Genomic DNA, 72089 nt, shown 5'->3' on the forward strand with positions numbered 1-72089 from the left:
ATGGCTGGCGCATGCATCCCAGGTGTCCTCACTGCTGCTGCTGCTTGACTGTGCCCGCTGCCACGTCTCACTTTATCTACACGATGTCCGGCGCATGCTCCGCAGGTGTCCTCACTGCTGCTGCTTTACTGTGCCCTCTGCGCCCTCTGCTACGTCTCACTTCGACTACACGATGTCCGACGCAAGCTATCTAGGTGTCCTCACCGCTGCCGCTTGACTGTTAACAATAAAATTCAAACAGCGATAAACGAATGGGACCAGAATGAGGAGGAGACAAACACGGTGCTGAACTTACAACTGATTTATTTGAAGTAAGAAGTCAACATTTATACATACAAAACTGGGCACGCATGCGCCCGGTCATACATCGATGATCAGATACAAGCTCCAGACAGCCAACATTCGCACGCGCTGTACCTGCCTTGCAATCTACCCTTTATGCAGCAATGCCATTTCTTTCGCTGACAAGATTAAAGATGTTTTGCTAACGCAACTATTAGATTTTCTGATGATATGAAATGCTTCAGGGACTTCTCTGGTAGTCTTGTCACTATGAAAAAATAACAATTTTGTATCGTCAAAGAAAGGTACGCATTTACAAATACTGCAATGCTTTGCCAGGTTAGTGTCTTTTTTTACTAATGAATTGGTATGCTCCATTAGTCTAATATTGATGCAACGGCCTGTCTGGCCTATGTAAGTTTGGCCACAAGATAAATAAATTTGGTAGGCAGCGCCCTTCTTGCAACAGATGCACTTATTGACATGATTTACCTTGCATGCAGCAATCCGTTTAACGCCTTCCTGCTTCCTTGGAACTGCTGCCCCTAATTTACCCAGCTTCATCGCACCAGAATAAACCACCCTCACACCATACTTGGCCCCTACTCTCTTAAAACAATGTGACAACGCGTGCTCATAAGGCATGACAACAACTTTTTTCCCCGCGACATTTTCTTTGGGCTGTTCCGAACATTTCAGCGTTTTTATAATCTTGTTAGCACCATCCACGATTACAGAATCTGGAAAACCGGCCTCTCTGCATCTCTGGGCTTGGACCAACAGGCTACTGGACATTTGATGAGTACACGGTTTTTTGACAGCCATACCAATACATCCTGTTACAATTCCGAATTAACAAGCTGATAGTGACAAGACGCGTAGTTTACAAGTGGTTTTTCCCTCCTGGGAGCCTATCGCCTGCATACATGGTTAGGCAAAAAGGTCAAACTCAGATCCAAGAACTGCAGGTCGTTGCTCTGTGGAATCTCATGTGTGAAGCTCAGTCCAGACCCATGCTTAGAAAAAACATCGAGTAAGTCAGGCACACATTCAGCACCCTTATACTTAACTATAATTAGGAAATCGTTCACGTATCGAAAAATTCGAATAAACCTTCCATTTAAGTCATTCTCTACTTTCCTGTCAACATAACTTAGAAAAATGTTACTGAGTATTGGGACAATTTTGGCACCAATACACACCCCCGACTTTCGCTTGAATACTTTATCTTCCCACATTACATAGGTATTCTCTAGATAAAAGGATAAAAGTTCCATGAAAGACCTACTCGAAATGCCAAAATTATTTTGGAATGCGCACTCATCGTTTTGGCCTGAGATGCAACTCAGAACACATTGCAGAAGTTGATTATGGGGAATGGAATGGAATAAATCGACCACGTCTATGCTTAAACCAAAGCACGAAGCAGGGTTCTCCTGCAAGAGAAACTTTACAACTGCCTCCGAGTTAGGCACAACAAACGGGTCAGTCACGGAAAGGGCTGACAAATGCTTATTGATGTAAGATGATACCACCAATTGCCAAGTTTGGCGTTCAGAGACTATTGCTCGAAAAGGAATGTTGGGCTTATGCGTTTTTGCCGAGAAGAAAATTTCAAGCAAAGAGCGCTCTGATTCCTTAACTTTATTTGCCAAACTTAGAAGCCCCATGCCTTTCAATATTGAAACGGCTTCCTTCTTATTCTTTACCGGTTCCTTACTAGTCACTTTAAAATGTTTGCCTATTGCCTCCAGCACCTTGTTTGAAAACTGTTCCTGAGAAAGTACAACAAAGTAACCTTCTTTGTCAGATTGTACGACGCGCAAACCGCTATCAACCAAGTAATCCACCAGCAAAGGAAATCTATTGCTGCGCACTTTAGGGCTGCTACAACTAGCCACAGCGTCAGCACACTCTGATACACACCTAGTTCTGTCCTCGGGCTGAGCCTTAGATGACACGTTATGGGCGAAGGCCAACTTTTCAACGGTTCTCAAACCCGGGTCGAGGCAAAACTTAGGTCCAAGGCGCAAGGTCGTTTCATGCTTTCAATCCACAACGACGTCTCCAAGGACCAGCAGCTTTCCTTGTGAGGAATACTTCTTGTGCCCTTCGGAAGGGATGTTTGGACCGTGTTCCAAAGGAATTCCGTGAGATGGTCAGTGGTCACACACCACTCGCGAAACACACACTGACCTCGGCATCTTGTCCGAAGCAAGTCCTTGAACAGCCTCCCCTGGCGCCACCACTCACTCTTGAGAATTTTACACATTCTTCTGTTGTGTCCCATAGACGGACGTAGCCAGCCACAAAGCGCTTGTAAATCCGAAGGGCAGGTATCATACCGGACGTGCCACGACGCGGTGCGAGCTCGGCAGATACACATGGCGATACACCAGAGAAGTCGCTGAAGCATTTCATATCATCGGAAAATCTAATAGTTGCGTTAGCAAAACATCTTTAATCTTCTCAGCGAAAGAAATGGCATTGCTGCATAAAGGTAGATTGCAAGGCAGGTACAGCGCGTGCGAGTATTGGCTGCCCGGAGCTTGTATCTGATCATCGATGTATGACCGGACGCATGCGTGCCCAGTTTTTTATGTATAAATGTTGACTTCTTACTTCAAATAAATCAGTTGTAAGTTCAGCGCCGTGTTTTGGCTCCTCCTCATTCTGGCCCCGTTCGTTTGGCGCTGTTTGAATTTTATTGTTACCATGCAACACCAACTCGCCCAATCCGCTGCCCTTCTGCGCTCGACTGTGCCCGCTGCCGCGACTCACCTCGACTGCACGATGTCTGAAGCAAGCGGCCCAGGCGTCCTCACTGCTGCTACTTGACTGTGCCTACTGCACCTTTCACTTCGACTACACGATGTCTGCACACGCTTCCCGGGTGTCCCCACTGTTTCTGCTTGGCTGTGCCCGCTGCCACGTCTCACTTTGAGTACACGATGGCTGACGCACGCTATCTACGTGTCCTCGCTGCTGCCGCTTGACTGTGCCCGCTGCCGCGTCTCACCTCGACTACACTATGTATGACGCACGCTGCCCAGGTGTCGTCACTGCTGCTCCTTGAGTGTGCCCGCTGCCACGTCTCACCTCGGCTACACGATGGCTGACGCAACATCCCTAGGTGTTCTCACTGCTGCTGCTTGCGTGTGCCAGCTTCCAGGTCTCACTTCGACAACATAACGTCTGACGCAAGCTACCACGGTGTCCTGACTGCTGCTACTTGACTGTGCCTACTGCCACCTTTCACTTTGACTACACGATGTCTTACGCACGCATAACAGGTGTCCACCCTGCTGCTACTTGACTGGGCCCGCTGCCACGTCTGAATTTCCCTAGACGATGTCTGCCCACGCTCCACGGGTGTCCTCACTGTTTCTGCTTGGCTGTGCCCGCTGCCACGTCTCACTCCGCCTACACGATGGCTGACGCATGCATCCCAGGTTTCCGCACTGCTGCGGCTTGACTGAGTCCGCTGCCATGCCTGACTTCAACTACACGATGTCTGACGCATGCTCCCCTGGTGTCCTCTCTGCTGCGGCTTGACTGTGCCGGCTGCCACGTCTCACCTCGACTACACGATGGCTGGCGCATGCATCCCAGGTGTCCTCACTGCTGCTGCTGCTTGACTGTGCCCGCTGCCACGTCTCACTTTATCTACACGATGTCCGGCGCATGCTCCGCAGGTGTCCTCACTGCTGCTGCTTTACTGTGCCCTCTGCGCCCTCTGCTACGTCTCACTTCGACTACACGATGTCCGACGCAAGCTATCTAGGTGTCCTCACCGCTGCCGCTTGACTGTTAACAATAAAATTCAAACAGCGATAAACGAATGGGACCAGAATGAGGAGGAGACAAACACGGTGCTGAACTTACAGCTGATTTATTTGAAGTAAGAAGTCAACATTTATACATACAAAACTGGGCACGCATGCGCCCGGTCATACATCGATGATCAGATACAAGCTCCAGACAGCCAACATTCGCACGCGCTGTACCTGCCTTGCAATCTACCCTTTATGCAGCAATGCCATTTCTTTCGCTGACAAGATTAAAGATGTTTTGCTAACGCAACTATTAGATTTTCTGATGATATGAAATGCTTCAGGGACTTCTCTGGTAGTCTTGTCACTATGAAAAAATAACAATTTTGTATCGTCAAAGAAAGGTACGCATTTACAAATACTGCAATGCTTTGCCAGGTTAGTGTCTTTTTTTACTAATGAATTGGTATGCTCCATTAGTCTAATATTGATGCAACGGCCTGTCTGGCCTATGTAAGTTTGGCCACAAGATAAATAAATTTGGTAGGCAGCGCCCTTCTTGCAACAGATGCACTTATTGACATGATTTACCTTGCATGCAGCAATCCGTTTAACGCCTTCCTGCTTCCTTGGAACTGCTGCCCCTAATTTACCCAGCTTCATCACACCAGAATAAACCACCCTCACACCATACTTGGCCCCTACTCTCTTAAAACAATGTGACAACGCGTGCTCATAAGGCATGACAACAACGTTTTTCCCCGCGACATTTTCTTTGGGCTGTTCCGAACATTTCAGCGTTTTTATAATCTTGTTAGCACCATCCACGATTACAGAATCTGGAAAACCGGCCTCTCTGCATCTCTGGGCTTGGACCAACAGGCTACTGGACATTTGATGAGTACACGGTTTTTTGACAGCCATACCAATACATCCTGTTACAATTCCGAATTAACAAGCTGATAGTGACAAGACGCGTAGTTTACAAGTGGTTTTTCCCTCCTGGGAGCCTATCGCCTGCATACATGGTTAGGCAAAAAGGTCAAACTCAGATCCAAGAACTGCAGGTCGTTGCTCTGTGGAATCTCATGTGTGAAGCTCAGTCCAGACCCATGCTTAGAAAAAACATCGAGTAAGTCAGGCACACATTCAGCACCCTTATACTTAACTATAATTAGGAAATCGTTCACGTATCGAAAAATTCGAATAAACCTTCCATTTAAGTCATTCTCTACTTTCCTGTCAACATAACTTAGAAAAATGTTACTGAGTATTGGGACAATTTTGGCACCAATACACACCCCCGACTTTCGCTTGAATACTTTATCTTCCCACATTACATAGGTATTCTCTAGATAAAAGGATAAAAGTTCCATGAAAGACCTACTCGAAATGCCAAAATTATTTTGGAATGCGCACTCATCGTTTTGGCCTGAGATGCAACTCAGAACACATTGCAGAAGTTGATTATGGGGAATGGAATGGAATAAATCGACCACGTCTATGCTTAAACCAAAGCACGAAGCAGGGTTCTCCTGCAAGAGAAACTTTACAACTGCCTCCGAGTTAGGCACAACAAACGGGTCAGTCACGGAAAGGGCTGACAAATGCTTATTGATGTAAGATGATACCACCAATTGCCAAGTTTGGCGTTCAGAGACTATTGCTCGAAAAGGAATGTTGGGCTTATGCGTTTTTGCCGAGAAGAAAATTTCAAGCAAAGAGCGCTCTGATTCCTTAACTTTATTTGCCAAACTTAGAAGCCCCATGCCTTTCAATATTGAAACGGCTTCCTTCTTATTCTTTACCGGTTCCTTACTAGTCACTTTAAAATGTTTGCCTATTGCCTCCAGCACCTTGTTTGAAAACTGTTCCTGAGAAAGTACAACAAAGTAACCTTCTTTGTCAGATTGTACGACGCGCAAACCGCTATCAACCAAGTAATCCACCAGCAAAGGAAATCTATTGCTGCGCACTTTAGGGCTGCTACAACTAGCCACAGCGTCAGCACACTCTGATACACACCTAGTTCTGTCCTCGGGCTGAGCCTTAGATGACACGTTATGGGCGAAGGCCAACTTTTCAACGGTTCTCAAACCCGGGTCGAGGCAAAACTTAGGTCCAAGGCGCAAGGTCGTTTCATGCTTTCAATCCACAACGACGTCTCCAAGGACCAGCAGCTTTCCTTGTGAGGAATACTTCTTGTGCCCTTCGGAAGGGATGTTTGGACCGTGTTCCAAAGGAATTCCGTGAGATGGTCAGTGGTCACACACCACTCGCGAAACACACACTGACCTCGGCATCTTGTCCGAAGCAAGTCCTTGAACAGCCTCCCCTGGCGCCACCACTCACTCTTGAGAATTTTACACATTCTTCTGTTGTGTCCCATAGACGGACGTAGCCAGCCACAAAGCGCTTGTAAATCCGAAGGGCAGGTATCATACCGGACGTGCCACGACGCGGTGCGAGCTCGGCAGATACACATGGCGATACACCAGAGAAGTCGCTGAAGCATTTCATATCATCGGAAAATCTAATAGTTGCGTTAGCAAAACATCTTTAATCTTCTCAGCGAAAGAAATGGCATTGCTGCATAAAGGTAGATTGCAAGGCAGGTACAGCGCGTGCGAGTATTGGCTGCCCGGAGCTTGTATCTGATCATCGATGTATGACCGGACGCATGCGTGCCCAGTTTTTTATGTATAAATGTTGACTTCTTACTTCAAATAAATCAGTTGTAAGTTCAGCGCCGTGTTTTGGCTCCTCCTCATTCTGGCCCCGTTCGTTTGGCGCTGTTTGAATTTTATTGTTACCATGCAACACCAACTCGCCCAATCCGCTGCCCTTCTGCGCTCGACTGTGCCCGCTGCCGCGACTCACCTCGACTGCACGATGTCTGAAGCAAGCGGCCCAGGCGTCCTCACTGCTGCTACTTGACTGTGCCTACTGCACCTTTCACTTCGACTACACGATGTCTGCACACGCTTCCCGGGTGTCCCCACTGTTTCTGCTTGGCTGTGCCCGCTGCCACGTCTCACTTTGAGTACACGATGGCTGACGCACGCTATCTACGTGTCCTCGCTGCTGCCGCTTGACTGTGCCCGCTGCCGCGTCTCACCTCGACTACACTATGTATGACGCACGCTGCCCAGGTGTCGTCACTGCTGCTCCTTGAGTGTGCCCGCTGCCACGTCTCACCTCGGCTACACGATGGCTGACGCAACATCCCTAGGTGTTCTCACTGCTGCTGCTTGCGTGTGCCAGCTGCCAGGTCTCACTTCGACAACATAACGTCTGACGCAAGCTACCACGGTGTCCTGACTGCTGCTACTTGACTGTGCCTACTGCCACCTTTCACTTTGACTACACGATGTCTTACGCACGCATAACAGGTGTCCACCCTGCTGCTACTTGACTGGGCCCGCTGCCACGTCTGAATTCCACTACACGATGTCTGCCCACGCTCCACGGATGTCCTCACTGTTTCTGCTTGGCTGTGCCCGCTGCCACGTCTCACTCCGCCTACACGATGGCTGACGCATGCATCCCAGGTTTCCGCACTGCTGCGGCTTGACTGAGTCCGCTGACATGCCTCACTTGAACTACACGATGTCTGACGCATGCTGCCCTGGTGTCCTCTCTGCTGCGGCTTGACTGTGCCGGCTGCCACGTCTCACCTCGACTACACGATGGCTGGCGCATGCATCGCAGGTGTCCTCACTGCTGCTGCTTCAATGTTCCCGCTAGGACGTCTCACCTCCACTACACGATGGCTGACGCAACATCCCTAGGTGTCCTCACTGCTGCTGCTTGACTGTGCCCGCTGCCACGTCTCACTTCGACAACACGACGTCTGACGCAAGCTACCCCAGTGTGCTGACTGCTGATACTTGACTGTGCCTCCTGCCACCTTTCCCTTCGACTACACGATGTCTTACGCACGCTTCACAGGTGTCCACACTGCTGCTACTTGACTGTGCCCGCTGCCACGTTTGAATTCCACTACACGATGTCTGCGCACGCTCCCCGGGTGTCCTCAGTGTTTCTGGTTGGCTTTGCCCGCTGCCACGTCTCACATCGACTACACGATGGCTGACGCATGCATCCCAGGTGTCCGCAGTGCTCCGGCTTGACTGTGTCCGCTGCCCTGTCTCCCTTCGACTACACGATGTCTGACGCAAGCTCCCCAGGTGTCCTCACAGCTCCTGCTTGACTGTACCCGCTGCCACGTCTCACCTCGGTTATTCTATGTCTTGCACACGCTGCCCAAGTGTCTCACTGCAGCTGCTTGTTTGCGGCTGCTGCCACGTTTGACTTCAATTACTTGATGACTGACGCATGCATCCCAGGTGTCCGCACTGCTGCTGCTTGACTCTGCCCGATGCCACGTCTCACTTCGACTACACGATGTCTGACGCAAGCTCCCCTGGTGTCCTCACTGCTGCTGCTTGACTGCGCGCATTGCCAAATCTCACATCGACTACACGATATCTGATTTGGCCTGCCCAGGTGTCCTCGCTGTTCCTGCTTGAATGTGCCCGCTGCCACGTTTCACCTCGGCTATTCGATGTCTTGCGCAAGCTGCCCAGGTGTCCTCACTGCAGCTGCTTGAATGTGCCCGCTGCCACTCTCACCTCGACTACACAATGGCTGACGCACGCTGCCGATATGTCCACACTGCTGCTGCTTGACTGTGGCACTGCCACGTCTCACTTCGACTTCACGATGTGTGACGCACACTCCCCGGCTGTCATCACCTCTGCTGCTTGACTGTGCCCGCTGCCACGTCTCAACTCGGTTATAACATCTGTGTCGAATGTTCCCAAGGTTCCTCATAGCTGCTGCTTGACTGTGCCCGCTGCCACGTCTCACCACGACTACACGATGGCTGACGCATGCATGTCCGCACTGCTGCTGCTTGTCTGTGCCCGATGTCACGTCTCACTTCGACTACAGGATGTCTAACGCACGCTACCCCGGTGTCCAGACTGCTGCTACTTTACTGTGCGCGCTGCCACGTCATACTTCAACTACACGACATCTGACGCACGCTGCCCAGGTGTCCTCCCAGCTGCCGCTTCACTGTGCCCGCTGCCACGTCTGATTTCAACTACACGATGTCTGACGCACGCTCCCCAGGTGTCCTCACTGCTGGTGCTTGACTGTGCCCGCTGCCACGTCTCATTTCGACTACACGATGTCTGACGCACGCGGTCCAGGTGTCCTCAATGCTGCAGCTTGAATGTGCCCATTTCCAAGTCTCACTTCGATTACACGATGTCTGACGCACGCTGTCCAGGTGTCCTCACTGCTGCAGCTTGAATGTGCCCGCTGCCACGTCTCACTTCGATTACACGATGTCTGACGCACGCTCCCCGGGTGTCCTCACTGTTTCTACTTGACTGTGCCCGCTGCCACGTCTCACTTCGTCTACACGATGTTTGCGCACGGTCCCCAGGTGTCCTCACTCCTGCTGATAGACTGTGCCCGCTGCCACGTCTCACCTCGACTACACAATTACTGACGCACGTTACCCAGGTGTCCTCACTGCTGCTGCTTGACTGTGCCCGCTACCACGTCTCACCTCAACTACACAATGGCTGACGCACGCTACTCAGCTGTCCACACTGTGGTGCTTGACTGTGCCTGCTGCCACCTCTCACTTCGTCTACACGATGTCTGACGCACGCTCCGCAGGTGTCGCCAGTGCTGCTGCTTGACTGTGCCCACTGCCACGTCTCATTTCGGCTACACGATATCTGATGCACGCTGGCCAGGTGTCCTCACTGCTGTTGCTTGAATGTGCCCGCGGCCACGTCTCACCTCGGCTATACGATGTCTTACGTACGCTCCCCAGGTGTCCTCACTGCTGCTAATTGACTGTGCCCGCTGCCACGTCTCACCTCCGCTATACCATGTCTGACATACGCTCCCCAAGTGTCCTCACTGCTGCTGCTTCACTGTGCCAGCTGCCGTATTTCACCTCGACTGCACGATGGCTGACACACGCTGCCCAGGTGCCCTCACTGCTGCTTCTTAACTGTGCCCGCTGCCACGTCTCACCTCGTTTTTACGATATCTGACGCCTGCACCCCAGCACCCCCCGCCTGCACCTCATTGCTGCAGCTTGATGTGCCCGCTCCCACGTCTCACCTCTGCCATACGATGTCTTACGCACTCGCCACAGGTGTCCTCACTGCTACTGCTTGACTGTACCTGCTGCCACGTCTCGCTTCGACTACGCGATGTCTGACGCACGCTCCACAGGTTTCAGTTTCACTTTCAGTTTCAGTTTATTGATGCGTTTGAGATGTTTTACAGAAGTAACTCTAGGAGGTCCCATAGTCAAAGACTGGGGGAGGGACCTCCAACAATAAATGCATAGAAAATGTATACTTAATGCGGTTAACAGCAGTAGCAATCCTAGGAACAGAAAGTATTAACAAACAAAGTCAAGTCATAGTAATAACAATGAAGTATAAACACGAAAAGCAGACCCAAGGAGTATTATTCGACATACAGAAGCGTAAAAAATATGCAACGCAATCACTTTTCCAAGAAGTGGTGATGAATTTTCCTCTGAAATAAATGAATGGAAGGAGATGATTTAATGGTGGAGTGGTAGTGAATTCTATATTGATGTTGCCAAAAAGTTCGCAGTAAGCTTGCCGTAGTTAGTCCTTGGTTTCGGTAGGAGGTAGTTATTATGGTGTGAAAATCGAGTGCCAGTGAAATGGTTAGTTTGGTCTTTTGATGTCAACGAAATTGGTAATTCTCCTCGACAAAATTTATACGTCAGGACACTAAGACAACATTTTTTTTTAAATCCACTACGGACAAAATGTTATATGTGCGGAGTAATGGCAGAGCACTACATGAAAAATGGCTGTAACTGATTATTCTCAAAGTTTGGTTTTGTGTGTGTTGCAGGGGTGCCAAGTGAGTTGCGTAAGTATTACCCCAAGGAGAAATGCGGTAAGAGATGTGGCTGTGAATAAATGCGCAGTAGAGTGAAATTAATATACGTATAGGAAAATGGGGGCGGACTTTGATTAGTATTCTGATACCATATGCTGCTTTACGCGTTAATAGGGATATGTTATTTGTAAATTTCAAATGATTGTCGAGTTCAACTCCAAGAAATGATGCATGGTCAACAGCCTGAAGCGAAGTAGGACCAATGTTAATGCATGGCTTCTCCTGTGCACTTTTTCGCGGGGATGAAAAAATTACAAATTTCGATTTAGTAGCATTAATACTGAGCATATTATCTAGGCACCAATTAACGATTTTAACCACGTCGGCATTAAGGTAAGATATTAGCGATTCCAAGGAAGTGTTAGAAGAATAAATTGTTGTGTGGTCAGCGTATAAAATACAACTGGAATGTGTAATATATTCTGGAAGGTCATTGATGTACACGAGGAATAACATTGGTCCTAGTATTGAGCCTTGTGGAACCCCTATGTTAGTTAGTTTGGCACGCGAATGTGTATCAGAAATAGAGACGATATGTTTTCGATCATGTAAATAACTGCGAATTAGGGAAAGTGCTGGACCACACACGCCAACAACGTTTAGTTTAGCAAAAAGTATGTCATGATTTAATGAATCGAATGATTTAGGAAAACCAATAAACAAGGTACCAGCCAATTTACCTGTGTCAATGGCTGTTTTAAGATGATCGGTTAAAGTAATGAGCGCTAATTCCGTTGAATAACCAGATCGAAAGCCAAATTGATTAGAGGTCAAAATACTGTACTTTGTGAAATAGCTAGTTAAACGTACTACGAATAACTTTTCAATTATCTTGCTGAAAAATAATAAAATAGATATAGGGCGGTAGTTTAATAACGAGTTCTTGCTACCCTTTTTGAAAGCAGGAATAACTTTGGCGATTTTTAAGCAGCTAGGAACGACGCCAGTTTTGAAGATTGGATTTATTATGTGTGAGAGTGTGTCACTGATAAGATGAGCTATAAGCTTTGCATGAGATGAGTTGAAGTTATCTAAACCAGCTCCAGTGTTCTTTAAGCTCAGAATGGTCATGCGCACTTCTTCTGGGGAAACTGGACCGAGAAAGAAACTGTGTGGCAAACGACGATAAGCCTTGTCGATGTGAACTCAGAGACGTGGCTGGTCGGGGCAAAAAGAATCGACAAATGCGTTTGCAATGGCTGAAGGAATATTAAGGGTTTGTTCCCCAACTTGAATAGCAGTTATGGCGGGATTTGGCGATGCTCTATTTAAAAATTCATTGATAATTTTCCACTGTTTTTTAGAATCGTTGCCAGCACGGTCAATTACCTTTTCATAATACTCTTTTTTAGCGTTTTTAAGAAGCCTGCTCAAAATATTTGAGTAGCACTTGTAACGAGTGAGCAGGGACAAATTAAATGGCTTCTTTTTGTTTTTTTATAAAGATTATCTTTTCTGCGCACGCATTTGAGAAGATTATCAGTCATCCACGGACAACGAGGAAAAGTGAACCTTTTCTTACTCTGGGTTATTGTGGTTGATTCGGAAGTAGCGTTAGAAATTATATTGCAAAACAATTCGAAGGCGATTTCTGGATTATTTTGAGACGTAACGGGGTACCAATTAACTTCGGCGATTTTCCTAACAAATGAAGTTTTGTCGAGATTTTTTCTTTTAACATGCATATCTGGAATATTCATATTAGAATTTATACGCACGAATATTGGATAATGATCAGTTAGTGAAACTTCAATGACACCAGATCCAGGATTAAACATGAGATTCGACAATGGATGGTCAATTAGCGTATCCGGACCATTTATATTCCGCCGAGTAGGTACAGTTACAAGTGATTCGAGGCCATGTCCATTCAAAGTATCTGTATAAACAGTATATGATGAACTGTGAACATCTAAAAGATTAATATTGATGTCACCCATAATAATGATGTTTTTGCATTCTAGCGATAGCGTGTGCAAAACATGGTTTAGTTCTAAACAAAAATCATTAAAGGATGACGACGGCGATCGATAAATAGAACCAACCACTAAATTTTTGGCGTCAATATCGAGAAATCATGCGTTCAGCTCAATCTACACTGATTCGCAATTTACTTGATTAATTGTTAAGTCCTGATGCCTGGAATATGTCTAACTCTGATGAAATGAAGACAGCTGCGCCGCCATGACAGCCGTCACTCCGGTGACAGTATTCTGGCGTATAAGATGAAAAAGAGTACAAGTTGTTATCGGCTTCGCTGAGCCAGGTTTCACTAACACATATGATCGAGAAGTGGTGCTGACAGGATGACAGGAAATGATAAATGTCATCAAAATGTTTCCGTAAGCTGCGTGCATTAAAATGTACGAGGGATCGGCAAGGAGGCTTAAGGTAAGAATCTAGTTCAGACGGTGGGAAGTATGAAGCCATAAGAGGTCTGTAGGGGACGGATTGACATTATGCACGTGATTCAGGTTAAGAGGTAACAGAAAGGTCCGTTTCACAGTTAATGCGGTGAACTCGGCTGTCTTCGGACTTGCGTGCGTTAATACGGCAATTCTTAGTCCATAGGAAGCGCCATCCTTTTTCTTTCTTGAGTGCTAAGGCCTGAGCAAACAGCCTCTTGTTGTCAGGAGTAAGGTGTTCGTTAATGAAGATGGGCCCTGTGTTCTCTCCAGAGGAACCAAGACTGCCGGTATCCATCCTGGCCTTGCGAGCCTTTGCCAGGAAATCATTTCTTTAGCGCGGGAGCAAAACCTGGCAATAATATTTTGATGACCTGATTTAGTGGGCACACGATGCGCTATCTCGATCTCGACGGGAGCAAGAGAGCATGCCGCCTTATCGGCAATGGCAGTTACTATAGAAATGTAGTCTTCATCCTTTGTAAATGGTATTCCTTTGATCTCAACATTGTTGATTCTAGAATACTGTTCCATCTCGGCTAGCTTTTTTTTAAGGGCTTCATTTTCTGATTTCAGAGCCTTGTTTGATGCCGATAGCTCAGCTTGCTGGGTACGCGTGTTCTCGACAATTTCATTTAGCATGGTCAGACTGCCATCCATGCCAGAAACTTGGGTACGCAGGGTGCTGTTATCCAGTCCACCTTCCTGCAGCTTCCCTTTCACATCGGAAACAAGTTTCTCGACCAGTTTTTGCAATCTACCTTGAAATTGCGCCTCGAGATCATCGAGTCGCTTGGCCAACTCCGCATTGGTAGGCATAACGGAAAAGCAACTTGAAAAACGATAGAGTGCGAAACGCGAATGCAGCAGCAGCAGCAGTTGCGGTCACAAATACTCCTATGCTATCACCAGGGGGAAATAAGTACCAACCTGTGAAACGTAGAAGAATACTTTAGCAAGCGCACACTTGGACCGCAACCGCTGCCGCTTTGATGCCGGTGTCCATCCGACGGAAGCTTTTAAGGCCTCAAATGGTCTGACGCAGGCGCTCTGGATGCGATCCCGCCGCCACGTAGCGGAGCTTGGGCACGCCTGGAGGAGTAGCGATTACACCCACGTGCGGTATGGAGCAGCAAACAGCTCCGCCAGCAGATGATAGCCCCGGGCTGTAGAATTCTGTGAAACATAGAAGAATGCTTTAGCAAGCGCACACTTGGACCGCAACCGCTGCCGCTTTGATGTGATTTGAAGTGCGTGGAAATAAAGGATTTATTTTTTTTTTCTTAATCTGCTTTTTCGGACACCTGTTTATTCGGACATTTCCGCAGTCCCCATGAGGTCCAAATAAATGGTCGGCGACTGTAAACACGAATCTGGCGGCGCAGCTCACGTCGAAAATCACATGGTAACCAGGCAAAACGCTTATAAAACGATTGTAAAAGATGACGTTCGCAACAATGACACGTGGTGTATAGGGCCAAAGGACCATAAATGATAATGGTTACGCGATACACAAAACATGGATCTTAGTTTCATGCTAGTTCAGTTTGAAGATAGGTTGTGCAAAAAAGAGGTGAGACGTACACACAGGACACAAGAGTAAAGAAGTGGACAACACGAACGCGAACAATCAACTGAAGGGAGCACTGAGGCGAAAAAAGAAAGAAGACACAAAACTCACTTGCGCAAGCTCTGAAATGGTATCATCACGTGTCAGTCGGGTACATGTGCCGGTCTACGTGAGAGATATTTGTTAAGGCACTTAATCTCTTCCTTATGTAAAGTAATCGAAGCCTGACTCACGCATGCATTTCTACCATTATAGATATGCCATGCCTCTACCATAAGATGCTAATCTTCATTCTTATGCCTGTACAATATCGCGCATTCATCAAACTCTGGCGTGCAGTTACAATCTTGGCAATGTAGGGAAAGATTATAAGCCGATCCACCGGTTAACGACCTTTTATGTTCCATTAGCCTGTGATTGATACACCGCCCCGTTTGCCCCACGTAGAACTGGCCACAGCTATAGGGAACTAAAGGGAACTAAAGGGAATGGGAAGCCGCTGTTAAACTTTCAATCCAAGCATTCCAAAGTAGTAAAAAACGTAATTGCCATGTTGTGCCTTAAGTCTTCTCTCACCAGATCCTACATGCACAAAATGAGCGCCAGCTTTAATGTGCAGGTCCGGCGCCTATTAGAAGCAGGTTATCCTAGTGTAGCAGTGGCCACTGTGGCTGAGCGCCTAAAGAATCCGGTTTCGGGGGGACAGACTTCATTACAGAAAGCAGTAATACCAAAAAAAAGAGTAGTGGCTATTCCGTACATTCATTCAGTATCGCACAGGCTTCAAAAAGTTGCAAGTAGAAATGATGTTAATGTTGTTTCCACTGCTGCAGCTTGAATGTGCCCGTCGCCACGTCTCAACTCGGCTATGCGATGTTTTACGCACGCTCCCCGGGTGTCCTCACTGCTGCTACTTGACCGTACCCGCTGCCACGTCTCACCTCCGCTATGCGATGTCTGACATACGCTCCCCAAGTGTCCTCACTGCTGCTGCTTGACTGGGCCGGCTGCCACGTCTCACCTCGGCTACACGATGGCTGACGCACGCTGCCCATGTGTCCTCACTGCTGCTGCTTGAATATGCGTGCTGCCACGTCTCACTTCGACTACACGATGTGTGACGCACGCTCCCCGGCTGTCATCACCTCTGCTGCTTAACTGTGCCAGCTGCCATATATCACCTCGACTGCACGATGGCTGACACACGCAGCCCAGGTGCCCTCACTGCTGCTGCTTAACTTTGCCCGTTGCCATGTCTCACCTCGTTTTTACGATATCTGACGTCGGCACACTAGGTGTCCTCATTGCTGCTGCTTGATGTGCCCGCTCCCACGTCTCACGTCTGCCATACGATGTCTTACGCACGCTCCCCAGGTGTCCTCACTGCTCATAGTAAAATATTTTTGCGCGCACAATTGACAAGGACACACTGAAGGGAGAACACACGAGCGCTTACTCACAACTATTTTAATTTCGGAAAGATATAGAACATATATATCCCAGCTATCAGCGCTGAGCATGTGCTGAGCATGTCAGCAAAACAGAAACAGATTAAAAACCAGATTAAGAAGGTTCAACCAGTAATTAAAAAAGCGAATTCATTTTCAGCGATCATAACCGATGGTTGGCTTATACATCTTTCAGCGCACTTTTTTACATGAAAGGCTTCTGTGATTTCACGTGTTAGTTTATTTTTATCTGAAAACAAAATGTCAGTGTTAAAAAATAGCAGATCACAGTGGCATAGATTGCAGTGGTTTGACAAGTGCGAATGATTTTCTTTACCAAGAGAACGTTCATTATCTTTTAGACGGGTGTTTATGCACCGACCGGTTTGCCCTATGTACATGTTGCCACAGGTCAATGGAAGCCGGTACACAGCACCTATTCTGCATTTTGTGAATTTTTGATCGTCTTTTAGACCGCAGCTACATTTTTTTTACCCTATTGTCTAATTTGTTGGAAATAGCTTGGGACAGTTTTTGCACCTTGTTAGGAGTGCTGAAAACTACTTCAACGCCATACCGGCTGGCAACATTCTTTAGCCCATGGGAAAAATAACGTACGTAAGGTACAACTGCAAGGCGTTTTTTGTTGGTGCTAAGCTTGTTCCTTGAATGTGAGGGTTGTACATCCATTACTATTTTTATTACCTTTTCGGCCGCTCTGACTGTAATGTGTTCCGGGAATCCCACCGAAGCTAGTCTTGTTACCTGATCAGCAAAGCTTTCTTTTAGTCGGTGGCAACAAGATTTTACTAACGCAGCCCGAAAGCAAGACACCGCAATTCCGCTTTTTTCAATCTTCGAATGTCCTGATACGTACTGTAATATGGGCTTTTTTGATCTAGGGCTGTACATCCAGCATGTGTGATTGGGTAACAATCGCAGAGAAAGATCTAGAAACTGTAGTTCATGTTCTTTAGCAATCTCATGGGTAAATTTAAGGCCTAGGCCACATTCATGGAACACTTCCAGTACATTAACCACCTAATAGCCATATTCATTCACATCAAAATAACCAAAAAATCATCCACAAATCGGAAAAATTTTCCCAAGCTTCCTAAAGCACTATGAATACTTTTGTCTACATAAATATTTTACCAAAAATATTTTACTATGAATTTGTACCAACTCGCCCAACTATCAGTTCTGCTGCAGTCCTCACTGCTGCTGCTGGACTATGCCTGCTGCCACGCCTCGCTTCGGCTATGCTATGTCTCACGCACGCTCCACAGGTGTCCTCACTGCTGCTGCTTGACTGTGCCCGCTGCCATGTCTCACTTCGACTACACGATGTCTCACACACGCGGTCCAGGTGTCCTCACTGCTGCAGCTAGAATGTGCCAGCTGCCACGTCTCACTTCGACTACGCGATGTCTGACGTCTGCACCCCAGGTGTCCTCATTGCTGCTGCTTGATGTGCCCGCTCCCACATCTAACCTCTGTCATACGATGTCTTACGCACGCTGCCCAGGTGTCCCCACTGCTGCTGCTTGACTATGCATGCTGCCATGTCTCGCTTCGACTACGCGATGTCTCACGCACGCTCCACAGGTGTCCTCACTGCTGCTGCTTGACTGCGCCCGCTTCCACGTCTCAAATCGACTACACGACGGCTGACGCACGCTGCCCAGGTGTCCTCACTGCTGCTGCTTGACTGTGCCCGTTGCCACGTCTAACTTCGATTACACGATGTCTGACGCGCGCTCACCGGGTGACCTCACTGATTCTACTGGACTGTGCCCGCTGCCACGTCTCACCTCGACTACACGAAGTCTGACGCACGGTCCCCAGGTGTCCTCACTCCTGCTGATAGACTGTGCCCGCTGCCACGTCTAACATCTACTATATGATATCTGACGCACGCTCTCCAGGTGCCCTCACTCTTTGTATTTGACTGTGGCCCCTGCCACGTCTGCATTCCACTACACGATTTCTGACGCACGCTCCCCTGGTGTCCTCACTCATGCTCCATGTCTGGGCCCGCTGCCACGTCTGACTTCTAATAAGCGAAGTCTGACGCATGCAGCCCAGGTGCCCTCCCTGCTGCCGCTTCACTGTGCCCGCTGCTACGTCTGATTTCAACTACACGATGTCTGACGCAGCTCCCCAGGTGTCCTCAGTACGGCTGCTTGACTGTGCTCACTGCTACGTCTGACTTCGACTACACGATGTCTGAGCCACGCTCCCCAGCATTCCTCACTCCTGCTGCTTCACTGTGCCCGCTGCCACGTCTCACATCGACAACACGACGTCTGACGCACGCTACCCCGGTATCCGGACTACCGCTACTTGACTGTGACTACTGCCACCTCTCATTCGACTACACGATGTCTTACGCACGCTTCGCAGGTGTCATCACTGCGGCTGCATGACAGTGCCCGCTGCCACGTCTCACCTCGACTACACGATGGCTGACGCAACATCCCTAGGTGTCGTCACTGCTGATGCTTGACTGTTCCCGATGCCACGTCTCACTTCGACAACACGACGTATGACGCACGCTGCCCAGGTGTCCTCACTGCTGCTCCTTCACTCTGCCCGCTGCCACGTCTGACCTCGACTACACGATGGCTGACACAACATCCCTAGGTGTCCTCACGGCTGCTGATTGACTGTGCCCGCTGCCACGTGGCACTTCGACTACACGATGTCTGACGCACGCTCCCCAGGTGTCTTCACTGGTGCTGCTTGACTGTTCCCGCTGCGACGTCTCACTTTGACTACACGATGGCTGACGCACGCTGTCCAGGTGTCCTCACTGCTGCTGCTTCACTATGCCCGCTGCAACGTCTCACTTTGGCTACACGATGTCTGACGCACGCTCCCCTGGTCTCCTCAGTGCTGCTGCTTGACTGTGCCGGCTGCCACGGCTTACCTCGACTACACGATGCCTGACGCACGCTCCCCAGGTGTCCTCACTGCTGCTGCTTGACTGTTCCCACTGCGACGTCTCACCTCGACTACACGATGGCTGACGCACGCTGCCCAGGCGTCCTCACGGTTTCTGCTTGATTGTGTCCGCTGCAAGTATCACTTTGACTACACGATGTCTGACGCACGCTCCCAAGGTGTCCTCACTGCTGCTGCTTGACTGCGCCCGCTGCAACGTCTCATTTCGCCAACACGACGTCTGACGCACGCTACCCCGGTGTCCTGACTGCTGCTACTTGACTCTGGCTACTGCCACCTCACATTCGACTACACGACGCCTTACGCACGCTTCGCAGAATGTCCTCACGGCTGCTGCTTGACAAGGCCCGCTGCCACGTCTCACCTCGACTACATGATGGCTGTGCAACATCCCTAGGTGTCCTCACTGCTGCTGCTTGTCTGTGCCAGCTGCCACATCTCACCTCGGCTACACGATGTGTGACGAACGTTCCCTGGTGTACTCACTCCTGCTGCTTGAGTGTTCCCGCTGCCACGTCTCATCTCGACTGCACGATGGCTGACGCACGCATCCCAGCTGTCCTCATTGCTGCGGCTTGACTGTGCCCGCTGCAACGTCTGACTTCGTCTAGACGATGTCTAACGCACGCTGTCCAGGTGTCCTCACTGCTGCTACTTGACTGTGCCTACTGCCACCTTTCACTTCGACTACACGATGTCTAACGCACGCTTCGCAGGTGTCTTCAATGCTGCTACTTGACTTTGCCCGATGCCACGTCTGAATTCCACTACACGATGTCTGCGCACGCTTCCCGGATGTCCTCAATGTTTCTACTTGACTGTGCCCGCTGCCACGTGTCACTTCGGCTACACGATATCTGACCCACGCTCCCCTGGTGTCCTCACTGGTGCTGCTTGACTGTTCCCGCTGTGACGTCTCACTTTGACTACACGATGGTTGGCGCACGCTGCCCAGGTGTCCTCAATGCTGCTGCTTCATTGTGCCCGCTGCCACCTCTCACTTCGACAACACGACGTCTGACGCGCGCTACCCCGGTGTCCTGACTGCTGCTACTTGACTGTGCCTACTGCCACCTCTCACTTCGACTACACGATGTCTCACGCATGCTCCGCAGTTGTCCTCAGTGCTGCTGCTTGACTGTGCCCGCTGCCACGTCTCACTTCGGCTATACGATGTCTTACTCACGCTCGCCAGGTGTCCTCACTGCTGCTGCTTGATTTTGCCAGCTGCCACGTCTGAATTCCACTACACGATGTCTCACGCAGCTCCCCAGGTGTTCTCAGTACAGCTCCTTGACTGTGCTCGCTGCCACATCTGACTTCGACTACACGATGTCTGACGCACGTTCGCGAGGTGTCCTCGCTGCTGCTTCTTGATTGTGCCCACTGCCACGTCTCACCACGACTACTCGATGGCTGACGCACGCTGCCCAGGTGCCCTCACTGCTGCTGCTTGACTTTGCCCGTTGCCACGTGTCATCTCGGTTATACGATATCTAACGCATGCTCCCCTGTTGTCCTCAATGCTGCCGCTTGACTATGCCCACTGCCACGTCTCACCTCGACTGCAGGACTGCTGACGCACGCATCCCTGGTGTCCTCGCTGCTGCTGCTTGACTGTGCCCGTTGCCACGTCTCACTTCGACTACACGAAATCTGACGCACGCTGCCCAGGTGTCCTCACTGCTGCGGGTTGACTGTGCCCGCTGCAACGTCTGACTTCGTCTACACGATGTCTGACGCACGCTGCCCAGGTGTCCTCACTGCTGCTGCTTGATTGTACCGCTGACACGTCTCAACTCGACTACACCATTACTGACGCACGATTCGCGAGGTGTCCTGGCTGCTGCTTCTTTATTGTGCCAACTGCCACGTCTCGCCATCACTACTCGATGGCTGATGCACGCTGTCCAGGTGCCCTCACTGCTGCTGCTTGACTTTGCCCGCTGCCACGTCTCATCTCGGTATTACGATATGTAACGCATGCTCCCCTATTGTCCTCAATGCTGCCACTTGACTATGCCCACTGCCACGTCTCACCTCGACTGCGCGACTGCTGACGCACGCATCCCAGGTGTCCTCGCTAGTGCTGCTTGACTGTGCCCGCTGCCACGTCTCACCTCGACTGCACGATGGATGACACACGCTGCCCAGGTGCCCTCACTGCTGCCCAGGTGCCCTCGCTGCTGCTGCTTAACTGTGCCCGCTGACACGTCTCACCTCGTTTTTTACGATGTCTTACGCACGCTCCCCAGGTGTCCTCACTGCTGCTGCTTGACTGTGCCTGCTGACACGTCTCGCTTCGACTGCGTGATGTCTGACGCCCACTCCACAGGTGTCCTCACTGCTGCTGCTTGACTGTGCCCGCTGCCACGTCCCAAATTGACTACACGATCGCTGACGCATGCCGCCCAGGTGTCCTCACCGTTGCTGCTTGACTGTGCCCGCTGCCACGTCTCACTTCGATTACACGATGTCTGACGCACAGTCACCGGGTGTCCCCACTATTTCTTATTGTTTGTGCCCGTTGCCATGTCTCACTTCGACTACACGATGTCTCACGCATGGTGCCCAGGTGTCCTCACTCCTTCTGATAGACTGTGCCCGCTGCCATGTCTGACTTCGACTACGCGATGTCTGACACACGCTTCCCAGGTGTCCTCACTCCTTGTACTTGACTGTGCCCGCTCCCAAGTCTGAATTGCACTACACGAAGTCTGACGCACGCTCCCCTGGTGTCCGCACTCCTGCTCCTTGACCGTGCCCACTGCCGCTTCTCACCTCGTCTAGACGATGTCTCACGCACGCTGCCCAGCTGTCCTCACTACTGCTCCTTGACTGTGCCCGCTGCCACGTCTCACCTCGACTACACGATGGCTGACGCAACATCCCTAGGTGTCCTCACTGCAACTGCTTGAGTGTGCCCGCTGCCACGTCTCACTTCGACTACACGATGTCTTACGCACGCTCCCAAGGTGTCCTCACTGCTGATGCTTGACTGTGCCCGCCGCCACGTCTCACTTCGACAACACGACGTCTGACGCACGCTACGCTGGTGTCCTGACTGCTGCTACTTGACTCTGCCTACTGCCACCTCTCATTCGACAACACAATGTGTTACGCACGCTTCGCAGGTGTCCTCACTGCTTCTGCTTGACTAGGCCCGCTGGCACGTCTCACCTCGGTTTTATGATATCTGACGCATGCTCCACTGGTGTCGTCACTGCTGCGGCTTGACTGTGCCCGCTGCCACGTCTTACTTCGGATACACAATATCTGATGCACACTGCCCAGGTGTCCTCACTACTGCTGCTTGAATTGCCCGCTGCCACTTCTCAACTCGTCTATACGATGTCTTACGCACGCTCCCCAAGTGTCCTCACTACTGCTACTTGACTGTGCCCGCTGCCACGTCTCACCTCCGGTATACGATCTCTGACACACGCTCCCCAAGTGTCCTCACTGCTGCTGCTTGACTGTGCCAGCTGCCACGTCTCACTTCGATTACACGATGCCAGACGCACGCTCACCGATTGTCTTCACTATTTCTACTTGACTGTGCCCGCTATGACGTCTCACTTCGACTACACGATGTCTGACGCACGGTCCCCAGGTGTCCTCACTCCTGCTGATAGACTGTGCCAGCTGCCACGTCTAACACCTACTACACGATGTCTGACGCACGCTCCCCAGGTGTTTTCTCTGCAGCGATTTGACGGCGCCCGCTTCCACGTCCAACTTCGACTACACGATGTTTGACGGAAGCTCCCCATGTGTCCTCACTGCTGCTGCTTGAATGTGCCCGCTGCCACGTCTCACTTCGACTACACGATGTGTGACGCAGGCTCCCGAGCTGTCATCACCTCTGCTGCTTGACTGTGCCAGCTGCCGTATCTCACCTCGACTCCACGATGGCTGACACACGCTGCCCAGGTGCCCTCACTCCTGCTGCTTAACATTGACCTTTGCCACGTCTTACCTCGTTTTTACGATATCTGACGTCGGCATCCCTGGTATCCTCTTTGCTGCTGCTTGATGTGCACGCTCCCACGTCTCGCGTCTGCCATACGATGTCTTAAACACGCTCATCAGGCGTCCTCACTACTACTGCTTGACTGTGCCTGCTGCCACGTCTCAATTCGAATACGCAATGTCGACGCACGCTCCACAGGTTCCCTCACTGCTGCTGCTTGACTGTGCCCGCTTCCACGTCCCCAAACCGACTGCACGATGGCTGACGCACGCTGCCCAGGTGTCCTCACTGCTGCTGCTTGATGGTGCCCGCTGCCACGTCTCACTTCGACTACATCATGTATGACACACGCTGTCCAGGTGTCCTCACTGCTGCAGCTTGAATGTGCCCGTTGCCACGTGTCACTTCGACTACACGAAATCTGGCACATGCTGCCCAGGTGTCCTCACTGCTGTGGCTTGAATGTGCCCGCTGCAACGTCTGCATTCGTCTACACGATGTCTGACGCACGCTGTCCAGGTGTCCTCACTGCCGCTGCTTGACTGTGCCTGCTGCAACGTCTGGCTTCGTTTACACGATGTCCGACGCACGCTGTCCCAGGCGTCCTCACTGCTGCTGCTTGACTGTGCCCGCTTCCACAACTCACCTCGACTGTACGATGGCTGTCGCCTGCTGCCCCTCACTGCTGCTGCTTGAATGTGCCTGCTGCCACCTCTCATTCGACTACACAATGGTGTCCTCACTGCCTCTGCTACACTAGGCCCGCTGCCACGTCTCACGTCGGTTTTATGATATCTGACACATGCTCCACTGGTGTCCTCACTGCTGCGGCTTGACTGTGCCCCCTGCCACGTCTCACTTCGGCTACACAATATCTGATGCACACTGCCCAGGTGTCCTCACGGCTGCTGCTTTACTGTGCCTACTGCCACCTCTCAATTCGAATACACGATGTCTGACGCATGCTCCCCAAGTGTCCTCGCCGCTGGTGCTTGGCTATGCCCGCTTCCACGTCTCACCTCGACTTCACGATATCTGACGCACGCTGCCCAGGTGTCCTCACTGCTGCGGTTTGACTGTGCCCGCTGCAACGTCCGACTTCGTCTACACGATGTCTGATGCACGCTGCTCAGGTATCCTCACTGCTGCTGCTTGACTGTGCCCGCTGCCACGTCTCACCTCTGCTACACGATGTCTGACGCATGCTCCCCGGCAGCTTTCACCGCTGCTGTTTGACTGTGCCCGCTTCCACGTCTCACCTCGACTACACGATGTCTCATGCATGCTGCCCATGTGTCCTCAATGTTGCTACTTGACTGTGCCCACTGCCACGTCTCACTTCGACTACACGACGTCTGACGCACGCTACCCCGGTGTCCTGACTGATGCTACTTGACGGTGCCCACTGCCACCTCTCACTTCGACTACACGATGCCTCATGCAAGCTCCCCAGGTGTCCTCACAGCTGCTGCTTGACTGTGCCCGCTGCCACGTCTGAATTCAACTACACGATGTCTGACGTACGCTCCCCTGGTGTCCTCACTCCTGCTCCTTGACTGTACCCGCTGCCACGTCTGACTTCCAATACACGAAGTCTGACACACGCTACCCAGGTGTCCTCACTGCTGCCGCTTCACTGTGCCCGCTGCACGTCTGGCTTAGTCTACACGATGGCTGACGCGCGCTGACCAGGTGTCCTCACTGCTGCTGCTTGAATGTGCCCGCTGCCACGTCCCACTTCGTCTAGACGACATCTGACGCACGCTACCAAGGTGTCCTCGCTGCTGCTACAAGACTGTGCCAGCTGCCACGTCTCACCTCGGCTGCACGATGTATCATGCACGCTGCCCATGTGTCCTCACTGTTGCTGCTTTACTGTGCCCGCTGCGCATCTGACGCATGCTCCACAGGTGCCCTCACTGCTGCGGCTTGACTATGCCTGCTGCCACGTCTCACTTCGACTACACGATGTCTCACGCATGCTCCCCGGGAGTTCTCACCGCTGCTACTTGACTGCCCGCTGACACGTCTCAACTCCGCTATACGATGTCTGACGCACGCTCCCCAAGTGTCCTCACTGCTGCTGTTAGACTGCGCCAGTTGCCACGTCTCACCTCGACTACACGATGGCTGACACACGCTGCCCATGTGTCCTCACTTCTGCTGCTTGAATGTGCACGCTCCCACGTCTCACTTCGACTACACGATGTGTGACGCACGCTCCCCTGCTGTCATCAACTCGGCTTCTTCACTGTGTCAACTGCCATGTCTGCACTGAGTTATAACATGTGTGACGCACGTTCCCAGGTGTCCTCACTTCTGCTGCTTGACTGTGCGCGCTGCCACGTCTCTCCTCGGCTACGCGATGTCTTACGCTCGCTCTCCGGCAGGTCTCACCGCTGCTGCATGACTGTGCCCGCTGCGGCGTCTCACTTCGACTACACGATGTGTATTGCAAGCTCTCCGGCTATCCTCAACTGCTGCTACTTGACTGTGCCGACTGCCACCTCTCACTTCGACTACACGATGTCTCATGCACGCTCCCCCGGTGTCCTCACTGCTGCTGCTTGACTGTGCCCGCTGCCACGTCTGAATTCAACTACACGATGTCTGACGCACGCTCCTCTGGTGTCCTCACTCCTGCTCCTTGACTGTGCCCGCTGCCACGTCTGTCTTCCAATACACGAAGTCTGACGCACGCTGCCCCGGTGTCCTCCCTGCTGCCACTTCACTGTGCCCGCTGCCACTTCTGATTTCAATTACACGATGTCTGACGCAGCTCCCCAGGTGTCCTCATTACGGATGCTTGACAGTGCTCGCTGCCACGTACTTCGACTACACGATGTCTGACGCACGCTTCGTAGGTGTCCTCGCTGCTTCTGCTTGATTGTGCCCACTACCACGTCTCACTTTGACTACATGACGTCTGACGCACGCTACCCCGGTGTCCTGACTGCTGCTACTTGACTGTGCCCACTGCCACCTCTCGCTTCGACTACACGATGTCTCACGCACGCTCCCCAGGTGTCCTCACTGCTGCTGCTTCACTGTGCCCGCTGCCACGTCTGAATTGTACACGATGTCTGACGCACGCTCCCCTGGTGTCCTCACTCCTGCTCCTTGTCTGTGCCCGCTGCCAGGTCTGACTTCCAATACACGAAGTCTGACGCACGCTGCAAAGGTGTCCTCCCTGCTGCCGATTCACTGTGCCCGCTGGACGTCTGATTTCTACCACATGATGTCTGACGCAGCTTCCCAGGTTTCCTCAGTACGGATGCTTGACTGTGCTCGCTGCGACGTCTTACTTCGACTACACGATGTGTGACGCACGCTTCGCAGGTTTCGTCGCTGCTGCTTCTTGATTGTGCCCACTGCCACGTCTCACCTCGGCTATACTATGTTTAACGAACGTTCCCAGGTTTCCCCACTGCTGCTGCTTGACTGTGCCCACTGCCACGTCTCACCTCGACAACTCGATGGCTGACGCACGCTGCCCAGGTGCCCTCACTGCTGCCGCTTTACTGTGCCCGCTGCCACGTCTGATTTCAATTACACGATGTCTGACGCAGCTCCCCAGGTGTCCTCAGTACGGATGCTTGACTGCTCGCTGCCACGTCTGACTTCCAATACACGAAGTCTGACGCACGCTGCAAAGGTGTCCTCCCTCTGCCGCTTCACTGTGCCCGCTGCACGTCTGATTCCTACCACATGATTTCTGACGCAGCTTCCCAGGTGTCCTCAGTACGGAGGCTTGACTGTGCTCGCTGCCACGTCTTACGTCGACTACACGATGTCTGACGTACGCTTCGCAGGTGTCCTCGCTGCTGCTGCTTGATTTTGCCCACTGCCACGTCTAACCTCGGTTGTACGATATCTGACGCACGCTCCCCCTGTGTCCTCACTGTTGCTGCTTGACTGTGCCCGCTGCCACGTCTCACTTCGACTACACGACGTCTGACGCACGCTACCCCGGTGTCCTCATCTGCTGCTACTTGACTGTGCCGACTGCCACCTCTCACTTCGACTACACGATGTCTCATGCAGGCTCCCCAGGTGTACGCACTGCTGCTGCTTGACTGTGCCCGCTGCCACGTCTGAATTCAACTACACGATGTCTGACGCACGCTCCCCTGGTGTCCTCAATCCTGCTCCTTGACTGTGCCCGCTGCCACGTCTGTCTTCCAATACACGAAGTCTGACGCACGCTGCCCCGGTGTCCTCCCTGCTGCCGCTTCACTGTGCCGCTGCCACTTCTGATTTCAATTACACGATGTCTGACGCAGCTCCCCAGGTGTCCTCATTACGGATGCTTGACAGTGCTCGCTGCCACGTACTTCGACTACACGATGTCTGAGGCACGCTTCGTAGGTGTCCTCGCTGCTTCTGATTGATTGTGCCCACTGCCACGTCTCACTTCGACTACATGACGTCTGACGCACACTACCCCGGTGTCCTGACTGCTGCTACTTGACTGTGCCCACTGCCACCTCTCACTTCAACTACACGATGTCTCACGCACGCTCCCCAGGTGTCCTCACTGCTGCTGCTTGACTGACTGTGCCCGCTGCCACGTCTCACTTCGACTACATGACGTCTGACGCACACTACCCCGGTGTCCTGACTGCTGCTACTTGACTGTGCCCACTGCCACCTCTCACTTCAACTACACGATGTCTCACGCACGCTCCCCAGGTGTCCTCACTGCTGCTGCTTGGCTGTGCCTGCTGCCACGTCTCACTTCGACTACACGATGTCTCACGCATGCTCCCCGGGAGTTCTCACCGCTGCTACTTGACTCTGCCCGCTGACACGTCTCAACTCCGCTATACGATGTCTGACGCACGCTCCCCAAGTGTCCTCACTGCTGCTGTTAGACTGCGCCAGTTGCCACGTCTCACCTCGACTACACGATGGCTGACACACGCTGCCCATGTGTCCTCACTTCTGCTGCTTGAATGTGCACGCTCCCACGTCTCACTTCGACTACACGATGTGTGACGCACGCTCCCCTGCTGTCATCAACTCGGCTTCTTCACTGTGTCAACTGCCATGTCTGCACTGAGTTATAACATGTGTGACGCACGTTCCCAGGTGTCCTCACTTCTGCTGCTTGACTGTGCGCGCTGCCACGTCTCTCCTCGGCTACGCGATGTCTTACGCTCGCTCTCCGGCAGGTCTCACCGCTGCTGCATGACTGTGCCCGCTGCGGCGTCTCACTTCGACTACACGATGTGTATTGCAAGCTCTCCGGCTGTCCTCAACTGCTGCTACTTGACTGTGCCGACTGCCACCTCTCACTTCGACTACACGATGTCTCATGCACGCTCCCCCGGTGTCCTCACTGCTGCTGCTTGACTGTGCCCGCTGCCACGTCTGAATTCAACTACACGATGTCTGACGCACGCTCCTCTGGTGTCCTCACTCCTGCTCCTTGACTGTGCCCGCTGCCACGTCTGTCTTCCAATACACGAAGTCTGACGCACGCTGCCCCGGTGTCCTCCCTGCTGCCGCTTCACTGTGCCCGCTGCCACTTCTGATTTCAATTACACGATGTCTGACGCAGCTCCCCAGGTGTCCTCATTACGGATGCTTGACAGTGCTCGCTGCCACGTACTTCGACTACACGATGTCTGACGCACGCTTCGTAGGTGTCCTCGCTGCTTCTGCTTGATTGTGCCCACTACCACGTCTCACTTCGACTACATGACGTCTGACGCACGCTACCCCGGTGTCCTGACTGCTGCTACTTGACTGTGCCCACTGCCACCTCTCGCTTCGACTACACGATGTCTCACGCACGCTCCCCAGGTGTCCTCACTGCTGCTGCTTCACTGTGCCCGCTGCCACGTCTGAATTGTACACGATGTCTGACGCACGCTCCCCTGGTGTCCTCACTCCTGCTCCTTGTCTGTGCCCGCTGCCAGGTCTGACTTCCAATACACGAAGTCTGACGCACGCTGCAAAGGTGTCCTCCCTGCTGCCGATTCACTGTGCCCGCTGGACGTCTGATTTCTACCACATGATGTCTGACGCAGCTTCCCAGGTTTCCTCAGTACGGATGCTTGACTGTGCTCGCTGCGACGTCTTACTTCGACTACACGATGTGTGACGCACGCTTCGCAGGTTTCGTCGCTGCTGCTTCTTGATTGTGCCCACTGCCACGTCTCACCTCGGCTATACTATGTTTAACGAACGTTCCCAGGTTTCCCCACTGCTGCTGCTTGACTGTGCCCACTGCCACGTCTCACCTCGACTACTCGATGGCTGACGCACGCTGCCCAGGTGCCCTCACTGCTGCCGCTTTACTGTGCCCGCTGCCACGTCTGATTTCAATTACACGATGTCTGACGCAGCTCCCCAGGTGTCCTCAGTACGGATGCTTGACTGCTCGCTGCCACGTCTGACTTCCAATACACGAAGTCTGACGCACGCTGCAAAGGTGTCCTCCCTCTGCCGCTTCACTGTGCCCGCTGCACGTCTGATTCCTACCACATGATTTCTGACGCAGCTTCCCAGGTGTCCTCAGTACGGAGGCTTGACTGTGCTCGCTGCCACGTCTTACGTCGACTACACGATGTCTGACGTACGCTTCGCAGGTGTCCTCGCTGCTGCTGCTTGATTGTGCCCACTGCCACGTCTAACCTCGGTTGTACGATATCTGACGCACGCTCCCCCTGTGTCCTCACTGTTGCTGCTTGACTGTGCCCGCTGCCACGTCTCACTTCGACTACACGACGTCTGACGCACGCTACCCCGGTGTCCTCAACTGCTGCTACTTGACTGTGCCGACTGCCACCTCTCACTTCGACTACACGATGTCTCATGCAGGCTCCCCAGGTGTACGCACTGCTGCTCCTTGACTGTGCCCGCTGCCACGTCTGAATTCAACTACACGATGTCTGACGCACGCTCCCCTGGTGTCCTCACTCCTGCTCCTTGACTGTGCCCGCTGCCACGTCTGTCTTCCAATACACGAAGTCTGACGCACGCTGCCCCGGTGTCCTCCCTGCTGCCGCTTCACTGTGCCGCTGCCACTTCTGATTTCAATTACACGATGTCTGACGCAGCTCCCCAGGTGTCCTCATTACGGATGCTTGACAGTGCTCGCTGCCACGTACTTCGACTACACGATGTCTGAGGCACGCTTCGTAGGTGTCCTCGCTGCTTCTGATTGATTGTGCCCACTGCCACGTCTCACTTCGACTACATGACGTCTGACGCACACTACCCCGGTGTCCTGACTGCTGCTACTTGACTGTGCCCACTGCCACCTCTCACTTCAACTACACGATGTCTCACGCACGCTCCCCAGGTGTCCTCACTGCTGCTGCTTGACTGACTGTGCCCGCTGCCACGTCTCACTTCGACTACATGACGTCTGACGCACACTACCCCGGTGTCCTGACTGCTGCTACTTGACTGTGCCCACTGCCACCTCTCACTTCAACTACACGATGTCTCACGCATGCTCCCCAGGTGTCCTCACTGCTGCTGCTTGGCTGTGCCTGCTGCCACGTCTCACTTCGACTACGAGATGTCTGACGCATGCTGCCCGGGAGTTCTCACCGCTGCTACTTGACTGTGCCCGCTGCCACGTCTCACCTCCACTATACGGTGAGAAGCCAACAAACACTGACAATAAGGACAACATAGGGGAAATTACTTGTGCTTAATAAATGTAATGAAGAAACGATGAATTAATGGAAATTATAGTGGATGAAAAAACAACTTGCCGCAGGGGGGAACCGAACTCACAACCTTCACATTTCACAACCTTCACAACCTTCACTGAAGCCGGAGTCTTACAAAGTAGATGCTTCTTTTTAATGGCGGGCCAGAAGAAGAGCGTGCAGCCTACACGCTTCATCATCTTTCATAGCGCCGATCTTTGCATGCGCTGTCTCGCGGTGCGAGAGCCTCACAGTACTGTGTCAATATATTTCGGGCAATCTCCTAATATGTAAACCAGTTAGAAGTCAGCGCTCTATTCCAATTTTTGGCCACATCAGCTCTATCTTCCTTTCTTTGTTATGCTTTGCTAGTTTGAAAATGAAATAGTTTATTTTAACTTCAAATGGATTTCTCAACTTTGATAGAAAGTAATTCAGGGCCCCTTTAAAACAGTGCTAAGGAAAAGGACAAAAAGTACATGTACGACGGAGCTGGCACTGAACTTACAATTACAACTAGCGTCTATTCAAATGACTGGCTATTTTACACACATCAGGCACAAAAGGCACACCTCACAATACAAAAGATTGCACAAGTTAATCAAGGGACATATCTAGATACCTGGAAAGAAACTTCTTTTTCATGCAGCGCTAGAGACACAGTTGTCACACTTGTCACTTGCTTTCCTTATGATGAACGTATAATGGTTTCCAGCAAGTACGGACGCGAGCACAAGTAAGTAGAAACGGACAGGACAAAGCTGGACTTACAACTCAAGTTTATTGAAAACATTCCACAAACCTCCGCCATGCATGCGTATACACCCAAGAACAATAACAAGGTTTGTAGTCAATTATCAACAAAAGTTATACACGTACACAAAAGCGAAGTCACACCCCTTCCCAACAAAGGCAACAACGTGGATTAACATGATAAATTTAGAAATTGAAGTTCTTTATCATTAATATGAACTGATGGTTCACTCGCACATGTGTGCGCACCCAACTTTTTCATGTGGAATGCTTCGCTAATTTCTCTTTCCAGTTTACTGCGCTCTCTCCCCACTATCGATACACTATCAAAAACTGGTCGGCATTTGTGCTTTTTGCAATGCAATGGCAAGTTCCCTCCTGTACCTGTAGGTAGCAAATAGCGATGCTCACGCATGCGGTCATTAATGCAACGACCTGTCTGGCCGATATAGGACAGTCCGCATGAGAGAGGTATGCGATACACAACCAAAGATGCACAGTTTTTGTGAAAAAAAGTGATGTACTTTTTTCCACAGCCACTAGTCGCATCTTTCTTCTCTCCTGTGATGCTTTTGCATCACACCTAACCTAATCACTTTGCTCGGCGCCGAAAACATTAGTGTGACACCATTCCTAGTGAACGCGAAGAAAGGGGGTTAACCGAGGGGCCAGATTATTAGTCATATCACAAGAAGCCAACAAACATTGACACCAAGGACAACATAGGGGAAATTACTTGTGCTTAATAAATGAAATGAAGAAACGATAAACTAATGCAAATTAAAGTGGATGAAAAAAACAACTTGCCGCAGGTGGGAACTGAACCCACAACCTTCACATTTCACGTGCGATGCTCTACCAATTGAGCTACCGCTGCGCTGTTTCCCCATCCACTTTCTTGGGTAATTATGTGTACTAGTAGAACCGTGGGAGTGTTAGCCAGCGCCATCATTCACAGACCTTGGCGGCGGACGTGGAACGTCCTTGTTGCCGCAGGCGTCACGAGAACGTGATCTTTTTCGGTAAAGTCAACTGGTCAATAAACCCACATATGCTACCTGAAGGGATCAATGTTGCCGGATTCGAGACCCTCGTTATGTAATAAACGAGAAGAAAGGGGATTAACCGAGGGGCCCAATTATTATTTGTCATATCATGAGAAGCCAACAAACACTGACACCAAGGACAACATAGGGGTTCTACTAGTACACATAAATACCCAAGAAAGTGGATGGGAAAACCGCGCCGCGGTAGCTCAATTGGTAGAGCATCGCACGCGTAATGCGAAGGTTGTGGGTTGGGTTCCCACCTGCGGCAAGTTGTTTTTTCATCCACTTTAATTTCCATTAACTTATCGTTTCTTCATTACATTTAATAAGCACAAGTAATTTCCCCTATGTTGTCCTTGGTGTCAGTGTTTGTTGGCTTCTCATGGTATGACTAATAATAATCGGGCCCCTTGGTTAATCCCCTCTCTTCTCGTTTATTACATAATGAGGGTCTCGAATCTGGCAACATTGATGCCTTCAGGTAGCATAAGTGGGTTTATTGACCAGTTACCTTCACCCAAAAAGATCACGTTCCCGTGACGCCTGCGGCAACAAGGACGTTCCACGTCCGCCGCCAACGTCTGTGAGTCATGGCGCTGGCTAACACTCCCACGGTTCTACTAGTACACATAAATACCCAAGAAAGTGAATGGGGAAACAGCGCCGCGGTAGCTCAATTGGTAGAGCATCGCACGCGGAATGCGAAGGTTGTGGGTTCGGTTCCCACCTGCGGCAAGTTGTTTTTTCATCCACTTTAATTTCCATTAATTTATCGTTTCTTCATTACATTTCTTAAGCACAAGTAATTTCCCCTATGTTGTCCTTGGTGTCAGTGTTTGTTGGCTTCTCATGATATGACTAAGAATAATCGGGCCCCTCGGTTAACCCCCTTTCTCCGCTATACGATGTCTGACGCACGCTCACCAAGCGTCCTCACTGCTACTGCTTGACTCGGCCAGCTGCCACGTCTCACCTCGACTACACGATGGCTGACGCACGCTGCCCATGTGTCCTCACTGCTGCTGCTTGAACGTGCGCGGTGCCACGTCTCACTTCGACTACACGATGTATGACGCACGCTCCCCGGCTGTCATCACCTCAGCTGCTTGACTGTTTCAGCTGCCATGTCTCAACTCGGTTATAACATGTGTGACGAACGTTCCCAGGTGCCCTCACTGCTGCTGCTTGACTGCGCCTGCTGACACCTCTCGCTTCGACTACGCGATGTCTGACGCACGCTCCATAGGTGTCCTCACTGCTGCTGCTTGACTGTGCCCGCTGCCACGTCTCAAATTGTGCCCTCTGCCACATTTAACCTCGACTACGTGGTGGCTGATGCATGCCTTCCAGAATGCTTTGGCTCCTCCCACATGCTCTCCTGTGCCTCTTGAATGCAGCATTTTATAGCCCTTTGGTATCAGGCTGCCCCTTTGAACAGTGGATTTAGCGCTGTCGTTAGAGCTGTTGATCCTGTTGATGTTAGAGGTTGCACAACTGAAGGTCTCTGAGGACACGAGTACATCAACCTGTCTCGCTGGAGGAGTTGTCGCGCCACAAGAGATCAACTGAAAGATGTGGATCACATATCTTTAGTGAATTGAAGGCAGTGCTCTACAGACATAGTTAATGCTCGCATTGAATCAACCTAGACTAGGGTACAGTTCACTGCAGTCAATTAGTGTATCTAGTCATGGCTGACAGTTTTTGCTGCCTAGATCTATAGGATGTGCCACCCCTCCTCGACGCCTCAATGGGTCATCGGTCCTCAAGTGGCTGAAATGCGCCTTGTGTGGTCAAGCCCATTGTGGCCCTTTCTCTTTAGGCAAGGAGGGGTGGCCCAAGAACTCATTTTCCAAGCGTTTCACTCCAGAGAATGAAGCAACCAGGCCAGGAGATACCTTGCACCCATTGTATCACTGGTGGTTGCCAGCTAATATTGGGAATGAAACCCCACACCTCCTTTAGCTTGCCCTGGTTGAGACCCTGCAGCTGCTAGTGTCAACATGTCGCCAAGCTTAACAGGTATCTTCCCATGCACAATGTCCTACTTCATCTCCTCCTTGACCGGCAAGACAGTATGAGACACGGCCATGAGGGCTCCACTGATGCCACCTCCTGAGTCTACTTGTGCATCACGAACCCCATTGAAGACTCCTGAAGGCACAAACTTTCTTCACAGTGTTGTCCAGAAAGTTTTACCCACATTCGTCTTAGGAAATGCACATTGTGCCGTCAGTGGCAACCCTTTGGCCGCTCTTCAGTGCTGTAAGTGATGCAACTGTTGGAAGGCCTGGTGTGCCTCTATTCAGTGATGTGAAATGTTCTCTATTAGTGAGACTAGGCTACTGCGATCATCTCTGGAACCAGAGAGCTCCTTACCGAGGCACTCACCGTGTTCTTGCCGAGGACGTGAACTCAATGTCATTCATATCCAGTAGTCAGAGCCACGCGGAACTATTGCCCGCAAAACTGGTTCAAGGACTACGTCGAAAATAGTTTTTATTCTGTTTTTCAAAAATAGTTTATGAATGATCATTTCTTCTTGAACTAGAAAAGTTCTATAGAATGTAATTGTAAGGAATTATCTTTATTATAAAGTGTATGGCGTAATATAAGAATGGGCCGAAAATGATTCTTTTTAGAGAAATTAGAGTGTATAATGTAAAGGTATGTGAAAGGGTTCATTACTAGTACTCACGTACTTGTCACCGAAATGTCCAAAACATGTTTTCACTCGAAAGACTACAAATGGCACGTCCACATTTATTCTATGCTGCCTCTATTCAAAAGCCCGTCGTAATGCCATATACTCCGTTCACATGTGAAGCTCCAAGCCGTATTCTGCGTTCATAGAATGTTCAAGTGGCACACATTCCAACCAGAAACTACGACAAACCCTCGTCAATGTTAAGGGCAAATTACCAAAAGGGAAATTCCCAGGTGTTGTGTACGTTGTCCCATGCGCGGATTGCGATTACGTGTATATTGCCGGAACTGGTGACTTTGAAAGGTGTCTTAAACAGCACAAGTATGACGTCAGAAAAGAAAATGTGAAATCCAGTGCTTTGGCTGAGCATGCCGCTTCAAGCGGCCACGCAATCGACTGGGAGAAGGACAGGAAGAAAGGGCTATTTCGTCGCCTTTATCTTGAATCTTATGGGCATCATTGAGGAGTCTGAAATAGAAGTCAGTGGAAACTTCGTTAGACATGATACGAGTAAGCTATCGCAGGAGACGAAAGATCTCATCAAGAAACGCTAATGTATGAAAGCCTCTTACCCTACAGCTAGAATAGAAGTGGCAGAACTTTATAACTTAATCAACAGGCATAAGACAGCTGACATAAGGAAGTATAATATGGATAGAATTGAACATGCTCTCAGGAACGGAGGAAGCCTAAAAGGAGTGAAGAAGAAACTAGGAATTGGCAGGAATCAGATGTATCCGTTAAGAGACAAAGCCGACAATATCACTAATAATATGGTTGAGATCGTTCAAGCGACTGAGGAGTCATATAGAGATTTATACAGTACCAGTGCCACCCACGACGATAATGGAAGAGAGAATAGTCCAGAGGAATTTGAAATCCCACAAGTAACACCGGCAGAAGTAAAGAAAGCCTTGGGAGCTATGCATGCAAAACGGGAAGTCAGCTGGGGAGGATCAGGTAACAGCGGATTTGTTGAAGAATGGTGGGCAGATTGTTCAAGGAAAACTGGCCACCCTCTACGCAATGCCTCATGACTTCGAGCGTACCGGAATTCCGGCAGAACGCTAACATAATCCTAATCCATAAGAAAGGGGAAGCCAAAGATTTGAAAAATTATAGACCGATCAGCTTACTGTCCGTTGCCTACAGAGTATTTACCAAGGTAATTGCAAATAGAATCAGAAACACCTTAGACTTCCGTCAACCAAAGGACCAGGCAGGATTCCGTAAAGGCTACTCAACAATTGACCACATTCACACTATCAATCAGGTGATAGAGAAATATGTGGAATGTAACCAACCCTCATATATAGCTTTCATCGATTACGAGAAAGCGTTTGATTCAGTCGAAACCTCAGCAGTCATGGAGGCATTACGGAATCAGGGTGTAGACGAAGCGTATGTAAAAATACTGAAAGATATCTATAGCGACTCCACAGCCACCATTGTCCTCCATAAAGAAAGCAACAAAATCCCCATAAAGAAAGGCGTCAGGCAGGGAGATACGATCCCTCCAATGCTATTCACAGTTTGTTTACAGGAGGTATTCAGAGACCTGGATTGGGAAGAATTGGGAATAAGAGTTCATGGAGAATACCTTAGTAACTTGCGATTCGCTGATGATATTGCCTTGCTTGGTAACTCAGGGGACCAACTGCAATGCATTGTCACTCACCTGGAGAGGCAAAGCAGAAGGGTGAGTCTAATAATTAATCTGCAGAAAACTAAAGTAATGTTTAACAGCCTCAGAAGAGAACAGCAGTTTACGATAGGTAGCGAGGCACTGGAAGTGGTAAGGGAATACATCTACTTAGGACAGGTAGTGAGTGCGGATCCAGATCATGAGACTGAAATAATCAGAAGAATGGGAATGGGCTGGGGTGCGCTTGGCAGGCATTCTCAGATCATGAACAGCAGGTTGCCATTATCCCTGAAAAGAAAAGTGTATAACAGCTGTGTCTTACCAGCTCTCACGTACGGGGCAGAAACTTGGAGGCTTACGAAGAGGGTTCTACTTAAATTGAGGACAACGCAACGAGCTATGGTAAAAAGAATGATAGGCGCAACGTTAAGGGATAAGAAAAGAGCAGATTGGGTGAGGGAACAAACACGAGTTAATGACATCTTAGTTGAAATCAAGAAAGAGAAATGTGGGGGGGCATGGGCAGGACATGTAATGAGGAGGGAAGATAACCGATGGTCATTAAGGGTTACGGACTGGATTCCAAGGAAAGGGAAGCGGAGCAGGGGGCGACAGAAAGTTAGGTTGCGGATGAGATTAAGAAGTTTGCAGGGACAACATGGCCACAATTAATACATGACCGGGGTAGTTGGAGAAGTATGGGAGGCCTTTGCCCTGCAGTGGGCGTAACCAGTCTGATGATGACGATGATGATCTTGAATCACTCAGGATTCAGACTACGCCACACACTCTGAACAGGAGCGATGGTAATATGCCGTCAGTGTATGCGCGCTACCTGCGTCACGTGTTCAAGACTGTTTAAACGAGCTGTTCGAACCCCTTTGTTTATTTTACCTGTGAATAAGGCTCCCGTGTGGGAGCCGAAACGTCTTTTCTTTTAAAATTTTACTTTGTTCGGCGTAGTGTTCCGGGTTTTTCTCTTCCTTTTTCACCAAGTGCTCAGTTGTTTATCTTGTGAACTAGTCAGTGAGGAGGTCTGAACATGTGTTTGTCAAATGTGAAGTGCTTTCTTCCATGTACACAGTAGTTGAAGATTACTGGTAAGTACTGTATCCTTTAAGAATGCATTCCAAATGAATGGGAAGTGTCATATGAGATGTATACTCTATGGGCTTTTCTTCACTAATGCATGTAAATTAACTTTTTCATCCATCCAGGTCCCTTACACATGTAAATGTATTTGAAAGGGTACATTACTCGGACTCAAGCTACTTGTCACTGAATTGTCCAAAACATGATTTCACTCAGAACATTACAAAGGGTTTAGCAGGTTCTTCTTTTACCACAGCTCTGGCCTAGTAGTTTAAGCACCCACCTCGCATGCGGGAGGTGTGAAGTTCTATGCCTAGTGCCACCGGGTGCCCATCGGTGATGCAGTGGCACGAGCTTTCCCCTGTCCTGGCTGGTGCTCGGCATCTCTGGGGTGAAATGCTTGGAAAATGGTTCTTTAACCCCTTCTTGTGCAAATAAAACTAATGTGTGAAATGGGGCTCTCTGACCAAAGGCGCCCTTGCGCCACAACATTGCACTACGGTAGTTCACCAGGTGGTTCTCTTACTCACGAGTCAATTGTCAGGTATGAACAATTTGTCACTCATTTTTGAACCGGTTTTCTCCTTTACAAAGCCGCACTGTTTCCAAGCGTTTCATAAAGCACAACCAAGGATTTGACCAAATGCATAGTGCTTTTTTCCATGTATATAGTAGTTGAAGAGTGCCGTTAAAAGCTGTATTTTGAAAAACAAAACATTCCATATGAGTTTGATATGTCTTACAATATGTATTACGTATGGACTTTTTTCAGTAATGCACGTAAATGAACTCCTTGAACCATCCATAGCATACAATGCTTATGCAGACTTCCTTCAGTAGGTTCTGTCCTCACGCAGCTGATTGTAAATATTTTCCTGTGGGTATAATCTTCAGTAGCTAACTACATTGTCTCAGTGGGCTTGGGCAATGAAGCTCGCACCAACTAGAGAACACCACGCGTGCTCGTCGAGGTCAGACGTGCCTAACCGCTTCTCCACGGCACGTACTTCAGCTCGAACCACCGAGGCACGGCTGGCCTCGAGACCCCGGCGGCTCCGGCTCCCCAGCTGCGAGCATTTTCATCGGAAGTTAAGCATCACCTGAGTGAGTACTACGGTTATCTGCACAATACTCTAACCAACGAGACCACATCGCTGATCACTGCGTCCGAAATAGCAGCTAAATCAAACGACACCACGGCGCGGTAGGCCTGGCCAGTCAGTGCACAGCATGGACACAGACGAGCCTGCGGACGACACCGAAGAATCCGGAACTGCATTTAGGCTGGTCACTTCGATCTGACGCACGCAAGAAACACAGAACGTTGTCCTTCGTCTCGGAAACCGCATCAACCTAGCTACCGCATCGGCGTTCCACCTCACAAACAATATAGTCGCGGCCGCCGCACTGACGGCATCAGAAACCAAGGACCTCGACATCCACATCAGGCGCACCCAGAACTTCATAATCGCTTCCACGAAGCGAGAATGAACGCTGCAGAAAATTCTCGCTTTGTACACAGTCGTTCACAGCGGCACCGAACACCAAGCCACAGCTTACTAAGCCAGCGAGCCAGGAAAATTTCGCGGAAGAGTTCGAGGACTACCAATAGAAATCCCGGACGACAAGATTAGCGCGTACATCACCGTCAGGGACGCCGAACTTCTCAGAACACGGCGACTCGGCAAGAGTGAATGCGTCCTGATCATAGTAAGAGGCCCAAAGCTCCCGCGCGTCGCACTAGTGGGACGGGTAGTCACATCGGTGGCTCCCTAAAGGCCCAACGCGGTACAGTGCGCATTATGCCACATCATAGGACACCGAACGGACGTCTGCCCCACAGCAGAAGACTACATTGCAGGTGAAGGATGCGGCACTCAATTCACCCCGGAAACTGACCCTAAATACACACCCCCCGACTGCGACATGAAATGCTTAAACTGAAGGCGCGCACAGCTCCCGAGACCCCACCTGCCCAAAAAACAAGCCGCCGACAAGGCCACTCGAACAGCTGCCTACAGGAGAGATCATCCAGAATCTTCTATACCAAAGCCCAAGCGAAATCAATTGCAGGCAAAGGGACAACAGCCGCCGCACAATACAAAAGAACCGCTTCGCAGCGCTGGAAGAAATAGAACAAATGACACAATCCATCGAAGTGGACACGCAGACACAGGGCAACATTCCAAAACAAGCAGAAAGAACAAAATAATACGACAAAACTGGCATGGCAGCCATGGCAGCCCGGACCATAAAGTTCAAGCGCATGCAAGGGGACATCGTACGGCCTCAAACATCGAAAACCGCGGGACCATTTCAGCCATTGGAGAAAGGGCCGACGTTCGCTCGACAACTGCACCAAATAGCCATGCAAGAAGGAACATCCAAACACAGAAGTGAGGACCGCCCGACCGACCAACCGCCCAGGCCACAATCCACGCAGGTAAGTCAGTCAGCCACTCCGACACCACACGACAGCCATACTCCCAGCTACATTGCTGACATCTTGCGCGGACTCGACAACGTAGAGAAACGGGAACGCGACCGTGAACACGCACATGAACTCATCACAAACCAACTCACAGTGAGCATAGAACAACTGACATAACGCTCTGAGCATCCTTATGCCGAACTAACTTCACAAACGAATATGCTAGTAGAGAGCATTTGTACTCCCAGACGTACGGTAGAAAGCATGCAGAAATCTATACATACACTCGAAACACAAAAACGACATCTTCGCAAGCGAACAGACACTACCAACTGAGGGGCCCAGCAAGAAGACCACACACGACAACGATAGCAAATCCACACACGAATATGGCCAGCCCTAAAACAGAGACGCCCCCCAACACATTCAATTCAACCTCAAGCCACGTGTCACCACAAATAACAATCTGGCAATGGAACTGTAGAGGCATTGGTCGCAAAAAGAACAACTTCGCTCAATTCATTCTCATAGCACCACACAAACCAGATGTTATCACCTTGCAGGAAACAGTAGGCCCAATAACCCTTCCAGGATACACCGCCTACTCGAGCCCAAGCATTACACAAAAACTAAGAAAACGCTCTCTCGGCAAGGAAACAACACTATCGACTCACACGCCCACTATGACAACCACACTTATAGCGAACAAGCACATTACGACCCAAATTTCCACAGACTCCATTAATACGGCCACAGAAAAAACTGTACACACGCGCAGCTGCTTCTACGGAACGTACAACCTAGACGTAATAAACACCTATCGCTCCCCAAAAACACTGAGGTATAGTCCACAATGGCGCAAACACCTCAACAATTACAGCAAACGTGATACCATCTGGTTGGGAGACTTCAATAGCCAACACAAAGAATGGGGCTACAATTTAACAAACCCAATAGAAAACAACTCCTACTTCTCTCCGAAGAATTCCACTTCAGCCTAGCTAATGACATCACCCAACACACGCACACGGGAAACTCGGTAGAACGCGACACCAACCCAGATCTCCCCTGGACACGAAGAACACACGAACCGAAACGGGAAAACAAACAGGAAACACTCGGTAGTGACCACTGCATCATCACTAAAAGCATCACAATACCAAAAAAGAAACGCAAACGCACAAGCAACAAAGGATGCCCAATTGGCCCTGCTCCACTGACGGACTGGACAAAATTCCGAGCTGCTCTTGAAAACCTTACATCATCCACGTGGGATGAGTGGACGCAGAATGTAACCTCAACCTACACCAAACCTACCGTCGCCATACAAGGGACAGAACAGCTCCCCGAAGTAGGTGGTCATCTTCTGACCCTCTGGGACAAACGACACAAACTATTCAAAAAGTGGAAAGAAACAAACACAACAAGCAACTACAGAAACGCATACAGGAACTCACGGAAGCTGAAACGTATGCCGATAGCCTCGCCGCCTCCCATTGGATACACACATGCGAACAGGCAGGGGAATCACTATACATAAAAAAAATCCGTGGACACTTTTTCGCAGGCTTCTCGGGCAACCCCCGCGAAAAAACCATCTTGCCGATATCCAACTCACTCACAGTAGAATAGATGAAGAGCTGGCCAAACAGTTTGCAGAAGTATTTTTTCCGATGGCCAGCTCACAGTCAAAACACCACACTTACAAATCCAACAAAACAGCCTACCACACGAAGTAGATGCACCGTTCACAATGCAAGAGCTTCTCACGGCAAATAACAACACCAAACGCAACACAACCCCAGGAACAGACGGCATCACTATCAAGATGCTGGCCAATCTACCGGCGAAACAACAGAAAAAGCTTCTCGAATACATAAACACAGTTTGGGAAGCAGGCGAGATTTCACCAAGCTGTAAAAACGCCTCTGTTATACCAATCCCTAAACCTGGCTAATCACCCAACAACCCAAAACATTTCTAACCTATATCACTGACCTCGTGCGCAGGCAAACCCATGGAAAAAATGGTTGTATCACGCCTTCACTGGCTCCAGGAACGAGACCAAACATCAGACCCGAGAGTCATAGGATTCCGCCCTCATATGAACACACAAGACGCTATGTATATAATATACCAAGATGTATATGCCACAGAAAGTACCAGCCAAATCAGAGCAGTTGTGGGACTTGATGTCAAGGGCGCCTTTGACAATGTCACCCACACTGCTGTACAAGAAGGCCTCCGAAAACTTAAACCAGGCCCGCGCATGACACAATACATACACAACTTTCTTCACGATCGCGCAGTCAGCGTCACAGTAAATGGAGAGGAATATCAGAAGCGTTATCCCACGCTGGGAGTACCTCAGGGATCGATATTATCCTCGATTCTCTTCTCCATGGCCTTGGACAGTGTCAACGCGCAGCTGCAGAACGTACCTGACCTAGGATACAGCATATCTATGCAGACAACATTACACTATGGACACATGCAGGGTCTCCAGGTGACATCGAAAGCACACTACAACAAGCGATCAACGCTATACACTCCCATCTCAAAGAAATTGGTCTTTTCATCTCAACGGAAAAAATCAGAATATATCGTAGTTACGAACCAAAGAGGTAACTTAGCAAACCCCTACCACAACCTCATTCATCTCCGAATTGAGAATGAACCAATTCCAACACACAAAACAATTCGCATTCTCGGATTCAACATCCAAGATGATGGCAAGGCCGACACTTGGATGGAAAAAACTACGCAAAAACTTCGCCAATTTAAACGACTGCTATACCGGATCACACGGAGAAACAAAGGCATTCGCGAGCACCATCTATGCAGAATAGTCACAGCATTTGCAGTACGCACTATCACTGGCGTAGCAACAGGGGGGGCCGGGGGGCCGTGGGCCCCGGGTGCATGGGGCCAGTAGAGAGGGGGGGGGTGTCATATACGTCTGAAGACACCCGAAAATTGTCGATATCCCCGCCTTCCTCGACTACACCCGGGGGGGGGGGGGGTGACAGAAGAGCTAAGAGCCCCGGGTGCCAGACGACCTAGCTACGCCACTGCGCACTATTCTATACCAGCTGCCATACCTTCACCTCACAAAAACGCAGCGCACGAAACTGGATAACCTGTACAGGCAACTCGCCAAAATCACTTTAGGACTTCCAAGATACGCGCCAAATCCCAAAGTAAGCCAAACCGACATACTTCCAAATCTAAGCAGACTATTGGACGTCCTCACAGAATCAAAGGTAAATAGATTAAAACGATCACGCCAAGGTCAAGCGCTGCTTAAAGATATTGGGCATTCTCAATACAAGCATGCCTCAAATAACGCTGCCACCTCCGCCGTGGCAAGCGCTTAACATTCACACGCTGCCAATCCTCCAAAACATGAACCCGCAAACAGACCAAGGAAGAAAACAAGCACGCGCAAAACGCACCCAACATAACCCCCCCGGACACAACTGTGTACTACACAGAGTCATCCCCGGGTAAGGACCCCACAACACATCGGACGGCGACATACAACGCCGCGACCAATGCGTATACCCAAGGCCTGTACACAGGCCTCCCTAGCCAAGTAACAGCTGAAATAGTGGCAATAACTGAAGCAGTCACAGCACCACAGCACTCACACACCAGCATCCTCATTCACACAGACAGTCAAGCAACATGCCGAGCGTTGCTCACGGGAAACCTGCCCAACCCCATCCGCGAAACCTTGCATCGAAATACGACGAATAATCCGGCACACCACATCACTATTCAATGTAGCCACTGTAACATCGAGGGAAACGAAAAGACCCACGCTCTATCCCGCGCAAGTATTCCGGGACCTCCTCTTCAGTGGACAGACGCATTCATATCTACAGAGTTAAAACAAAAAGCTTCAAATATGCGACGCCTATAATTAGAGGAATGACATGAACGAGAAACTACTCTCCCAGCTCCACCACACTCCTCAACACGCGAGGCCGCTGCCACTTGCCAAACTTGGCGCCGAGCCCAAACGCACTGCCTACCCACACAAAACATTCTGCACTACATAGCTGGAAAAGACGGCTCCCCCAAGTGCACGGTGTGAAGGATACCCCAATACATCCCATACACTCTGGGGCTGCCCGGGAAGTCAACACGCACTTCAATCTCACGGAGCAAAAAACATTTAGAAGTGGAAACTCCGCTGTTTGCGGCGACCAGAAGTCACATGCCCGCGGAGCCGTTATCGTGCTGGCGGCGCCTGGCGGCCTGGAAAGATATCACCGCCGCTGAGAGCGCGCTGGAGCCGCCTGCCCGGGCGCTGCATTTTAGAGCGCAGCTCTTTGGCGTCCGTTCCTGGGTTTCGCGTCGTCGTCGGCCTCGTAACCAGGTCCGTCCCCCTTTCATCCCCCCAGCGCTAGCAGCGACCGACTGATACCGCTGGATGCCGCTGACGCCGCTAGAGAGTCAAGATAACGTGACTGCATAGAACACCGTCGCCGCCATGCAGAAAGAGGAGGAAAGGGTCCCCCCCCCTGTTCTTGTGTGGCGGATAGGGTGCTCTTCAGTTGCCGACGCGCCGGTTATTCGTTGTCCCTGAAACCAACTCCGCAGCTGGGGTTGACTCACTATCGGCGTCAGCGGCATCAGTCAGTCGCTGCTATCTCTTCCCTCCTCCCTTTATCGTGTTGTCCGCTTGCTGCGCGCGCTTCTGCCCCCATCGTTTGCCGCTGGGTGTACACGCCGCCCCCCTCCCCCCTCTTCCTGCGAGTCTCCGGTTGTCAAAGCGCCGGCTCGAACTTAATTCCTTTCTTCGCTCCTCCTCCAATGCAACCCCTGTGCGGTGGCAATCAGAGAGCCAGATCGGTGGCGGCGGATCTGTATATGTGCACCGCCCGAGCCGAAATTGCCGCTGCCGTTCGCCCTGTGCGGTGGCAATCAGAGAGCCAGATCGGTGGCGGCTTGACATAAAGACAAACAGCAATTTCCTAACACTTATGCGGGAGAACATCCCGTTCCTCTCGCTCGTAACGCGTCCCACGGCTGTGACAACCTCGCGAGGCACTTGTATAGATCTCGTCTTTGAGAATCAAGCATTGGTGTACCAAGTCGAACATATATCAGTCTATTTCTCCGACCACAAAGCTTCCTTCATGACTGTCAAGAACTGTTAGTGGAGTCTTTGTTAAAGGAATACGTGTGAAAAATAAAAAAAAATTCTGTGATAGCGCATACATGTGTTGCTCGATTTCTTTGCCTCAATCTATCGAAAAGGTGAAACAGCTTATTTGCTGCGCTCAAATTTCGCATTAGGAAGTAACGTAATCGTCGGTAATTTTTTACCCCTTCCCACGTTCGTCCAGTCTTTCTCTCCTTCATCCTTTTCTTCCCATTCCCCCTTCCCCGTGCAGTGCTGTTGAGGTGTCCTCCTGTGAGAGACAGTTACGGCGCTGCACTCATCTCTTCCGTTTCCTTTCCAAAAATCACTTCACACACACAGCGTGAGAAGCAGTCAGGGATCTCTGAACGCTATCGCGTTCCATTCGTAAAGGCGAAGCTTAAGCGTCCTCAATTTTTTTTTTCGCTGTGGCTTCTACGACGCGCCGCATGGCGCCGCCACCGTATATGGCCCCGTCGGCGCATACAACAGCTGTGACCTTATCGGGTAGCCCGCGCTCGCTCGCGCTGACGGGAGTTTCACCTCCTAAATGTCTTACTCCGTGCTTCAGTCTATACTTAGGATGCTACCAAAAAGACCACACACATTAGAGGAGTGGCTGGCTGACCCAACACCACGTAATGTGGCCGCGTTAACGGGGCTCACCATGGCACTTGGGCTTGGAGCACCACAAGAAGCGGACCCAGCCCAATCAAGAGTCGACGCCACCAACGTCGCACCTCCGCCCCCGTTTCCGGCAGCCTCTCACCACCACCCTAACGCCCAGTAGCCCCGGACAGGGGGCTGGAATGAAATAAATGTTTCTCTCTCTTAGTGGTCTTGGACAAGTGGCAACTGTTGCTGCCAGTTACAGAGTTCCTGAGGGTGCCCATTGGGTCAGCTGTTTGTCCAGATATGCAGTGCTAAGGGACCCGTTTCTCAAATTCTTTTCAGTAACATATAATGGATGCTAGCTTTCACAGTCTGTGACATGACACGGCTCCGAATATTTTGTCTCACTACAAGGTTGGTCAATTCTTTTGCAAAGGTTACAGTTGTACCGTTATTTATGGTCACGGTTGTATCATGATTGTACCATCATAATTGGTCGTAAGTATATTTTCATAATTCGAAGGACACAAAAAACAGTGCTTGTGCGACATCGCTCTCCAGCCAGGGTGTGAAAGACTGAAGTCAGTACTTTAGTCAATATAGTCAATAGGTAGAAGTGAGTCAATGTCAACAACTGTGTTTTGTCGGCTTTAAGCGCAGATTAAATATCAGTGCAGTTGTCATAGGCCTAGTTTTGAATGTGTTCCATCCCTGTACAATGGATTGAAGTGTAGTGAGAAATGAGATATATTTTGCCCTTGTGTTTCCTCCTCCCTGAACAGTGGACATTGGTTAATGAAAGAAAAATTAGACATCCACCCATTCGTAGCAATTGCTACCAAGGAAACCCATACGGGCTCCTCGAAAGAATAGCCTCGCAGTTGAAGAAAAATTCGTCCTGGTCCGGGACTCGAGCCGCTCTACCATCTGAGCTAACCAGGCGGCTAGCAGATAGTAGGACGAAGTCGAATTCGTCAACGACTCGAAGCAAAGGCAAGAGTTTGACGTAATAGTTCTGCGGAAACACGCAAGGTGGAGAGAAGTAATTAATCAAAGGAAAATCTGACATCCACCCATTCGTATCAGTTGCTAGAGGAAACCCATACGGGTTCCTCGAAAGAAAAGCCTCGCAGCTGAAGGAAAATTCGTCCTGGTCCGGGACTGGAACCCGGGACCACCGCCTTTCCGGGGCAGCCGCTCTACCATCCTATTGGACCACAGATCTCCAGTGAATGTCCAAAGGATGGCCTAGAAAGGATATTTTGACGTACGTCGCACATTCCTATAAGTCCCAATGGGGTACTACGGATGTCCATAGGATCGTCCGACGCAAGAGAATTGCACATCCAACGAACGTCCATTGTACATCCAAATCAAATATTCGGACGTCTACAGGACCTTTGAAGATAACCCACTGGCGCACCAACGTCCTGCAGATGTGCAGCAGAGATCCAAAACGGGACACTCGAACGTCCCTGGAATATTCGGACGTCCAAGAGATGTTTAAACACGTAGTATTCTTATTGCATAATCCCGAGTACATCCTAAGGACATTTTTGTCGGGATGTAGGATGCTTCTGGGACATTTTACCAATCGTCCAAAGGACGTTTGTGAGACATTTGGTAGTGGATTTAGGATATGCACAGGGCGTCCATATTGCTTATACGCCCCCAGTGGCGTAGCCAGCAATTTGGAGTGCGATTGAGGAGTTATCTCAGAAAAGCGTTTCTGCGTTTTACATGTATCTGAATAGGCCGCGTCGGGGTTGGGCCCGAGCTAAAGCTTCCTCTTAAACAATTGCCTAAGGATATACAAGAATAATAACTGCATTGCCATTGCCAAAGATGCTGCAAACGAATTCTTGAACGATACGCATTGTCAATAAAAGTAAAATATGTATTTTTTCATAAGATATTATACTCGTATGTGCCAAAAATTGTGCCCAACATAAGTAATGTTACTGCTTCTATGTTTTTTATATATTTAGTAATTAAAGAAAATATCACACGAACTTTAGAACCACATCAGTTCGAAACCAGAAAAGCAGTGCATGCCGCTGGTATGAAAAATGTAAAGGCCATGAAATGAACAAGTTGAGGACAAATATGTTAATGAAACTGTCATTCAAGATCCTTGTTTACATTCTTGTACATATGCAACGGCCAGTGAAAAATCTCAATAACGCTGTCATTTGTTCCAATTTATTACGCAGGAGCAGCTGTCACCGGTCGTGTATCTTGAGTAATTGCACCGAAATTATTGTCGCAACAGAGAGCACGTATAAAAAGCAGGAGTTCTGCAGAATATACAAGGGCGAGTCAAATGAAAGTGAGCCAATGCGAATATATGACAAACGGGGTACTTTATTTAAAAAGTAGCCGTCATGAGCATTTAGACATTTGTCCCATTGACTAACGAGTCGCGTAATTCCCGTCTCATAAAGCTCCTTGGGTTGTTGCTTCAAAACGTCTGCAACTAACTGTCACGTCATCGTCTGAGACGAATCTGGTTCCCTTGAGCTGTTTTCTCGGTTGCCCCAAAATGTGGAAGTCGCAAGGCGACAGGTCTGAGCTGTATGGCGGATGTTGCAGCGTTTCCCGCTTGAAATTTGCCAGTTACGGAAGACGTAGGTGAGTGCCGTAAACTAGCTCAGCACAGGAGCAACCTATGTCGCTCTTGAGTGCGGCTCTGATGCCAAGTAAGACGAGGGGCAAATGCAGGACCCACTTCTCCGGCGATTCATGTGCCATAAGGGAGGCCTTGAGATGCCGTTCAACTAGTCCATTGGACTGCGGGTGGTAAGCAGTTGTGCGAAAACGTGTCGTTCCGAGTAGTTTGAGTAGCTCGTCGAAGAGTGCTGAGTCAAACTGTCGACCGCGATCTGTGATTACTGTGGATGGGCAGCCGAACCTTGCGATCCACGAGACACGAAAGCTGCTGCAACAGTGGGCGCTGAGATGTCAGATAATAGGTGTAGCTTCTGGCCACCGTGCATAACGGTCGATGCATGTCAGTATGTAGCAGTAACCTTTCGAAGGTGGGAGAGGGCAGACGAGGTCCAGGTGTACGGTGTCAAAATGAGCATCCGGTGGAAGACTTGGCAGGCGGAATGGGGTGACGCTGGATCTTCGAACGTTGACACGACAAACAGCAGCGAACCCAATCGCGAACTTGCGCGTTTAGCCGAGGCCAAACGAAACGACTGGGAAAAAACTTCTGTGTCGCGCGTATGCCAGGGTGCGACAGGTTGTGCACGGTTTCGAATAGACGTCTTCGGAGGGATGCCGGAATGTATGGTCTAGGTTTGTCGTTAGAAGTGTGGCAGACGACGGACGTACCATCTGGGGTCACAACGACGTCTTCCAATTTCAGGGACGTTGACGAATTCCGGAGTGTACAAAGTTCAGTGTCGTCACGCTGTTCACTGGCGAGTAAGTCGGCCTCGATGATGAAAGGTTCCGATGTCAACGTGGAAACAACATTGACACGACTCAGAACGTCGGCTGGAACGTTGTCGGTGCCCTTGATGTGGCGGAACGTTGTTGTAAACTCGGAGATGTAGTAAAGGTGTCGAATCTCGCGGGGTGAGTAACAGGACGCCGAACGATTCGTTTAGTGCACAAGTGGCTTGTGGTCAGTCAAGACAGTGAATGCACGGCCTTCGAGGAAATGGCGGAAATGCTTGATAGCCAGGTAAACAGCAAGTAATTCACGGCCGAACACGCTGTAGCGGTACTGCGAAGGCTTCAGTTTCTTGGAGAAAAAAGCGAGTGGATGCCACGCATTGTCGATTAATTGTTGCAGAACGGCACCAACGGCGGTGTTGGAAGCGTCGGTCATGATGGCAGTGGGTGCGTCTGGCTTTGGGTGCCTAAGCATCGTGGCGTCGGTGAGGGCGGACTTGACTCTCGTGAAAGGGTCGGTGGCCTCTTCAGTCCACTGAAGCACTTGTTTGCGTTTGTTTACCAGGAGAGCGTCTAGCGGAGCCATAAGTCGTGCGCACTCGGGAATGAATCGGCGGCAGAAATCGACGAATCCGAGAAATTGGCGAAGCTTGCTAAGTGTTGTGACATCTTAGTTGAAATCAAGAAAAAGAAATGGGCATGGGCAGGACATGTAATGAGGAGGGAAGATAACCGATGGTCATTAAGGGTTACGGACTGGATCCCAAGGGAAGGGAAGCGTAGCAGGGGGCGGCAGAAAGTTAGGTGGGCGGATGAGATTAAGAAGTTTGCAGGGACGACATGGCCACAATTAGTACATGACCGGGGTTGTTGGAGAAGTATGGGAGAGACCTTTGCCCTGCAGTGGGCGTAACCAGGCTGATGATGATGATGATGCTAAGTGTGGTCGGTCGGGGAAAGTTTTCGATGACGCGAATCTTGGACGGCAGTGATCGAATGCCGTTAGCGTCAACGATATGACCGAGGAACTCGAGTTCGGCTTGACCGAATTCACTCTTGGCGGCGTCGATGACAATTCCTTTACTGGCAAGGCGTGAAAACAACAACCGCAGGTGGTGAAGATGTTCTTCTGCCGAAGAGCTTGCGACGAGAAGGTCGTCAATGTATGCAAAAACGAAAGGCAAACCTCGGGTGACGGAATCGATGAAACGCTGAAAGGATTGGCCCGCGTTCCGTAAACCGAAAGGCATGCGGAGAAATTCGAAAAGACCGAAGGGTGTGGTGATGGCGGTCTTGGGAATGTCTTCTTCAGCGACCGGTAGTTGATGGTAGGCGCGAACGAGATCGATCTTAGAAAAGATCGTCGCACCGTGCAACGATACCATGAAGTCCTGAATGTTCGGTAGGGGGTAGCGATGAGGAACTGTGACGTTGTTTAGTGCCCGGTAATCGCCGCATGGGCGCCAGTCTCCCGTCTTCTTAGCACCATGTGAAGTGGTGATGCCCAGTTACTGGAGGAAGGGCGAATGATGCCAAGTTGCAGCATGTGTTCGAACTCCGCGCGAGCGATCTTGAGTTTCTGCGGGGACAAACGCCGGGGTCGGAAATAGACCGGTGGGCCGGAGGTGACGATGTGATGGCACACGTCATGTTGTACCGGTTGCGTCCAGTCCGGCAGGCGCGTCAAAGTGGGAAGCTCGCGTAGGAGCGCGGCGAAAAGTTCGTCCAACATGGCAGAAATAGGCGCTATGGGCGATGTGCCTGATGATGGGACGCCGGGAACGGATAGCTGGGTCACGGAGTCGATGAGACGGCGTCGTTGGATGTCCACAAGGAGTCCGTAGTTATGCAAGAAGTCTGCTCCAATGACTGCATGACGGACGTCTGCAACCAGGAAAATCCAGCGGAACGCTCGTCGAAGGCCAAGGTTTAGCATGACGGAGCGTGACGAGAAAACTGGAATCCTGGTGCCGTTGACGGATTGCAAAAACGAGACAGGTGTCGGTTTTCGGTCGGAGTGCTTTGCGGGAAGAATGCTGACGTCAGCACCTGTGTCGACTAAGAATCGTTGTCCCGTAACTCTGTCCGTCACGTAGAAAAGGCGACTTGTGTGCTGGGCCGGACCACTCGTCGCCGTTAGAGGTCGGCCGGCCTGTTTCCCTGCCAAGCGCAGGGACGCCGACAGTGACGAGCGTCGTTTCCAAAATGGCGGTGGTAGTAGCAAACGCCAGGCGTCGTAGTTGAGGTTTCATTTTGGGTGCCCGTGCGTCTTGCTCTGTTGGAACTACGGCTGCGTGGGCGACGAGACGCTCGGCGATGTTCCGCTCCACAGATGATGCGTTCCAGGCACTCACACAAGGAGTCGAGCGGAGATTGCACTGCGGAAGAGCAGGGAAGAGTTTGCAGAGCGGTTGTATCGTCATTCGGAAACGGTGACGTGGCTGCGATGGTTGGGGTGGCTACTTCCATGACTTTGTCCGCCAAAGCGGCAAGTCCGGTAAGGTCCATGGTAGAGGCTGTCGCCAGGACCATCTGCACATTAGCCGGGAGTCGTTGCAAAAACAATTCGCGCAACAGCTTGTCGTCGATGGATCTCGCGTTGTTTCCGAGCAGCTGGCTCATTCGGCGAAGAAGTTGACTAGGGCGTCGGTCGCCGAGTTCTTCAGCGGACAGAAGCTGCTGGATGCGAGAACGTTGTGAGGCTGCTGTGCGCTGTAGCAGTGATGCCTTGAGATCGTCATAGGCGGCGGCAGACAATGGGGAGTTCAACAAATCTGCTACCTCGTCAGTGGCGGCGGGCGAGAGCGCTGCGCCGGCGTAATGGAACTTCGAGGCTTGAGAACGGATACCAGCGACTTGAAATTGCGCTTCGGCCTGAAGAAACCATGCCGAAGGATGCTGGTCCCAGTACTGTGGGAGGCGGACAGCGATGGCGGAACAGGAGGGCTCACCGCGTTCCTCGGAAGGGTTCTGTCCTTGAGCTCTCGTAGCGTTGGTCTGGTCCATGGTCGTCTCTACCACAGGAGCGTATGGCAGTATCACGTCCGGGTTCACCAAACTGTGGCGACGAGCGACCACGTAGACCGGTAAAGTCTCGGGCTCTCGCAGGAGAGGAAGGACCGACACTCGATCGCTTAGCGTAGCATTCTTTTTTTAATAATCTCCTTCGGAACGCTAGCCCGTGCCAGAGCGTGCCAGCCGCTCGAGCCTCGTGTAGACGCGAGCGTTTACGTCATCTCTCGTGCGACGCCGATGCTGCTGCCGATACAGTATTAACTACATAAGCGACGTGGGGACGGGCATTGTCGTGGAACAAGATGACCCCATTCGTCCATTTTTCACGTAGTTTGTTCTTGATTGCTACACGCAGCCGATCCGGCGATTCACAATATCGGAAACAATTGACAGTCTCCCAAGGTTTCGCAAATTTTATCAGTAATGGCCCCTGACGATCGAAAAATAAAAGTCAACAACACCTTTCCGGTGGAAATGACCGCCTTTGCTTTCTTTGGGGGTGGTGAATTCGAATGTTTCCATTGTAAGCTTTGCCGTCGTGTCTCAGGCTCGTAGTAGTGGCATGATGGCTCGTCTCCGATCACAATTGCAGAGAAGAAATCCTCACCCTTATTGTGATACCGGATCAGGTGAGTAAAGGCAGCGCCGAACTTCTCCGTATTCTGGCGGTGGTTCAAAATCTTGGTCATCCATTGCGCACACAAGAGCCGATAACCGAGATGTTTATGAATTATTGCGTGAACGGTGACGGTGAACCGAACAGCGACTGATGTTCACACGCTCTGCCAGTTCATCGATGCTTATCCTCCGTTCTTGTGTCATCAGCTCATCAACCTTTGCAATTTTGTTAGGGGTGATTGCACGATGGCTTTGGTCCGGTCTGGGATCGTCTTTGCAACTTTCACGTCCTCCTTTGAACCGTTTGTTCTAACGCTTCACAGTGGCCAATGAAATACAATGTTCAATGTGCAAGGCAGCCCATGCGGTGACTAATTTCTTCGAAGAAAACACCTTCAGCTGTCAAAAACCTCACGGCACCACGCTGCTCAACTTCTGGAGCGTCCACTACGTTACGCAACCATGTTCAACACAGTGTATGAGCGCATTAAAGAACATTTATCCTCACACCTGCGTGTCACTTTTGTAAATGAGAGATGCCTGTGTGCTACGCGCAGGCCTTGCAGATAATGAACAGAACCGTAATTGCGCAGGTTGGAAAGGCTCACTTTCATTTCACTCGCCCTCGTACATTAGAAATGCGAAGATACAATGGAATATACAAATGCGAAGACACAACTTGATAAAGGGCAAAAAAGTGCCACTGGAAACAAAGTTCACTGCACGTATGCACACCTCGTAACCAGATATCTAAACATACGTATAAGTATCCATTAAATCTACGTATCTAAGAAAAAGTCACGGTATATAATGGGTCAAACAAGGCAAATAAACATGTTGCGCAATCACAGATTCACAGAATCCTACATCCCTCCCCCATTTTCTCCACTCCCCCCGATGCATCGCGCGCGACGGAAGGCGGCGCGCTTGCGCCTCACTTTTCTTCCTAGCGCACACAAGACTGAGCCACCATCGTCGGCTCACCCATTCCCCCGCACCCCACACACGCTTTCACTCGCACATACAGCATGCGGCGCGCGGTCACGATGTTATCGCCCTTGGACTTTATGCGGAACATGAGGGCGACGGCGACGGCAGGAATGCGCCTAGAGTGTCCATATAATTGCTATCGCAATAATATAATAAGAGTATCCGGCAGCTGAAGTGTCCCATGGCCCATTGCTTTCCGCAAAAGAAGTAACAAAATAGAACTTTCACCATGCGACAATTCGCTGCACCGCAACAACGCTTTTTTTTTCCTTTTGTGGGGCGGGGGCACCGTAATGAAAAAAAAAACGGAAAGGAAAGTATGTTGGTCACAATCGAATGCCTACTATGGGCAACTAATGTGGCTATTAAAGGATTATCGAAGAGAACATGAGACGCTTGGTCCACCAAGAACCATGCGCATACTGCTCAGTATCCTACACCGGCGAGACAAGACTTTCTGGAGAGGTTGCGCTCAAGCGAACGCGGTGCAATCCGTCGAGTCCACACAGTGATGGCGGCGAGCGACCAATGTTTCTTTTTCTCGTCTGCTAGCTAGAAAGCGTCCAAAACTCTGCCAGACTAAAATGCACTCGACCAGAGAAAACCGAACGCGCATCCAAGGGCGCCGCGCGGTCGACGGGGCAACACGAGAAAAACGCATGCGCTCTGGTTGGCTCTGGCAGCCCGCGGGTAGGGGAGCGAGAACAAAAAATTAAATGTCAAAGCAGAAAAATAAATAAGAACGTAGTTACCTTGGCTGGCTTTAGTGTCATCACTAGATGCTTTGGCGCAGGTGAAAAAAACTGTTGATATTTTTTTAAGTGACATGACGGCACGAATGAACCACCACAACTCTTTCTCATCGGGCCTCGCTGCGGGCTTTGTCAACTTGTCTGATAGTGTGTTGATTTGGCTTGTCTCTTTGTATGGCCCGATGTATGACTTTGGAAAAGTTAATGAACCTTTGTCGTCAAATACTTATGGGAACATAATTTTCAATTGCAGTTCCCCAATTGAAAATCTAAAGCTCAAGTTTGGAAATGTTAATGCACCTTTCACATCAAAAGTTTATGCGAACTTTATGCCCATAAAGTTTCGGAATTGACATCCACGCGCTCCGTAGATTCCATGATAGAGTGTAGATTCCGCGGCCCCCGCGAGATGCCGCGGCGAGCGCGTTCGCCATTACACCGTCCTTGAAACTTTGTGCTCCGGTGGGGCTGCTTGCGTTATGTGACTCCCGGTGCATGGGCGTTGCTTCGAAATCCAGCCCGAGTTCGCAATTTTCGCGGTGAAATGGCTTTTCGAGCGTGAAAAAGGCGTTTTGGACAAAATTCAAAATGATTTGGTCGGCGGTGCATAGACAGCACGAAAAAATTTCGGGGGGGAGGGGGCTGAAGCCCCATAAGCCCCCCCTGGCTACGCCCCTTTACGTCCCCCTTACTCAATGCTGCCCTTGGGGCCTGTAAGGTACTTTGAAAATAAATTAACATAATTGGGACGTTTCTCAGAATGGGCCCTAGCAGTGTAGCAAGCCTTCTGCAATTTACATACAATTAACGAAGTAAGCTTGGCATGTTTTTGTGATGGCTTGTGGGCAATGATGAAAAGGAACTACATGGCCCTTGAAGATCCATCCCAGCGGTCCAATAAGGCAACCAAATATTTTTTGTCATGCAAAAGCTGAAGTACCAGGAGACAGGCCAGGAATACAGCCCACAGCATCTCAAAGCACCTTAAATGCAGGCTGCAGTGCAGCTAAGCATTGTGCACATGGTTCCCTGCTACACTAAGCAAATACCTTATACAACTTGATAAATTCAAAAATAAGGACAAGCAAGAAGCTATACTTCTTGTGCTAATGGGAACAAAGCTACAGAACTTAGTTTTGCAGGCTGCTGAATCATTTGACAGTCTCATTAAAATACATGACTTATTTCAACAAAACAATTGCAGGAAGATCCCTAGTTCAACTCTGGAATGCACTCAGCACTTATACCGCGCCATGGTTAGTAAAAGTGCACCGGAATCAAACTGTTAACAAATGCACTTTGGGTAGCAAGAAAATTTAAGAATTCGCACGGGGGTCACTACGGAACTTATCACAACGCTTCATGTGGGTTCACGTTCGTGTTCACAGGCACATCAATGAAAAATTTGCTGAACAGTTCAGATATGTTAGCCACAAGTTGCCAGCCTTTCCCTATGCCATATTCAGCAGTTACATACACCAATACGAGTTATGCTAAAGATGTCACAACTACATTCATCATCATCATCATCATCATCATCATCAGCCTGGTTACACCCACTGCAGGTCAAAGGCCTCTCCTATACTTCTCCAACTACCCCGGTCATGTACTAATTATGCCCATTTTATCCCTGCAAACTTCTTAATCTCATCCGCCCTCCTAAATTTCTGCCGCCCCCTGCAACGCTTCCCTTCACTTGGAATCCAGTCCGTAACCCTTAATGACCATCGGTTATCTTCCCGCCTCATTACATGTCCTGCCCATGCCCATTTCTTTTACTTGATTTCAACTAAGATGTCATTAACTCGCGTTTGTTCCCTCACTCAATCTGCTATTTTCTTATCCCTTAACGTTACACCTACCATTCTTCTTTCCATAGCTCGTTGCGTCGTCCTCAATTTATTTAGAACCCTTTTCGTAAGCCTGCAGGTTTCTGCCCCGTAAGTGAGTACTGGTGAGACACAGCTGTTAATAGACTTCTCTTGAGGGATAATGGCAACCTGCTGTTCATGATCTGAGAATGCCTGCCAGCACCCCAGCCTATTCTTATTCTTATTTCAGTCTCACGATCTGGATCCGCGGTCACTACCTGCCCTAAGTAGATGTATTCCCTTACCACTTCCAGTGCCTCGCTACCTATCGTGAACTGCTGTTGTCTTCCGAGGCTGTTTAACATTACTTTAGTTTTCCGCAGCTTAATTTTTAGACCCACTCTTCTGCTTTGCCTCTCCAGGTCAGTGAGCATGTATTGCAGTTGGTCCCCTGAGTTACTAAGCAAGGCAAGAACTCCTCAGCCACTTGAACTATCTCATCCATATTAGTAATGATATTGCCGGCTTTGTCTCTTAACGCGTCCATCTGATTCTTGCCAATTCCTAGTTTGTTCTTCACTGCTTTTAGGCTTCCTCCATTCCTGAGAGCATGTTCAATTCTATCCATATCGTACTTTCTTATGTCAGCTGTCTTACGCTTGTTGATTGACTTCGAAAGTTCTGCCAGTTCTATTCTAGCTGTAGGGTTAGAGGCTTTCATACATTGGCGTTTCTTGATCAGATCTTTCGTCTCCTGCGATAGCTTACTGGTATCCTGTCTAACGGAGTTACCAGCGACTTCTATTGCACACTCCTTAATGATGCCCACAAGATTGTCGTTCATTGCTTCAACACTAAGGTCCTCTTCCTGAGTTGAAGCCGAATACCTGTTCTGTAGCTTGACCTGGAATTCCTCTATTTTCCTTCTTACCGCTAACTCATTGATCGGCTTCTTATGTACCAGTTTCTTCCGTTCCCTCCTCAGGTCTCGGCTAATTCGAGTTCTTACCATCCTATGGTCACTGCAGCGCACCTTGCTGAGCACGTCCACATCTTGTATGATGCCAGGGTTAGCACAGAGTATGAAGTCTATTTCATTTCGTCTCGCCGTTCGGGCTCCTCCACGTCCACTTTCGGCTATCCCGCTTGCGGAAGAAGGTATTCATTATCCGCATATTATTCTGTTCCGCAAACTCTAATAACTCTCCCCTGCTATTCCTAGTACCTATGCCATATTTCCCCACTGCCTTGTCTCCAGCCTGCTTCTCGCCCATCAGTATAGTGTATTTTGTTTTGACTTTACCCATCGCCGATTGTACGCCAATCCACGTCTTCATAGAAGCTTTCGACTTCCTGGCCATCATGACTGGATGTAGGGGCGTAGACCTGTACAACCTTCATTTTGTACCTCTTATTAAGTTTCACAAGACCTGCCACCCTCTCGTTAATGCTATAAAATTCCTGTATGTTACCAGCTATATCCTTATTAATCAGGAATCCGACTCCTAGTTCTCGTCTCTCCGCTGAGCCTCTGTAGCACAGGACGTGCCCGCTTTTTAGCCCTGTATATGCTTCTTGTGTCCTCCTAACTTCACTAAGCCCTATTATATCCTATTTACTGCCCTATAATTCCTTCAATAGCACTGCTAGACTCGCCTCACTAGATAACGTTCTAGCATTAAACGTTGCCAGGTTCAGATTCCAATGGCGGCCTGTCCGTGTTTGTTAATGCCTAATGCAGTTGTGTCTAGACGGACGAAAACAACTGCATTAGGCATTAAAATTACTTGAGACTAGTTCAGTGGTCATACACGGACACAGACAGGTGCTGTATGATCATCCGTTTTAGAGCAAATGCGCTATGCATCCGTAACAAGTTTTGGTAAAGGTCAGCAGAGCAAACATCGACACTTTCGTGTAGTGGCGAGACCATTTCAGTTGAGCTAAAAATTTGCAGATTCACCTCGGCCAGTAAAAAAACTTTAAAAGCCCTCTGCAAGGGTGGGGGGGGGGAGGTCACAAAGGAAAGTAGTAGGAGGGCTACTATGGGCTGGCTTACTTCAACGTAGCGCTGTGTCCGCGTCGTACCTCTGTCTCTCGTCCCTTTTTGTGCGCTAAAAACCTAAATGTTATGGAATACCAACATGCCCAAAGCTACGCTCTTTCAAGTTACTTCAACGGTCGCACGCACATAAATGCAATATTTGCTGCGAAGTTTACAGGTGTATTAACCATGAAGGAAGCTACTCCAGACTTTCTGCAGGCATGCTTCAGTGGTCGCACACAGTAAAGGTACTAATAATATATGGGGTTTTACGTGCCAAAACCACTTTCTGATTATGAAGCACGCCGTAGTGGGGGACTCCGGAAAATTTGACCACCTGGGGTTCTTTAACGTGCACCTAAATTAAGTACACGGGTGTTTTCGCATTTCGCCCCCATCGAAATGCGGCCGCCGTGGCCGGGATTCGATCCCGCGACCTCGGTCTCAGCAGCCTAACACCATAGCCACTGAGCAACCACGGCGGGTAGTAAAGGTACTAAATATTTTATACACGCACTGGGCATTAAAAAAATTACTAAAGGTTCACTTAAGCAGTTGCAAACACGAACATTACTGGAGAGTTCACAGATACAAAAGCAGTTACAAGACACTTGCTTCAACACAATACCGAACTGATTTCACAGGTACAAGAAGTTAAAAGACACTTGCTGTACTTGAGTGGTCACAAACACAAATTTACCATAAGTGTTCATAGGCTTGAAAGCCTCTAAGAAAGTAAACAGAAGCTGAATGTGACCTTTCCGTGGTCACAGCCAAATATTGCTGAAGCCGTCACAGGTACCTTGGAGACTACACAATTAACTAAAAGCTTGCATCATGCTCACTTCAGCAGTCATAGACAGAGAAATGCATTATATGAGTTCACCCGTACCAAAAGCTAACAGGATTTGTGTGGGCTTGCTTCAGCGGCCACACACAAAGGCAATTTCATCCTAAGAATTCGCACGTATCAGACAGCCTCGATGGAAGTTACCAGAGGCAGAGCTTGGCTGTTGTTCCATGGCAGCAGATACAAATGCTTCTGAAAAGATCACAGGTATTTTGGCGACTAAACATTAACCCAGAGTTCACAGGTACGTCTGCCCATAAGGAAGACGCCACATGCTGGGTGAAGCCTTTCGTCGATAGTTTCAGATCCAGAACAGAAGAGATAACGGGTACGCTAAACAATTTACTAGTCATCCTGAAGGATCGGTTCCAGTGGTCGCAGACACGAAAATGCAGTGTTGAGATCAGAGGTACTAAGAAAGTTAGCAGATTTCCGTGGGCTTGTTTCTGTGCTGATTATCAACGAAGAATGATGTCGACCCAAAGTGACACCAGGCTGATGGCAGGAACACAGCATGGCTGTAAAGTATGCAATAAAAACGTGTTAGAAATGTGTACGAAAATTGCTATCCACCATGTGCATGTTAACAACCTGCACGTTTAACAGCAATCTGCAGGTTCTAACAGCAACTTTGCTTCCTTGTGGCTTAATACAAACTCGTTGAGCTAACAGTTATCAGAAAAGAAGTTACGATTTCAACTCTGTACAAAGATAAAAGGAAGTCTGGTCTCTACGTCAGCATAGGTATGTCAAGTGATCTGATAAAAGTCAACAATGTCGCAGTTTCGCCCGAAATCGAAGCAGCGATTGGGACAGCAAATTACCAGACGGCTATAATTAAGCGCCTGTACGTGTTGTCGCCACTGTAAGTTACAATACACTTTCGCTTCCTTGTTAAATTAACAAACGGTGTCGTGCGCAAAGCCAAACATGAACACATCTCCCTGACGGTAAACACGCTGTGTGAACGCTGGCGTGATGAAGCAGGGCAGCAGCGACAAGTGATCGCTTCTTGCTGCTTCCAGCCACAATGCGTTTCCAGAGCCAAGTGTACGCTACCTTCGACCCTCAGGTGCGCGGTGACAGCGCCCGCGAAGCAACTACCCACCGCGGCGCACGTCCACGTCAGCGGAATTTCGTCAGGAGTGTCCCTGCAATTTCCATCGCAATAAAAAAAATTAGGCGAATGTCGACTATATAACTCCAGCAAATATAGAATGCCAATATGGGGATGCAAGAGCCTCGTAATCTTGTCCAGCGCGTCGCGCACGCATGTCAGCACATAAGCTGGCCCAAATGATAGCAAATGCGCGAACTGAAGCAGCACGGTTGGTCAACCGCCCTGTGTGCGAGGTGCTGCCAATGAAATACGAATGCCTGCAATATAGTTCCGTTATTTGGAACTTCCGCGATTGTATTGGTCTTGCAAACGCGATTAAGCAAAGAAAAACGGTAGACGAAACTTAAGCGACACGGTAAATCACCTGACAGAAATTTTACAGTCAAAAGAGACAAACGTTCACCGTTACTAAAAAAATAAATTGTTGAGTTTTACGTGCCAGAACCACGATCTAATTATGACGCACGCCATAGTGGGGGACTCCCGAATAATTTGGGCCACCTTGGGCTCTTAACGTGCACCTGAATCTAAGTACACGGGTGTTTTCGCATTTCGCCCTCATCAAAATGCGGGCGCCGTGGCTGGGACTCCATTACTAAAAATACGACAACGTGCGAATTCGGAGCAATAGTCTAATAGGCGTAAATGTTTCGATCGTTACAGACATCTGAGACGTAAGCTTGACCTCACTAACATACTATCATGCACCTGAGGACGTGTAAATAAGCAGCAGTTCACAATATGTCATCCGAAATTTCGTTATTCCTAGAAAAGAACGTGTAGGGCGCATTGTATGACAGAAACGCGTGGGAAAATTCAGCAGCGCGGCAGGCCAACCATCACGTGCAACAAGTGCTGCGATCGCGGTATACAAATGCCCACAAATGTTTAGTTATTTCAACCGCACGCCGTTTTACGATCGCTCTCGCAGTCGCGCTTACGCAAAGAAAACTCAAACGGCAGACGAAGCTCAAGCGACACGGTTCATCAGTGAGGGCGGGCGCGTGACGCAAATTGAGCAGTCAACGAAGATCGACAAACGTTCCCCATTACTAATACGAAACAGTACGACCACGTGCGAACGAGCTATAGTGTAAGTAGCGTAAATCTGTCGATTGTTACAGGAAGCTGAGACCTAAGCTTGAGCTTATTGCCCGCATAATAGGATGCATCCGAGCACATGGAAATAGGCAGCAGCCAACAAGTCGCCCAAAAGTTTCGTTATTTCGAAAAAAATGTGCATGTCACTGTTTGGCACATATATATATATATATATATATATATATATATATATATATGTGTGTGTGTGTGTGTGTGTGTGTGTGTGTGTGTGTGTGTGTGTGTATGTGTGTATATATATATATATGCTGTACGTAATGGCGAATTGGCCGGCCGCACTGCTGAACTTTACCACCCTTGTCTTTAAGACTGGTATAACAGAGCCGTAAACAAAAGCGTGGTAAAGTTCAGTAGTGCGGCCGGCCAATTAGCCAACATGTACATGCAGCAAGTGCTCCGATCGTGATACAGATGCTTACATCTGTATTCCACGTCCCAAGTTAACGTGCAAACCTGCACGGTTGTTCCTAAGGACAGCGACAAGCTGTCCCATCATCCTTCAAAAACACGATTTCCACTAATTGTATAGAATCCCTCCCCTCTTTGTAACGCCCTGCGTGACATTCAGAGTACTGAAATAAGTAATGAAAATTCAGTTAATCCATTCTTACGCAGTTTTTACGATTGCTATCGCGATCGTTACGCAAACAAAACAGCAATGGCAGACGAAGCTTAAGCGACACGGTTACTCACTACGAGCATTACGAGCGTGTGATGGAGTCAAATTCTCACAAACACTTATAATAAAAAAATTGCGAACACGTGAGAACGAGGTCATCAGCGCGCACGTTTCGTCGTTACATAGCTGAGACGTGAAGTTGACCTTAACACCGTACTAGCATGCATCCGGGTTCACGTGTAAATAAGCAGAAACCTAACAAGTCGCCCACATGTTTCGTTATTACGACAACATGCACAACACGGTTAGCCAGAAACAATACCGGCCTTAAATACACGCGTTGTTAAATTCAGCAGCGCGACCGACAATCACGGGCAGCAGATTCTCAGATCACGATACAAACGCCAACAAAGTTCTATTATTCCGAACGTACGCAGTTTTACGATTACTTTGGCAATCGCTGTTACGCAAACAAAACGCCAACAGCACACGTACCTAAGTTTACACGACACGGTTATCACTACGAGCACGCGAAAGAATCAGTCAAGTGAAAAAAAGTTTCACTGTTACGACCACATGCGAACGAGCCATTAAGTAGGCGCAAATATTTCGTTCGTCACAGACAGCCGAGGAGTAAACTTGTCTTGATTTCACCACCATCCGATCACGTGTAAGTAAACAGAAATCTAACAAGTCGCCCTAAAATTTCGTTATTCCAAGAAAAGCGCATGCACTGTTAGGAAGGACCATATAGCAGCCCTAAGAACAGGCGTATTAAAATTCAGCAGCGTTGCCGGTCATAACGTGCAGCAAGTACGAATGATCAATCGCCAATTGACGTTACCGTCGCTGCAATGATGGGGATGTACTACAATGCCCGTCATTCGATTACGCGTAGACACGACAGTTTAGTCGATAAGATTGCAGGGCTGCTAATAGAAATACGTTAACTTCATGAACTGTCACTTACCTCTTGATAGGCGTAAGACGTACAGGCGCCGCAGAAATGGAGCTCCAAAGCGCATGACAAAAACGTTCACCTGGAACTGACAAACGCTCACGCTGGAACGCATAAACACATGACACAATGACACAACCACCACGTTCAAAGAAAGCGCGCGAACTGACAGTGCAGTGTTGCCATGACACATTAAAAAATAGTAGTAGATTTTTTCGCGAAAAATCAGTAGAAATCAGTAGATTTTTAATTTCAATTTTTGCACTCAGTTTATGAGCCCACGAATTCAGTGCTTATATTAGTACTCTGTTGAAGTATTGTAGCTTCCAGGACCTCTCGAAGGCGACTAAGCAATTCCTGGTGCGATGCACCTGAAATGAGGACATCAAAACATGGAATGACGCCTGGTAGTCCGCGCAGTAGGTTCTCCATTAAACTCTGGGAGATGCCAGATGCGACGCTGACACCGAATTGTAATCGTCGAACGCGGAAAGCACCCCGATGCGTCACAATGGTCTGCGCCTCTGCAGATTCATCAGTCAGTGGGAGCTGTTGGTAGGCCTGTGCTAAGTCTAGCTTCGCAAAGACAGTTCCCCCAGAGAGGGATGCCAGCAGATGGTTGACAGCTGGTACCGGATATGAGTGCTGCTGCACGGCTTTGTTGATGGTGCATTTGTAGTCTGCACAGTGGCGTAATAATAGGGGTTTCCCAGCGAGCGTGGTCAACCAGCTCTAGGATTCCTTGTTGTGTCAGTTTGTCCAGTTCGGCGTCGATTTTTGGTCGCAGTGCGAAAGGAACCCTTCTTGCTTTCAGGCGGATAGGCACAACCTCAGGGTTAGGTGCAAACTGCACGGGCGGTCCCTTCTAGCAGCCCAGCGTCCCGTCGAACACAGAGGCAAAGTCCCGGAATATGTTATCTAGTGAGGATGGTTGCTGATCGATGTGTTGCACTCCCGTGATATTGATACCGAGTGCCGGAAACCAATCTGGCCTTAGAGGACTTGGGTGCTCGCCCTTGACAATGACCAGGCGCAATGGGCCGTCAAAATCTTTGAACTGCACTCGGACGGTACCAACTTCACGTACAGCAATACGGTTGGCATGATAGTCCCTCATGATAACATCAAGTGGTTGTAGGTTTTGGACACGCCCCTTTGGAAAAATGCGTCTGGCTGTGGCGTCGGAGATAATGGAAAAAGTTTATCCCAAATCCACCTCCACCTGACACTGTGTGCCTTCGACTTTTACTCACATGTATCTTCCTGTTGGCGGGTTTAGACACTTCGCCGATAGCAGTAACTGCCAAGTCGTCGCAGCATGAAATGTTTGTGCGAGGAGTGGTCTTGAATTGTTGCGTCCGGGCTTGGTCTTTGGCATTTCAAAAAAATAATGAAATTATGGGGTTTCACGTGCCAAAACCACTTTCTGATTATGAGGCACGCCGTAGTGAAGAACTCCGGAAATTTCGACCACCTGGGGTTCTTTAACCTGCACCGAAAGCTAAGTACACGGGTGTTTGCGCATTTCGCCCCTATCCAAATGCGGCCGCCGTGGTCGGGATTCGATCCCGCGACCTCGTGCTCACCAGCCCAACACCATAGCCACTGAGCAACCACGGCGGGTTCTTTGGCATTTCGACGTGGGCTAAGCTGCCTCCGGGACCGGCATACCTTAGCAATTTGCCCAGTTTTTTTTTCACATTCCCTGCACTGGGCACCACGGAACCGACACAGGCGGCGTTCGTGCGGGCCTCTACAGCTGGCGCAGGGGCCACCCACCAATCTCTCGGTGTCGCGTCGCTGAGTGGGGCTCGCACGTAACCGAAGAACATCTTCGGGGGTGCTCGCCATCATTGCCAGTCGTCGTACCTTGATGCACGGGCTCGAAACGCGGCGTGTTGGTGGCTTGAAACGAGGCTAGGCTGGCTTCCCGGGCAATGGCCTCAGCGGCGACTGCTTCCTCGACAGCACTGGTGAAAGAGACCTCTTTTTTCGCCAGTATATAGTCGCCGCTTCACCATGTCGTTCTGCAGTCCGAACACGAATCGATCCCGTAGCACGGTGTCGAGGTCGTTCAAGTTGCAGTGCTGTGCCGTCGTTGGAAGAGCATCGAGGTAGGCGGTGGCAGACTCACTTGGTGCCTGGTCGCGGCGATGGAATTCATATTGTCTGGCAAGCTCCGGTGGTTTCGGCACTAGGTGGTCGCGCAGAACGGCGAGGATTGCTTTGAATGGTGTATCCTTCAGCTGGGCCGGTGCCGCGAGCGCCTTGGCTAATTGAAAAGTGGCGGGACCGCAGCGGCTGAGGAATGTCGATCTCTTCTTGCTTGCATCCGTAACGTCCTGCGCCTCGAGGAAGAACTGGAAACGTTCTGCATAGTTCTCCCACTCTTCAGGGTGAGTGATGTCGAAAGGCTCGAGCCCCTCATTTGTGCTGGCCATCGTTGTGAACGAGTACGTACTGGACGGAGCTAGCTTCCCACTGGAATCTTTTAATCCCATTCCCCATCCATATACGCAGTAGCATGCCAGCGGTTATATACACGCCTGCAGAATTCTGTTTTTCTAATAAAGAGCCCTCTCCCCCACCCCTCCCATTGCGGCGGTCTCATTCAATCCAATCCTCGTTGCCAGTGTTAAGTTTCTGCGTGGGTCATATCACGAGGCACCATCGCTACAAGGCGTATCGGCAACAACCTTTTACTGCCGTCACGAAGCAAACACAGAACGGGAACTTGATAACTGGGATATATACACACCCTTGGGGCCGGAAGAGGGCGCTCTTCAACACCAGGGTTGACTGACGAAGATACGTCATCCGCTGAACTCAGCGGCGAGATTCGGTACACAACTCTAGGTGTTTGACATTTGTTGATTCGGTGAACGTCTGCGCTTACTGTTATGTATGGTATGGTATGACGTAGAAGTTCTGCGGAAACCCGCAAGGTGGAGAGAAGTAATGAATAAAGGGAAAATGAGACATCCACCCGATCGTAGCAATTGCTACAAAGGAAACCCATACGGGTTCCTCGAAAGAAAAGCCTCATAGTTGAAGAAAAATTCGTCCTGGTGCGGGACTCGAACCCGGGACCACAGCCTTTCCGGGGCAGCCGCTCTACCATCTGAGCTAACCAGGCGGCTAGCAGATGGCAGAGCGAAGTCGAATTTGTCGACAACACGAAGCAAAGGCAAGAGTTTGACGTAGAAGTTCTGCGGAAACCCGCAAGGTGGAGAGAAGTAATGAATAAAGGGAAAATGAGACATCCACCCGATCGTAGCAATTGCTACAAAGGAAACCCATACGGGTTCCTCGAAAGAAAAGCCTCATAGTTGAAGAAAAATTCGTCCTGGTGCGGGACTCGAACCCGGGACCACCGCCTTTCCGGGGCAGCCGCTCTACCATCTGAGCTAACCAGGCGGCTAGCAGATGGCAGAGCGAAGTTGCAGTAACATCATGTGCGAGCTTATAAGGCAATGTTTGGCTAGTGCATGAATCAGACATGCGCCTAAGACATTTGAAACGAATTCTCCACCTTTTAACGTTCATGGTTACCGAAACCAATTGCTTGCTCTGTACTACAAGAGTGCATCATACATCTGACCTACGCAATTAATATGATTACAAATGTATCAGGAAGATTGTGCTCAAGGCTGTACAAAGACAGTTTATTTAGGCATAAAATAATTGCACAGTGCCCTCAAATCGTCAAACACAGCTCCTGACTTGGTGACATTGGATAAGTGGCAAAAGCGACACATTGATAATGAGGTATGGCACAGTGGAAGGTTCTGGAATAATTTCTACCATCTGGGGTTCTTTAACGTGCACTGAAGATGACGCACACTACAGATACAGGCGCCTCGTGTTTCACCTCCATCGTGGGTCCGGTGGCGGCATGGCGAACGCCCGTTTCAAGCACGTCTGTTTCATCTTGCAGGTAACATACAATTATAAATGTTACACAAGTGATAACCATTGTTTGCTGCTGCTACCGGACCCTCTGAATTGTACTGCCGTTTTGATACAATTGGTGCATTGCCTAAAAATGACATTGCTATTGCTTTGCGGTGACATTCAGACCAATCCTGTTCCAAATGTGGACGAAGTGCTGTCGCAACTGCTGGCTGGGCAGGCCCGCATTAGCCAAGATATAGCTAGCCTATCTGAAACGGTTGCATCATTTGATAGTCGTCTAAAGAATGTTGAGGAAATCGCGGCGACTATGTCACACATTGCACTACGTGTAAGCGAACTGGAGCACACCGTCGGTGCGCTTCAAAAACTAGTAGGCAAGCTAGATCGTCAGAACGATGAGTTAGAAAATAGGCTCCGTAAAAAGAATTTGGTTATTCATGGCTTTGGGTGGGGGGGGGGGGGGGCATGAAAAGCCTTCCGAGTCGGCTGATGATCTGCTTAAATCTGCATTGGAACTCGTATCAGTTAAACTCGGTGTAAAATGCGACGACATAGAGCGTTGCCACAGGCTTGGAGCTGAAAGAAAGGATAAACCTCGGCCGGTAATCATTAAATTACTGGATTTAAGAACAATGTTTGCTATCTTGAACAACGCCCGAAAACTTAAGGGAACTAATATATATATAAACGAGGACTACTCTGCACGGGTACGGATGGCACGTAGAGCGCTGTGGCAGAATTCGCATGATATGCGCAAGAATGCTGGTAAATTTAGACTTAAACACGACACACTCACGATTGATGGTGTTCGTTACATGTGGGACACTGATAAGAATGTCATTGTTCAGGCTTCAGCGCGTTCGCCTTCAACGGTGTCAGCCTCTGTGCCTTCGGCTCCCGTGAAATCGGCTTCTGCAAAAGGGACTGGCAAGAATACAGCTTCGGCTAATACTGCTTCGGCTCTTGTTGACTGACGCTGCGATCAGAATATAACTGTCTACAATGTAAATGCGAGGAGTGTACTCAACAACGTTGAAGCTCTCAATTGTTTGCTGGAAAGCCACAACCCATCAATTGTCTGTCTTACTGAGACTTGGTTAAATGAATATGTTATTGATATCGAAATTTTGCCTCCTGGTTATGCACTTCTTCGGAAGGACAGGCATGTTGGCCGTGGTGGTGGTGTGGCAGTTCTCATTAAAGCAAGTCTTAAATTTTCTTTATTACCTGAACTTCCTGGCATTGAGGCTATTTGGTGCAAAGTATACAGCAGAGGTATTGTAATAGTTGTTGGTGTTATTTATCGCCCTCCGAACTCCGACGATATTTTTCCTGCTATCAATGAGTACCTTATTAGTAACAGGTTGTGTGGTTGCAAATTACTGTTAGCTGGGGATTTCAATCTCCCATGCATTAATTGGAGCACACTTACCCCAACTGGCAGAGATAGGGCGCTTCGCGCTTCCCTGATCGACCTGGTTATTTCATTTGGGTTAACTCAACTTGTGGATTTTGTAACGCGCGAAAACTCAATATTAGACCTTATATTTGTAAACCAACCACTCTTATCGCACGGAGTTAAATGTGAAGTCACCGAAGGCTTATCTGACCATAAAGCAGTTGAAATTGCCTTGAACTTAGTGTGCCCTCGACTAAGACCTGAATTCACAACCGTTTTGTACTTCTCTGAAGCTGGCGATATACTTCCGTACTTGACACTTTAGCCTCAACTTTTGATGACTTCCAATCCTGTAGTGAACATTGCAATGTAGACACGTTGCTCCTTAAATTTTGTGACATTTTCCATGAATACCTGTCAAAGTACGTGCCCCAAAGATGTATTAAACGGAACCAAAGACACCCTTGGTATAATAGAGAAATAATTCAGCTCCCTCGTCGCAGTAAGCGACTACGTAAGCAAAGCCGTTCGGAGTGTAAAAACAATGCTTCTTTATTCAACACGTTGAAGTCTAAATTAAGAGCGAAAATGCAAGAGGCTAAGAGCTTTTACTTTAATAATACATTGGCTACATTTATGAAAAAAAATCCATCTAGGTTCTGGAGATCGATTAGTCCTGCATCTTCTGTACCTTCTTCCTTTATTCTTAATGGCCAATCCTGCTCCCAATCTGAAACTATAGCCAATGCCTGCAACAACTTCTTCAAATCTGTTTTTTCTACCGATAATGGCACCAATCCCCCATTTTCCGCGTGCCGCAATCTGCCCTCTCTTCCAAATCTTGATGTAACCTCCTCCGGAGCACATAACCTCATATTAAAACTTGATGTAACGAAAAGCCCAGGCCCAGACGGCATTCCAAATATATTCCTAAAGAGGTACTCGGAATGGTGCGCAAACTATCTGACTATAATATTTAAAAAATCAATAGGCTCTACAACAGTTCCCCGGCTGTGGAAATTGGCTAACGTCGTGCCCGTATTCAAGTCCGGAAACAAACAAATAATTCCAAATTATAGGCCAATATCTTTACTTTCCACCAGCTCTAAACTCTTGGAGCACATTATTCACAAGCACATTGTGGAATACCTAAATGCAAACAATATTCTTTCCCGATCGCAGCACGGTTTTCGTGCTGGCTATTCCACTGTTACGCAGTTGCTTGAATTTACACACGACATTGCTTCTTCCCTTAACAGCCGAGGACAGCTTGATGCCATATTTATTGACTATTCTAAGGCCTTCGATTTGGTTTGCCATGCTAAGCTTTTAGTTAAACTTCGTACATCTTTTGGTGACAGCAAGCTGGTTGATTGGATAGCTGATTACTTACGGTCGCGCTCTCAATTTGTTACGTATAACCGCGCGAAGTCGTCAGAGGTACAGATTACATCTGGGGTGCCGCAAGGCACGGTGCTGGGGCCGCTTTTGTTCACTATTTTCATAAATGACGTAGCAGAAATCATTGGTGATACTCAAGTTAAACTTAGAATGCATGCAGATGACTGCGTAATCTACAACACCATCTCTGATGCTCATGATCAGGTTGCGCTAAATAAGGTTTTTTCATTGCTTTGTAACTGGAGTGAAACCTGGCAAATGTCTATTAATTTAAAAAATACTGTAGCTATGACCTTTTCAAACAAGAAACAGCCCCTTTCTTTTACTTATACTAATGACGGGGTCAGTCTAATACATGTTACGAAGTTTAAGTACCTCGGTGTAACTCTAACATCAAATTTAAAATGGCGCAAGCATGTTGAAATAATCTGCAATAAGGCTCGTCGAAAACTTTGGTATCTCCAACGCACGTTAAGCAACTCAACAAGAGAATGCAAATTGACTGCGTACAAAACTTTGGTCAGGCCCATACTAGAATATGCATCGGTTGTTTGGTCACCTAACCTCAAGCACGACATAGCTATGTTAGAATCTGTCCAAAAAAAAAGCAATCATGTTCATTTTTTTGCCGCTATGACCGGCAATTCTCGCCTACTTCGCATGCACACGTTCTAACGCTGCAATCTCTCCAACATCGGTGTACTTGTGATCGCGTTATCCTTCTTCATAAAATAGTTCATACCGGCTTGAGTGTTCTGGCGCCGATTTCTTTTGTTGCAACTTCTGCACGCTGTACTCGACGATCTGATCCCCTGAACATTGTGCCCTTCAGGTCGAATCTTGATTCTTTTAAGTTTTCCTTCTTTCCGCGGACGGTGAATTTATGGAATAAACTTGATGGGTCTCTGCGCAGACTCGGTACTGAGGATATTGAAAAAGAATTGCGTAATTATGTATTCCGTTAATGTTTTCTTGTATTCTGGTGAATTTTGTTGAAAGTATTTGTAATTGTATTTTTATTCTGTACTCACTCCTGCTATGTCTCAGAAACTGAGACAGCAGTATTTGTAAATTAAAGAAAAACACGGCTGCCGCGGCTGGGATGGCACCCATCCTCGGGTTCAGCAGCCGAGCCAGCGTGCAACGACGTGCAGCGTTCACCGTTGCACAGTGCCCAGCCAAGCAACAGAAAGTCCTCGTTACAAACTCGGCCCAACGTCTCTGGCCGACTGCAAAACGGTTTATTTATTTATTTATTTACCCTCAGGACCTTTCGGCATTAGAGAGGGGAGCGGGTTATACAACAAATAAGAAGGAAATAAATGATGAGCTTATACACAATATTTGCTAATTATACAATGTTAGCTGAAAGTATGATAAATGCAGTAATATAACATGACATATAAAAGTAGCATTCAACAAGAAAAAGGAAAACACCAGGAGCAGTTCGTACAAATGTTTGCTATTGTACATTGTTAGCTAGTGCTTTTCGAAAATGATCATTGTTATTAACGGAAACAATGTCAGAAGGAAGTTCATTCCAATCTTTCGACGTACGTGGCAAAA

The 72089-nt window shown here is 49.4% G+C and overlaps 3 non-coding genes across 3 annotated transcripts; 2 read left to right on the forward strand and 1 right to left on the reverse strand.

Moving 5' to 3' along the window:
- Window positions 1-32623: 32623 nt before the first annotated feature.
- Window positions 32624-32696, reverse strand: TRNAS-UGA (transfer RNA serine (anticodon UGA)). The gene has a single exon. It is a non-coding gene; the product is annotated as a tRNA-Ser (tRNA).
- A 367-nt stretch (window positions 32697-33063) lies between these two features.
- On the forward strand, window positions 33064-33136 carry TRNAT-CGU (transfer RNA threonine (anticodon CGU)). Its single transcript has one exon. It is a non-coding gene; the product is annotated as a tRNA-Thr (tRNA).
- A 394-nt stretch (window positions 33137-33530) lies between these two features.
- TRNAP-CGG (transfer RNA proline (anticodon CGG)) lies at window positions 33531-33603 on the forward strand. The gene has a single exon. It is a non-coding gene; the product is annotated as a tRNA-Pro (tRNA).
- Window positions 33604-72089: the final 38486 nt, after the last annotated feature.

This window comes from Dermacentor variabilis, unplaced genomic scaffold (assembly GCF_050947875.1).
Source record: "Dermacentor variabilis isolate Ectoservices unplaced genomic scaffold, ASM5094787v1 scaffold_23, whole genome shotgun sequence".
Lineage (NCBI taxonomy): Eukaryota > Metazoa > Arthropoda > Arachnida > Ixodida > Ixodidae > Dermacentor > Dermacentor variabilis.